Below are 67,048 nucleotides of genomic sequence, written 5' to 3'. Positions count from 1 at the left end.
TGTATTGGTCCACTAGGTCGTAAATAATTTTTTTGTATGGTACACGGGTTTACTTAGCTTTGCCACTTTGCCAGTGCAGTGCAGAGCATTGCTTGGCGGAGTATGTTGTTATGTATAATGCGTATTATTATTTATTAGTTGATATTATTATTTGTTCATATCGTAACCAGTAAAGGGTAAGTTATTAAAATAAATGTTATATGTAATTATCTAGTAATTTAGCGTGGCTCTCTGGAGACTCTTTGAAGCGGAGGATAACGAAATAACTCGGGAAAATCCCCAAATAGTGGAACCGGTTTTTGTCGAAAGTATCGAAACAAACTCAAGAGTTTAAAAACAAAGATTTCAACGTAAAAAGTCAACGTATTATATTAAATATATATGAATGTTTAAAAATTGAAAATAGTGAACAATGTGATAAAAAGTTAGGAAACGGGTTAACGAATTAACTAATATATCAAAAACCGACAATTTATCCCGTAATTAAAGAAGGATTGATCACGGTACAAAGAGGAAACGGAAAAATACAAAATTAAAGAAAATTGTGTATTTGTGTAGATGTAATGCGGCGCACAATTTATAATATGTATAAAGAAAATAAAAGTTCCTCCTTTAAACATAATTCGAGATAAATTACGCGATTATCCTGATTATAATTATTAATCTTTAGATATTTTACGACATGCTTTATTACAATGCGATTTTAAACATAAAAAACTTGACAATCGTATGGTAATTATATGCTTATGTTATATGCGTATGTTTTTATGCTGTTTCAATTGAGATCGTAACAACTATACTCAAGCTACAAGTTAAGAAAAGCGTAACAAAATTTAATCATTTAAAAAAAATCTTATCTCTGAAGAAAGTACGAAGCCTTATGTGGAGATCAAATATACCAATTTGTATCACAGGCAGAAAACGAAAATTTGATATAATTGAAAATGTTTACTGTTTTAGATTGTTTTGATTATATAAAATTCTGATTCATCCCGTTGTGACACACGAAATCAGCTATGGATGACACAGATGATAAGAGCTTTATTTTGATTGTGAACCCAATAAGTCGCCTGATATTCAACGTACCTTTGTACCTAATTATATCGAGTTTTTTTGGACAGTATCTGCCTTTTCTCTCAGCCATATAGGCCAGGAAAATTAGTTGGGAATTGATCATTTCGCGACTTTTTATTTCGGCAAACTGAATTTATCATTATAGGTGCTAAATATTATGTACAATAATAACATATTAGTTTCCACAGTCATAAAAATGGGGGGAAGATTGTTTACAGGATGGTTAATTGTATAATTTTTACGTAAATTCACGTTTTTCGCTTATGACTTTTTCCGTTCATTTCCAGGTACTTTTTTTTCGTCTTCAAAAGACCGACAAAACTAGCCCTCGAGCGTCAAAAAATATTGATTAGATCAAAAGTTATAGACAGAAAAGGAGTTTATTTATGACTTTTGAATTAAACATTTATAAACTGAGTTATTATTACCAGAAAGTTTTGGCATCGCATTCTCTCATTCCTTATCACTGTCTAATAACTCACAACACATCTGGAATCGGTAAGTTGAATAGTTTACAAGTTATGGCCTTATAAAAAAATTAACTAATTATTAGTCTGGACGATCCCGAGCATCTTCCACAATCACACTGATTTTTTTCATGGTAGATTTTTTTTTTAAATTTCAAATTTGCAACCTGGATTTTTTTTTATTTTTTAGTCTTAGTTGCAAAATGAAATATACGATGCAAGTGCGTGATATAGTTATATATTATTACATATTCGGAAAGCTTATGAAAAGAGCTTTCAGTTAAAAAAAAATCGTCAAGATTCGGTGAAAAAGAACTGAGTTACAGACTGTCAAATATATTATTTTCAAGCGAATTTCGCTGTTTTAACAGGACTATGAATATTATCGTCATTTTCTTCGGACTCGCTGTAGTTCGCTTCTCCCACTTTTCCGCCGCGCCACGGCTCGCCGAAAAATCAAGCGACCCAATGATTTTTAACATTTCTTATGCACTTGACATACGTCCACAAATAAAATATTTTTATCTGGAAAAGTACTCGGGTTGCCGGTTATAAAAGTATTTTTTTGCCGCTACCAACCTAATTTGTTTAACAATAGGCCGTCAACTTTGTCAAAAGTCATAAACAAACTTTTTTTGTTTATAACTTTTGATCTAATCAATATTTTTTTACGCTCGAGGGCTAGTTTTGTAGGTCTTTTGAAGACGAAGAAAAAGTACTTTACTGTTTTCTCGTGGAAATGAACGGAAAAAAGTTATAAGCGAGAAAGGTGAATTTACGTAAAAATTATACAATTAACCAGTCTCTAAACAATCTTCCCCCCATTTTTATGACTGTGGAAACTAATATGTTATTGTACATAATATTTAGCATCTATAGTGATAAATTCAGCTTGCAGAAACAAAAAGTCGCGCCCAACTCTATATTTCCTGGCCTACAGAGTGAGATTTTTCATATTGCAAAAAATATTTTGTACGATTTGACTTGGATTTGCAATTGTTTTACAATGTTTTTATGACAGAAAAATAATAGGAATGGAAAAATAGATCAGCTATTTGATTTTAAATAGTGCTAGTTGAAGATTTTTTTCAATAGAAACAATTTATTTATATTTTTCGAATATTATGTCTACCAATATTTTCGTATTTACCCAAATTATTGCCCACATAGTGGACGTACCGGAAAAAATGCGAACCTACTGCGAAAACGTACAGAGGAATAATTAAGCCGTTATTTTATCAAAGACTTCGAAAAATAAAGGTTAATATTTGATCAACAATGTTATCCGCGTACTTTCAAATAAAAAAGCAAATCTATTTTCTCTGGAACGTATCGTCTGTTGTGTTTTGTAGTAAAAAATAATTAAATTAAAGCATTATGTAAACAAACTTTTCTATCTGCTACCGTGAAATACAGACGTTCTACAGTGCGTTAAATCTAAGTTCTTCCCATTATTTGTTTGTACCTAATTCGTAAAATAAATTGTTTACATTTGAATATGTCACCTTAATTTTTTCGAAAAATACTGCCTTTTTTATCGCTGTTTCTGTGTCTCTGAAAGTGACAAAAAAAAATTTGGACTAATAACGAACACGCACATGAGCAAAAAAAAATGAACAGTTTTGCTTCAGAGCATTAATATAATCCTTGAGTGTATTGGTTAACATTTTCGAGTTATACAAATTCTTATCGGTTGTTATTGCAAAATAAGCGGAAAACAAATGAAACTACACCGCCAGACGAGTTGTTTTTCACTCGGTTACCATGTTAGTGGGAATGTGAAATGAAATTATTCGTTCGAATTAATGAAATAATAATGTAATTCATGTTTAGCCGTCGTGTTATACACTTGAAAAAAAAATTAATGAATGCGAAAGACGTCAGCGACGATAATTAACAAATAACAATATTTTCAAGAAACATATTCTACACTAATGCGCACGATACGTATTGGCGTTACTACACACAGGATGTTTACAAACTTGCAGAAGATTCTTTAATGGATTTAATTAATAATAAGCATTTTTAATAATCGAAACAGTTGACCTATTGAGAACCTGTGGATTCGTCCCCTATACAGGGTGTTTCTAAAATAGGGTTCCAAGTTATATGCCCCAAAAAGGGCTCAAACAAAACTGGTATGTATTAATTTCTTGAAAAAAAAAAAAAAAAATCGGAAACATCTCAATTTTTGAGACATTTAAAAATATATATTAGTTTTTAAATTTAGATTTTATGGTTTCACAGTTTATTTGAAAAGCAGCATGAAAAAATAAAACACTCTTAATTACGCTCCTCAACCAGAATATAAAATCAGTTTTTTAAAACGACGTTTCGTTTTCCTGCAACCAACATCAGTTTCATTTTTTGAAAACAACACTGTACATCTATTCCTTTAATTTTCCTTAAAATAATTCTAAAAACGTTAAGACCCGTCTCATCCACGCATAACTAATGTCAAATCTGTCTGGGTCATCACCCCGATCTCACCCCCACCTCGCCGAAACCGACAAATCTCCGTAGAGGGTCTGCAGACATCTTCCAGGCTACATCCACCCCCTATAACTCTCGAGGAACATGTGTTACTAGTTAAAAACTTATAAGGTCGTTCATTATGCCACCCATTAAAAGGGGTGACCTCTATATCACACATTTTCTTAGGGAATCGGGGTAAAAAAAGATCTCGACGCTGAAAATCGACACGGAATTTATATGGGGAGGACTAGACGATAACTTTAATTATTAACAGGGTCCTGGCTCGCATTTTTTATATTTTTACAAGTCGCAGTCGTATTTTTTTAAATATGTCTGTGGTTTCATTAATATGATGGAGTTAAATTTAAAGAAACGCCCGTTTATGTAGCAAATTCCACAAAACTTCTTTGGAACAAAAATTGAACAGTTTGTTTAGATTAATATTCTCTAATTACACTGAACAAAATTATTGGAATATTGAAAAACAACTGTTATTAATTTTTAAAAGTAGCCGCACTTATCTTATAGTCCAGTCGATATGCTCATAAACCTTGAAAACTTAAAAAAAATATCAGTAGACATTTTATTGCAGTTTATGACGGGGAAGCGTATGTAGAATTTTTTTATTTTTTTTACTGTACGTGAAAATCTAGACGACCTATCTTAAAATTAGTTATGTTATGTTGTAAGCAATTAAATTACCTACAATTTAAGGCGCCTAAAGTCATATTTCAACAATTTGTTAACTGTAAAATAAAGGTCGAACACGGGAAAATCGATTTTCGAAAATTGAGCATTATTATTGCAAAAAGCTGATAAAAGATGTTGATAAAACTTGTGGAAAAGACGGTCAATCCAATGACCAATGTATCTGCCAAAGACCGATTCGATTGAACATGAAATTGTTGCTCCAGGTACTTATTAATTAATTTCGTTTGTTTCTTTGCAACCAATTGTTTAATTACTAAACTACATCTAACAAAGGACACAGGCTGCTCGGGAATTCGCTCTTTTTGCATTAAATAGAGCTTATTTTTACGGCAATTAAAATAAAAGACACTATTAGACCAAGTGGATATTAAGAGAGATGCAGGGTGTTGTTTCTCTTTTCAAAAATTTCTGACTGCTGAGATATCTAATTCAAATTTAATATTTTAATATTTATTTTGATATTGCCAAATTTATATATAATTTTGAACTGCATTATAGGAACCGCGATATATGACGTTCTTGCTATAAAAATATTATTTAAAAAGATAATAATTTAGACTTCTTTACTGAAAATTGTTACACCTTGTGGAAATCCTTATTTTGAACCATTTTCGTGTTTGCATTAAAAAAAATCAATACACAAAGTATTTTTTATTTTATGCAATTTTTTTCAAAAGTAAGCTGTGAAAAGTACAAAGTTAATTAATTTGGACAAGTATTTCAAGGTTTAAAACAAAATTAATGAAATAAAATCAGGCAGTTTATGTCAAGTTATCGCAGTATTACAATTAATTTTTTGTTAATAAGCTCACAACAACTTTTTTCTATTGTCAAAATGTTCGAAACTACATAAACACGCATTTGGAATCGTTGTATAGATAGAAGTGATGTGTCGACCGCTGCGTTGCCCCGATCTGATTCCCCTTGAATGGCGCCCTCTAGAATACTGCTAAATATTTAAGTGTAACACCACCGAAGACCCCTTGATATCTTTAAAATCGATATCTGAACAACTCTAAATTATTAGAAACGTTCGAAAAAGAAATGTTTACTTTAATTTTTACTTTATCTCTACTGAAATCAACTTTTAGACTGAGGTAACTTTGTCTAAATCGTAATATTAAAATGTTTAGAACCCACTATTGTTCTGTGACTCACTACTTATTAAACGCCTTGTATATTTTATTTTTTCAGTGTTTTATTTATTGTATGACTCCATCATACTTTGACATTAATAATTATCATGGAAAAGTAAGTACTCATCCATTAGTTATTAAAAATGTCAGTGAAGCAACTCAGTTCCAACATCTTTAATGTCTGAAATAAGAGCGTTTTGTTGTTCTTTTTTCGTCAGTCGATTCATTATTTCATTTATGGCTTTACAGGGTAGTTAGTCTATAGATAGATCAAGGACACTGGCAAGCATCCTTTTTATAGCCAATATAATGATATTTTTGTATTTTATAGATCTCAAAGTGTCGGATAAAGTGAGGTTGCTACCATAGGTGTCGCACTTGAAAGTCCTTTTGGGTACTAAAAAAAAATCGTCTTATGCCGCACAAGTGAGGATTCTTTAAGTCAGTCGAATCGCAAAATTGTTCATCGGGACATTTTAACTCTAAAAATCATTTTGAATAAAAAATACGAAACATTTTCACTGTTAAAACGTGTAGAAAATCAATTCTATGAGTGCTATCATTTAAATATCTGCTATTTTATTTGGAAAAATCAGCCTGTATTTGAATAAATAGAAAATAGCTATAAAATTACTTATTTCACAAAAAATATGCGAGTCTACGCTTATGGATCGTAAATTTCATGTAGAGGTTTGAATTACAAAAATACAATTTCAAAAGACGCCCCAACAAACCGTTCATAAAATTCATAGACTACTTTTTTGGCACTGTTTCTACTGCTAAATTCATTTACTCCAGGGATCTTAATTAAAAACTGATAATAACGTTAACAGGTTGTAGCAGACATTTTTTTTACGTTTAATTTATTTTAAACGAATCCCTCTCGCAAATAATTGTCAAAGTTAAGATTTAAAAAGGCGCCGTTGAAATATACAGATGAATGTTTACCTGCGGCGCCATAATTTTAATTAGTTTCGATAAGATCGCAATCAATCTTTATTCAAAGCACTCCACTTACCTTTTTCGATTTTCGGCGTCAGTGGCGCCAGCTGTGGCCTACCGTTCGAACCGTGACCCTGCAGGTTCTGCTCGCTCGGAGTGGATAGCTTCTCGGCCAGGATGGGGTTCGCGGCCGCGATATTGTACTTCCTCATCTCCGACAGCATCACCTGCGCGCTTTTGTGTACCAGATTCGAGCTGCTCACGGAGTCCTCGCTGTTGCCGTTCGGCACGTTGTTGTTTTCTTCTTGCTGGAGTAGAAAATTACAGAATTAGGAACCGACAAAGAGAAATGTGGGTAAATATGTTTACTGCATGGGGACGGTGTCTCCATCTGTACGTCAGTTACAAAAACTTCAAGCAAGCACACCGAGCGCCACCTATTGTTGAGGGAGACAAGCAGGTTTATAACTAGTTCGAAGTGATGCTACTAGCATGTAGATGGCGCGTATGATGAAATGTGAATATGTCCATATGTTCATTTAACATTCTAGTTAAATTATGTTCTTTCAAGGGATTTTTGTTAAAATGTCTAGTGATATAGTCATTTTATTTAATAAAATTAATAGAACATTTATTTATTTCCTCAATTTTTCCTGTAATATCAGTTTAGAAGCCATATCAAGCACCTGACGAATCGAATTTTTTTTTTCGAAAAAACCTCACCTTGATGTACGTCGTCTGACTGAACTCGCTGAGGATGTTCTCGATTTCGATGGCGGTGGTGTCGGAGAGGTGCTTGAAGATGTCGTCAGTGTCGGGCATGTGGCCTTCCGGCATTGGCGGCACTAAGGAACTGAGATCTGACTGAGACAATTCACCCAAAGCGCCCCCAGTGGTTCCGGTGGCGGCGTTCTGTTGGCCGATGGCCACGGAGGCATCCTAATGAAAAAAAAAATAGTGAATAATGAACGGTGTTTTGGGTTATGATCTAGTTTCAGGTCAATAAGGGCCGTTTGATTCCTGTAAGGCTTTAGGATTTTTAATTAGTATTTCTGTAAATACAAAAATAGTTTTGAGGTTATGTAACTCCATTAATATTAAGTTTTCGAGTGTTATGGGAAATTATTTATGTTTATGAGTAGATTTCTGGGTAGAATTTAAGAGCTATAATTATTTCGTAGTTTCAGTGTCGCTAAATCGAAATAAATTCTTGAAATAGTGCTCTAATAAACCGTATATCGGAACTTTGAGAGATTTTACCGTTAGTTACAAACAAAATTAGCCCAAGTTTCATCACTTTAAGTCAAACATCTTCATAAATACATTTTTACAAAATTCACACTCTATGCCCCGAAATCGAGGTATTTTCGAATTTACCTCCACAGATCTCTTTCTCCTGAATACTTAAGCAACCTGTCAACATATTAAAGAGAAAATATTTGCATTTTTGTCCGAAATTACTTTTGCACATGCCAAGACCGACTGGCCTCTGTATGCATAATTTTCATAAAATATACATGTTACACTGTGTCCACCTAGTGGGCGTAAGTCCAATATCTAGGTTAATAAAAGATATAACTTAATTTTCTTTCTACAGAGTTACCTACTTTCCCGAGCTGCACAAAATAAATATATACAGGGTGTTCAGTTTTTCCTGGGCAGGTACCAACTTAATTTTTTTAAATGGAAACCTATTTTTTATGGCATTATCGAATTCTACGTGAAAAATTAACGGGACTTTGTGTTATGATCCCTATTAAAATATTGATTGATAGCTTTCGAGATAATCGCCTTTTCATTTTTTTTTTTTCATGTTTCGTCACTTCTAGTAGTTGACATAATTATGATTATATGATAGCTAGAAATTTTTTTTCTGGAACTATAGCGTTACTCTTTCAAAAAACGTATCAAAAGTTGACCTGCGATATACAGGGGGCAAAAAACATAGTGCCAAACCTGATAATTTAAAATTTGAAAAATCTCGACTTTTTCAAATAGAACACCCTGCGTTTTATGATTTCATTAGATGCCTTTCTGTAGACCCTACAATTTTTTAATAGCTTTCCCTATACCTAAGTTGCGTAGTTTTTGCAAAAAAAACCATTTTTATGTAAAATACCGGATTTGCGCCCGTTCCTTTGGCTGTAATGTGATTATTTTATTGTTATTATACTTTTCCTATTACCTATTTATCTTTCAGGTTAGTAGAGAACACCTAAATCACGTATATCCAAACCAGTGGTTAGGTCGTGGTGGTCCAGTTCCTTGGCCCACACGTTCGCCTGACTTAAATAGTCTGGACTTTTTCTTGTGGGGTTATATCAAGGAGCGAGTATACGAAGTACCACCAACGGATATTCAAGACTTAAAAAAGATTCAAAACGAGTTTCTAACTATAACGCTTCAAATGTTAAGAAATGTCCACATTCATTTTTATCGTAGATTAATGCTTTGTCTAGAAAACAACGGTGGACAGTTTGAACATTTATTTTAAGTTAGCTTACGACTATGAGTATTCTTTTTTCAAAATTCCATTCATCCAAATTTTTTAATCTCCAATTTCACTAATAACTTTCCTAACTACGGTAACAGTGCTTGATTTTCAATATGATACGGATGAAACTTCTTTTTCAATATTTTATTTGTCAAGCTTTTGAAAACTCCAAGGTTACTACTAATTTCCTGGCACTTATATTTGGATTTTCAACAGCAGACGCCAGAACTATAAACTAAATATTATCGCTGTTACTTTCATGTCTCCTGGTTGTTCTCTCATAATTCGCATTTGCTGTTCATTCAAACCGTTCCTTCACATTTTCAAAACAGTGGGAATCTCTATAAATTTGGATTATTTCCTTTGTAAATACGTGCTGCTAGCAAACATTTCCCATATTTTGCTAATTCTTAATCACTTGTAGCGATTTTATGGTTTTTTGATTTTATTTACAAATAAATGGTAACTTTCCATAAAGACTTATTTATTAAACTCAAATGTCTAATTTTTCAGTTATTAATTTTTATTTTAAATAGGGTAGCTAGACAACTAATAAATTTAATAAAAATAAATACCCTTACAATATTTTTCCCGACAAAGGAACGGGCGCAAATCCGGTATTTTGAGATTAGGTTTTAAAATTCTATATAAATAATTTTATTTTGTCGCTCTGTATCCCGAAAACAAGAGGAGATAGATATATAGTTCATAAGACAAAAAATTCTTATTTCTTGTCGTACTATCAGCCCCTGAATTTACGGGAGGTCTTTCTGAAACACCCTGTATATACGGTGTACTCACTTGAAGGCAAGACGAAAGGTCGACCATTTTACCATCGTGATCGGAACTCCATAGTAGGTCGTTGTCGATAAATGGCATCGCCAACGACATGGGCGACTGGGCCCCCAGGACGTGCGTCCCCGCCACTGTGTGGCCGAGGGACCAGCGGGATCCTCAGTGTGCTCTCTGGGCTGCCCGGAAATGAGTCCCTGCTACGCCGCTGCTGGCTAGCCTATTCTCGGGTCGTAGTACAGCTTTAGAAGGGACCTGTTGCGCCAAAAAATCACAGTGAGAGAAAAAATTTAACTGAATCGTTTATTTGGAAGGGAGCATTAAGTTTTTGGCAATTTCGAGAAGGTACATTTCGAAAAATCGACGTGCTCGAGCAAATCATGAAACTTGAATGAATTTATTCCCCTAACTATTTTTTTCAGCTTTGTACTTTAGAAATGAGTCGGTAAAGGTTAAGGAATGAATAAAAATCTAAAAACAAAAGGGGGGAATAAAAAAAATGTAAAATATGGTAATTTTTAAAATATGTAAAATTTGTTTTCGCCACAGGGTATATTATATCTTACCTTGATACGTCGCGATGTATGTCGAACCTTTTCCAACACATGTACGCCAATTTTTTTTAAATCTGTAACAACGAACAATTATAAATATTATACATTTACATTATTACATATATGTATAATAAATTAATAAATTACAGTAAATTCGTTTTTCTTTTTAGATTTCCCTGAAAATATGGCACATTCCATATGCTGTTGCCAAGGCCTAAGATACCCTCTTCTATCTGATCTTAGATGTTCTAAAATGGCTTACAATTAGCATAAATTAATTAACATAAACTTTCTACGAATGCCCGTTTCTTTGTTTATCATTAGTACGATAATAAATTACACAGTGGACTTCCTAACACGCAACAATTAAAATTAATATATGATTAATAATGCATTGCGCTATGTAAATGATACACGTAAAAATAAACAGAACTACACTTCCTTATCATGTCTTTGCATTGATCGAAACGTAGATACCTAGGACGTTGTCGATTTGTTAATAAAAAAAGACGTATTTCAATCCTTTTTTGAATACTCTGTGGAGTTACTTTTTAGCCAGTGCGTTGTACTTTCACAGAAACCGTTTAATTTTTTTTAGATCAGGTTTAATTAGTGGTTACAACCATAAAGATATTTCCGCATTTTCCTTGGAGAAAATAAGGAAAAATACCGCCGGATTGTTGCTTTAATGGGGTTCTACAATACTAGTTGTCACACGGTCCATGTTCAGCCATATACAGGGTGTGATAAACTCAACAGTCGGTTCAAGAAATTGGAAAGAGTAACAGGCCTAAAAAATTCATGCAGAGGGAAAGTTTTTCTTTAATATACGTTAAATACAGTTCAGAAGAAGAAATTTTACAACTTCTAACGTAAATTCTAGTTATGTTTGGCGGGCTAATTATGGGACCCTGTATAACTCTTTAATAACAATCATTTAATATGTTAGTACCAACTACAACTACTACAACTATAGAACTATTAATTTATGCGTAAATTTTGTTAAATTTCGTGTTGATCTAAAAATTTACAATGGGAGAACCACTCGTAATACCATTTAAAATGATGTTGAAGACAAAGGCCCCAAGTGAGAGCCTCAGGGCATACCTGACACGGCTGCGCTTTTATTGGAAATGAAATTGGCAAATTTAACCATCTGATGTCTCTATCTAGTCCAAAATATGACCAGAAACACCAATAGTCATTATATTTTAACAAAATTTTCATTAAAAAACCTCTCGACTGGTTTTTAGCATATTCCCATACCGTATTAATTTTACAATTAGACGTTAAACTTTCATCTGAGACTAATATGAAATTAGCTAATTCTGCCTACGTAATTAATTATAATTACAGTAATTGTTCTAATTAATTTACGTGGATCGAGCATCGGGGCGTAAAAAACGCTCAGGCAGATTGCAGCCGGCCGACAGGAAGAAACAGAACGCATCACATAATGCGAATTCTTCACAAAAAGAGAGAAAAAAAAAACGCGCCGAGCGCCAGAGTTTAACGACTCCTGTAAATGAATGTGTTTTCAATTTTCTCGGCGATTTAACTTTCACCAATGCAGGGAGAAATGAACTCTCGATTATTAAATGAAATAGTGAAAGTGACGTAACTAACGGCGTGTTTATATGTTATGATTAGAATTAGCATCGGACTCTTCCTAACTTTTGTTCGGCACGTTATTAATTGGCGTAATAAAGCTCGGTAATTATCGGCCATTATTCCGCGGTGTCGTAATGGGACGATTAAAAAATAATTGGCCGGTGGGGACGTCAAACTTTCACACCTACTGGGTTTCATGAACTTGATTGATGCGAAAAACAATACAAAAGTGACCGATAACAAACACATTGAAGTTTTTAATCTGGAATGGCTTGATTCGTTTGATATCTCTTTCGCGAAAGAAAGTTTTTAATCTAGACAGCTTTTGAAGCTTACCGTGCTGGTAATTTTTAATTAATTGGACATTGAAAAACAACTAAATCTAAAGTAATATATCTTACAGTAAGAACAAATACAAAATATAATAGATTTTAGAAAGTTATATTTAAAAAAGTTGCAAAGGAAATTAGAAATCGTAATTTTTCAAATAAAAAGAATTGTTTCTTTGAGAAAAGGGTACGATATATTTACAACCTGATAGTAGACACTTTGAAAACTAACGATGTTTTCTGTTTTTTTTTAATTCGAAATATAGGAGGTAAGTAGATATTATTTCGCTTTTTTATGCGCTATCAAGCAGGTAGATGTTACAACCAACCAGTCGGCAACAATACCCTTTCTATGATTCCTAATAAGATGCACAGTTTTTGAAACTAGAACATTCTGAAACATATACAGGCCATTCATTCCGAAGAACATCGGCAACGTTACTGGCTAATACAGGAGTTGATGTATCAGCGATCAAGAGATATGGTGGGTGGAAATCTGCCGCAATTGCAGAAAGTTATGTTGCTGACAGTTTAAGTAACAAAAATGAAATAGCCAACAGGATTCTTTACAATGACACTTCAACTTCAGGTTTCCCTCCCGTTGTCCATACCAACTTCCACTTCTACGGTAAAATCCACTTACCTCCTTAAAAACAATGTATTAATAGTCTATTTATTATAGTGGGAGCAGATAAACAATATTAAACTTTCTTTACATATCTCTCACGTAAAATATACTGATAAAATAAGTGCATTTAGTTACTTTTCTTGTTTATCATGTTTCATTAAATCTTTAATTAAAAATAAAATGGAAGATGATAACAACTCTCCCCAAGCTTTAGAATTCGGACCTTTCATCACATTATATGTATTATTGGCAATTCGTCTTTTTACGTTGTTAAGTTGGCATTGCCAATAGTGGCGGTCTAAATTTGCAATGCACTGGATTTAACCACAACGAAACGCTAACACAAATATCTCACTTGAAATATAAAAAAATAATAAATACAAACATGAGAATCGACCTTACGAAATTTACGAAACATTTCGCAACACTTAAAACGAATGTAAAACTTGCTCGTCATAAGTCTAATGACTAACAGAATATAGAAAGTGTGCTGTAATACTTTATAATAATTTCTTCACTTTCACGTCATTAATGAATAATGCACATTTTCTCGCATCGTGAAACTCATTATGCACTTAAAATGCATGTAAAAAGCTTCGACTTATTTCTATTACGCAACAGTTGCATTCCATTCTGTAACGTTAACTCATTTCTCGGGGAAAGTTCATTAAAATTGTTATGCATCTGTTAAAGTTGCATCAGTGATTTTTACCACAATCATACATTGCACGTGAAAAAAGCGTTCTTCTGATCAATTATTTAAATTACAGTATCCTGTATCCCGGAGAGCAATGAGTACAGCACGGCCCTGCCCGATGTGGTTACTTGAACATGTGGTTAAAATCCCGAATCTAGCCCGGATCTGAATCAAATCAAGACGGTGGCAAGCTCGGTAAACAAACAAACAAACAGCTGTTTCAGTATGGCCGACCAGGAACACGAAAATGCAAGTGAGAGCAGTAAAAGTGATAAAAGTGAGGATTACGACCCCCGTTTGGACTTTTTTAGTGACAGATTCGATCCCTTGTTGGCTTTGGCTAAACGAAACCTAAAAGCTCCCGATATTTCTGCCAAGAAATATGATAATTTAGCATTTTATGAGTCGGCCGCGAATAAAGAGAAAAATCCACAACAGGGGCAACAGAGCAGTAAGAAAAAACAAGCGATGGATGTAGAAGTGAGGAGGAAATGGTTGCCACATCAGAGTGAGTTGTTGAATTATTTGTTGTAGTAAATTGGTCAAGTTTTGCATTTTATAAAGTGAGGTTATGTGTGCACGTGTTAGATGTTTTTGCACAGGACCGGCATTGAATAAAGTACGTTTAAATACTATAAAATACACTGTTTACTATAAAAAATTACAGGTTAACAAATCAGTAGGTTTTTAATAGAACTTAGGCTTGTTTTGTTGACAAATTGACTTTTGTATATTCACAAACCTGGCAAAACAGTTTAATATTTTTTTCGTGTAGTAAACTTATTGGTCCTGTAATTGTTTCGCTAATTTGCAATATCAGATAGAATGCTTTAAATTATTATGAATGTAAATTAATTTCATGCCTTACAGTTCTATTTCTTTTGAATTATTTTGTATTGTGTATTGTTTTTGAGTTTGTTTCAACACATTTTAATTTCTGGAGATTAAAGATTTAACTAATGATGTTCTGAGAGAAACAACTACTCTGCGGATTATAGATTTACTTGATTAATTTTACAATTTATTACAACCAAGGAAATATCTGAAATAAACGCTCATTTATCATATTTTCGGATTTGTGTTGTGTTAAATTCCATTTACCCAGTTGCCAGTTTTTTTTCCAAACACACTTCTCGATTTATCGCAGCTTGTCAGAAGAAACAATACAACAACGTTCGCTTCAGGCTACCATTCTGTCGGGACGATACGAATAAAAATTCCTGTCGCACTTTCTATTTTTGTTTTTGGTCATTCAGAGAGCGCAGTAAAAGTGAACATCTGTTCGGCCCGTTTGAGTTCTCGTCGTAGGATTATTCCTCGTTATGTCAACAGCCTCAGACGTAACCGGAATGCAATATTTAATTATAAATAAATCAAACTGGAGCACATGCAGAGGTCTTGTGTGTATAATCTGTTCCGTTTTAAATAGATTCGGTTTTGTTTCTTCCTACGTATCGTCCGTTCACTCTGCGAAATGTAAAAGGCTCAGAAATTGTAGAATAAGATCTTATTTTTAGCAAAAAAATGTCTGTTTCCAAAAATAGAATAACGCAGAACAAAAATAAAATTATTAAGTTGTTGTTTAATCACTATTATCATTAAAATTTTGCTCAAATGAACAATAGAACTTGTACGTGTTTTATTCTTCTTTATTCTTATTCTTTTTAAAAAAAATACAGCGGATACAGCGTTTTGAGCGGGTTTACTTTTGTACTACAAAATTACTCGTCGCTGTTTTTAAAAAATACGCTTATTTATCGGGCTGATGTTCTGTGAATATATTATTACAGGTGCTTTGAAAGTGAAAAACTAAAGTTAGAAGTTACAGAAATGAGAATCGTTCGAAAAGCCTTAATTGGTGTCTGTGAGGCCTTACAATAGAGTAAATAAGGTATAATAATGTCAAGACTACTGTAATTTTTCTTTTTATCAAATTAAATATATATTGATGTTTGCTAAAGAAGTAGGGAATAAATAAACAATGTTTTGGTTATACTGTTATTCCTATAAAAGAATGCAAAACATGAAATTGCAATCTTAGCAGTCTGCATTGTGGGTAGTTGGTGAAGAATTTATTATACATATGGATTAAATAGTAAAGTTAAATTAAAATATAAATGCAACACCACAATTAACTACATTAAATTTTAATTTTAATTTCTTTTTAAATCATGTTTCAAGCGTTTTTTGAATATAAAATCGAAAATATGATATCTACAGAGTGTTTAAAAAATTCAATATCACAGAGCATAAAAGAATTAGATAAATTATTTATAGAACAAGGGCGTGATGATTTTTTTTATTAAAGTTGGCCATATCTTTTTCAAAAACATTTTACATTGCAATGGGCGTAGAGGCGGCGCAAATGCATGAATAATTTCAAAGTCAGAAATTTGAAACATCATTTAAAATAAAAAAAGAACTAATAACTTATCCTCGACTAATAAAGTGACTTGTATTATAGATATTTAAAAATGTCTTGTCATATTGTGAGCTTGCTTTCAGTTGGTTTTCGTTGGTCGGTCTTTGTTGTCCACGGATTATACTTTAAAATAACCAACTGTCAGAATATTGTAATCATTTGAATGCAGTATTAAGTGTACAGTATAAAGGTTACGATTTTCAATTCATTTTTACAGTTTTGTATCTTTGTCTGACAATATCGAGGTTCTCTCTTATTTAAAATACACCAACTTTATTATTATTTTTGAACAACTCTTGTTTTATTAAAAATATTGCAGGAGATAATGGATATATATATATATANGATTTTCTCTCTTTATTACGCCTTTCGAATATGTGATTAAAATTATTGGCATTATGACTGAATCATCCTATATATATATATATATATATATATATATATATTTTTAACGAATCCGTGAATATTGTCAGTGCTGCCGGGCTAAGAATCCTTGATTGAATAGTGCGACAAAAAATGTTTAATTGCGGTGTTTGCGAAAATCAATCAATGCGATTTTTAATTAGGCAACCCGACTGCAACTTGCGATTTTATATTTTTCGTGAATCGGTGAAATACATTTTCAATCAAGTACATATTCTGCAAAAATGCTAAAAAAATTACTCTAGAAATTTTTGATTGTCTAAGGAATATCAGTTATTTTAAGAACAAACTATATGCACACGAAGAAAAATAATTGATGCGTAATAATATATTTTCGCTTCAAGCACATTTCTCTCATGTCTGCCTCGTGATGTTTTTTTCCAACAATAGACATCCAATATAGCACTCTTACATAAACATACATCAATTTATGCCTAAATAAATTGTCATTTTCATGTCAGAAAAAAATGTCTAATGATCACTCAAAGCCTGCAATTAATTCCGTTAGGCATAAACTAATTAACAAGTAATAGATATTTGTAATTAACAAGGCGGAAGCATACTGGTCTTGTCATTTATGTAATTAGTGTACCACCATCCCTAAGTGTATATAGTCCAGGCGATAGAGGATTCGAGGCGTTTGCATTTGAAGTCGTCTATTTTGTTGTACAGAAAAATCCCAAATATGTATTGTGTAGAATAAGAATCCGAGTGGCTATTCCAAAAAATCATTGCTAAATTCAGGGGACGACAAACATATAAAAAGAACGAAAAATGAGCCGTTTTGTGACATATTTTTCCCTGTAACATTGAAAGTAAGCCCTAAATAAAAAAGTCATTATATTTTGTTTATTTGAGGATTTTCTATAAAGAAACAACTACGAATTGAAAAAGTTGAATTTTGCATTAACAATGGGCCAAAAATAGTGGAAAATCGTATGTATATTTGGAGCAATTTTTAAAATAAGTAAATATTTATAAATATTGATGAAACTTTGTGAACAAATAGTAAAACATATGTCAATTCTACCCTAAAAATTTTGCAACGATCGATCGCGTGGTTTTCGATTGACAGGATTGTTAATTAAGGAAATTTCAAAAAGTTTATCGCGTACCGTAACTACAAGTACTTTCAATATCCGTTTAGTGCATTTTCGACAGATAAAAGCTTAATGAAAGAAAAATCATTTTGTATGTTTGTTGTTCCCCTGAATTTAGCAATGGTTTTTTGAAATAGGCAAACTCAGATTCTTATTCTACATAATATTTGGGATTTTTCTGTACAACAAATTAGATGACTTCAAACACAAAGGCCAAAGCTTACTTTTACTGCTCTATCGACTGGACTAATATTTAAATGACAATACTTTGGTTTCTATCGACAGAAATGCTCGAAACCATGAATTCTTACCTACTGTAATATTTTAATCTTTGTATAAAAAAAAGACGCAGTGTCTCTTGATATATCCGAAAAGTACCTACCTACATACATACGAAACAATTAGAATTTTGCGCATATGCTAACAAATAATTTGTGGTGCAAATATGGGATATGCAGATACTTTGTTACTTGTTTTTTATTTTTAAACTTGCACTAACTGGATCAACAAATATCTGGTGCAAGGTGCAAGAAAGGGAATAAGTGACATTGTTACTTATCGAATTAATGTACCAGTCTATAGCCAGTCTATAGATAGGCATACAAATCCCACATTTGACGTAGCAAAAAGAGCATATTTTTCAAACTTTTACATGGTCGACAGTATTTGGAAAAGAGTCCGCGTTCGCAACCATTGTTGATGAATCTAGTGGTGTCCATCTGAGACAAGACCGGGTGTCGATTATGAGGCATTGAGAAGTCATTGACAGCCCATTTAAATTTAGATATTTCGCGTGCTGTCGCAGGGAGCAACGCCCTAGAGCTGACAGAGTTGGCACTCGGTGAACTATTTATCGTTTCTTGCATAATTCGGCTATTTTTAAGTCTATTATCTTCTCCTGACACACGTCTCGAGGCGAATCTACGGTTTCCCGAGGTGGCAACTGGCAACAATAACGGATTTACTTAAACTATGAAACATTTCTTTTGAGTTTCACCACAAAGCTATTCATTTTGCAAAAAAATATATATATATTTAGAATTTTTTGATAAAAATACATACAATTTTAAATATATCGTGGTAACTATCAAAAAATCATTGCTGTAAAATTGTTTATTTCCAACAAAAAATATCCACACATTTTTTTGTTACGACCGAATAGTAGTATTTTAAATTTAATCAATGATTAGTCTATTTTAAAATTTAAATGATAATAGTTTGGAAACTGCTTGTTTACGAATAACATTCTCTTCTACTACAATTAATTTAGCAGTTTTGATAACGAATAAGAAAAAATAATTAACGATATTGTAAGGAAACAACTACTCTGCTTACTAAAGCCTCGTACGGCATTGAATTATATCTGTGATGTCAAGTTAAGATCATTTGTCACCTGTCATTGCACTGGTATCAAACTTATTAGATTCTACTTTGTAAGTTACAGGCGAGTCATAGTTATTTAGATGCCTACCGATATGTTCTCAGTATGGGTAAGATATAACCTGCAAAATATAGCAATATATAGGGTGATTCAGTCATAATGTCATTAATTTTAAGGGAAGATAGGGAATAATGAGTAGAATACAAATACGTTATTAAAAAAAAATTAAAATGCAAAAAAATAATTTCAAATCATTATTTAAACCCCTTCTTGGGCCGCTCCTGACAGCTGACCTAGAAAGGTTTATCGAGAGTGAATCTTGACCTACTGTATTCTGTTACTGACCTAGCTTTTACCGTGTTTTTAATAGTGATTGACAAAAACAGCTTTTTACCAAGAAACATGATTGAATAAAATATTTTTTTTTACATTTTAAATATTCGTATTATTTATTTGTTAATAAATAGATAAGGATATTAATTGTTTTCGAATGTTGGGTTATTGCAATTTAGAGTTTATAATATTGTACGTTTTCTTCAGAACTTATCAAAAAAAATCTGGATGTACAGGGAACTCTTACAAATACAATTTTGTAAAGAAAAAATAAAAAATGGCACTTATTTTATATCAGCAAATTCAACTGCTTTTGCCGCTTTCGTTATTCTTAATTAATAAAATTAATTTGTGGTTTTAAATAATAAAATAATTTGGCATACCTGATCTTACAACTATTCAAAATTTTGTCTACCGACGTGTAAACACATTTGGATCTGTATTACTCAGTTTCTACGAACTGACACAAATGCTGTTTTGTTTCACCATAACACAAATAATGTTTCACCATAATACAAATGTTTTCTTGCTTCACAATAAATTCAAACAGTATCCCTCAACTCCGAGTTGCTATACACGCAAGCCATTTGTGACACTAACTACGAAAAAACTATTGTAAACACTATGACAGCGACGACTGTAAAATCGGATTTCAGTATTCGGAGTCGCTGGGGCCACGTGGCTCTCCATGCGTATTACGAATGACGCTAGAGACTACAAATTGTCCAGCTATGTAATGGTTGAAAGTACTACAACTTCAGTAATTTTTTTTTCTCGGAAACTATAAGGATTTTACAATTTTTTTAAGATATTGACTCCATTTCTCATGCCGCAACTATTCCCAAATTTTTTTGGATAAGTTGTGAATCACCCTATATTTATAATTGAATATGACTTTTTACTATTATGTTCAATTAATTATTCAGTTTGTAGTACGCATACCTGTGACTTGTTTTCAAAGAGTAGTATGGTACCTACCCGTTTAAAATGCTAGTACGGCTAAAACAACTCTCATCCGTCCATAGCACTTTTTTTAATAAAATGATGATCCACTCTACTTTGGTTTTGAAACCAAATACAAAATTTAAGACTGGGGAAATCAGCTGGTTCGCTTCAACGTTCGAACGCTCTGTAGTGCGCCGGCTTGTCAGCAAATGTTGGGCGCCGAAGTTAAGATAATTTGCTGATTTTTAAAAGGTTAAGTAACATTTTTTTTTCGATTTTCTGTCTATTAGAACTTCTGAATACTTTTAATTATTATGCATTGTGTATAATACACTTTGTAGGTTATATCTTACCTACACTGAAAAGAGAAAATCTAACCCTACGTCAACGACGTGTACTGTGAAAACTGTTTCTTTTTTGTGTTTTGTATCAGCATTCTCACAACTCTCCTGACGTTGAAGTTTGCTATTTTCTAAATATTTTTTCGAATTCCCTTAAAAAAAGTAATTGTGTTTACTCTAAATATACATTTAATTAAACAACTTAATTTCATATGGCGATTTTCAATTATTTCTCACGATTTCACTATCTTTCTTAAAAATTGCGTACAGTTTAAGACTTCCTCCATAAATTTTGAGCAATGCCCTGTTCCGCTTAATGATTTAAAAAAAAACGTTCAATAGGACTCAGCTCCGGACGCACCCGGGGCGCCAAAATCTAAATATCTCGCCGTACATTTTCGCGAATCTAGGACGGCTGTTTATAACGTAATCCACCTAGACTGTCGGTGTCCCGCGCATCGCGGCACTAGAAACATCTAGCCGGCTGAGCCGGCTAGCTTGGGCGCTGTGCGAACTTAGCCTAGGAGTTCGACGACCCCGTCGGCACGGCCAATGTTGCTGTTGGTGCCCGTTCGTGATGATGATAATGGGGACGGACTCTTCCACCGCACTCGTCTATTATTTTTGTCCGTTGCACCAAATACCTGCCCGCCATTGTTTTAATTTTACGACACACCGGACAGGCCAGGAACCAAAACAAAGCCGTGGTTCTGATAAATATAACTCGTACGGCGGCAGGTTCACGATTCGAGGGTTCAATAGACTCGGGCTTTTTTTTTAGTAGCGCGTGATCATAGCGAGCGGTTTGCCCAATTGTATCCGGGGGCTTGTTAGGATGCAATATTATTCTATTATTGCAGATGTGGGAAGGAGATTGGGGTTTACGTTAAGTTTGTATCTAATTTTATGTATTTTAGACTGCATTGTGTAAAATAACTGGCACTTTAGTCTTGAGGTAGGTACCAAGGTACAACATGCGCTCTTTTCTTTCTCCGTGGCCTAAAATAACTAAAAATAATCAACAATAAAAAGACACTTTAGTTCTGGGGTATGTACGAAGATATATGCTGTTTTTATCTCTCCCTGACCTAAAATAACTAAAAATGATCATGAACTAAAAGTATATTAGAGATGCAAGGAACTAAAATGCATTTTTTATTCTTGAAGTATTAAAAGGCACTTTAGTTAAGGGATATACGCTGCGTTTACTTTTAGTGACCTAAAGTAACTAAATATAATCATTAATTAAAAGTTTATTATATACCAACGGACTAAAGTGCATGTTTTAGTCACGAGAGATTAAAAGGCACTCTAGTTCTTAAGTACATACGATATTTTTGCAATCAGGGGCCTAAATTATGTATATTAATATACAAGAAACTAAAATGCCTGTATTAATCTTGGAGAAAGAAAAGCCACTTTAGTTTCGCATATATATTTAGTTCTGGGGTATATAATAAGACATATTAAATCTTTTTGCGCCTAAAATAACTAAATATAATCATTGATTAAAAATATATTATATACCAAACGACTAAAGTGTATCTTTTAGTCTCCAGGGATTAAAAGGCACTCTAGTTCTTAAGTACATACGATATTTTTACAATTAGGGACCTAAAATAATAATATTAATATACAGGAAACTAATGTGTTTGTTTTAATCTTGAAGAACGAAAAGTCACTTTAGTTTTGCATGTATATTTAGTTCTGTGGATATATTATCTCTTTTTTGTGCCTAAAATAACTAAAAATAATCATTAACTAAAAAATGAAGTGCCTCTTTTAATCCAGAGTAATTAAAAGGCACTTTAGTTAAGGATATACGCTGTGTTTGCTCTTAGTGGCCTAAAGTAACTAAATATAATCACTAATTCAAAGTTTATTATATACCAAGGGACTAAAGTGTATCTTTTAGTCACGAGAGATTAAAAGGCACTCTAGTTCTTAAGTACATACAATATTTTTGCATTCAGATGCCTAAAATAAGTATATTAATATGCAGGAAACTAAAGTGCTTGTCTGCTATCTTGGAAAAAGGATAGTCACTTTAGTTTCGCATATATATATTTAGTTCTGGGATATATAATAAGACATATTAGCTCTTTTTGTGCCTAAAATAACTTAAAAATAATCATTAACTAAAAAAATTAAGTGCCTCTTTTAATCCAAAGTAATTAAAAGGCACTTTAGTTAAGTGTTTGCTCTTAGTGGCCTAAAGTAACTAAATATAATCATTAATTCAAAGTTTATTATATATCAAGGAACTAAAGTGTATCTTTTAGTCTCCAGGGATTAAAAGGCACTCTAGTTCTTAAGTACATACGATATTTTTACAATTAAGGGCCTAAAATAAGAATATTAATATACAGGAAACTAAAGTGTTTGTTTTAATCTTGAAGAAAGAAAAGTCACTTTAGTTTTGTATATATATTTAGTTCTGTGGTATATAATAAGGCTTATTAGCTCTTTTTGTGCCTAAAATAACAAAAAATAATCATTAACTACAAATGAAGTGTCTCTTTTAATACACAGTGATTAAAAGACACTTTAGTTTTGAGGTATGTGTCGAGGTATATACCCTTTTTGCTCTCGGTTGCATAAAATTACTAAAAATAGTCGTTAACTAAAAGTATAGTAGGGATACGAGGAACTAAAGTGTATTTTTAAACTGGAGGGATATATACTTAGTGACCTTTATTAACAAATTATAATCATTAATTATAGTACGTACGTCATATACATATTGAGGGACTAAAATAATCCCAATGGCAAGTTTAGTTGTCCAAGACGTAGTCGATTACGTCATAAAAGACACTTTATAAAAATACGTTTTTGAGGAATTGCTCGTATTTGACCCCTCAAGACTAAAAACCACACTTTAGTTCCTTGGTACACAGAAAACTATTATTTAACTAAAAAATATATTAAAGTTTGTAATGTTTTCATTGCAATACCGTGTTTTTGTCTGAACTGAAGCCCATGAAAAGAATAGTCGATTAAAACAGTTTTCATGTCAATGTGTAGTACAACTACAACTTGACCTTCCTGGTCAGTCATTCGCAAAGCGCCCTTGCGTGCTCTCCGTGAAATCACAAAATTATGCACCACGTCGCATGTCCACTCCTACGTAAACATATATACTAGTAGTTCTGGAGCTAATACCATTATTGAGTTTGGTTGAGTTTCGCATTAATAACCTCTAAGAAACACTGTCTAAATTCCGCTTAAATTCGTCTATTTTATTATGTTAAAAATGGTCTAACAATGTTAATTTAATTGTTTTTTAATTTTTTTACAGTGCCAATAAGAGCAGAAGCTGCTGTCCCGAGAAAGACCGTCTTCTCAAGAATGGAAACGATGAAGGGCCCATTGGCCCTTCTGAGAACATGTAGAGACGAAAGGTTGCAAATTAAGGCAAGTAAATATAAATTAATGATTCTAAAACCAGTCTCGTTTATTTACTTCCGAACTAATTTGGAACTCCAAGTACAATGGTGATTATTTGATCAGTCACACGCTAATAAGTGGCCAAATGCAAAGTTATGTGATTCAATCGACACTAATTTCGCATATATCTCGTTTAGAACTGATATGGTTGGTTAAATTTGTATGAGTCAAGTTTATTTTGACTCTCTATGACGGTTTTGTCGTCTCAACTATGAAGGCTGCAGGCTTGGTTACACTGGCATCAATATATTGTTACAACGCGGTGAATAGTGTCATCAATGAGACATAGATGGTGACATCTAACGGTGCGGTGCTGGAAGAAGAGTAATAAAAATGGTAATCTTAGCGAATTTATAAATTAAATTGTTACAGCTGTAACGTATCTGTGACATAAATGAATGAAAACCAGTTATTAAACGGAGATAGGGGATAATGTAGTAGCGCATCAGAAATAATTTTTGAATGCCGATAGAAACAGCAGCGCCTGCCTCTAGGTAACAACCTAGCATTGCTAGACACGCGTTTTGACAAATTATGACATTTTTAATATCATTTTTCATTTTAAAATGAACATTTCAATAATTTCATAGTAGTATGCTACTTATACATGTAAGTAAATCGTGATCACAGTTTGTAGATAATCTTAAATACGTAAAAGTTCTTTGCAAAAAGAAGGATTTTGCGTGAATGCTGTTGAAATACGCAGAAAATATATTTCTCGGCGCCCAACACGCCTAACACAAGACAGATTCTTTTTAAGATACATCAATCAAAAATGTATTTCTCAGCCTGTTGGAATCAACACATTGGCGAAGGTACCCTCAATAGTTGCTTCATTCCTGAATATAGCAAATCCAGAAGCATATACTGGCCATTGTATTGGCCAATAAAGGTGCTGATCTTACAACCATCAAACGGCATGGTGGATGGAAGAGCTCCTCTGTAGCAGAAAGTTATGTTGAGGAGTTTATATCTAACAAACTTGATATTGCAAGGAAAATCCAAGGAAAATATAGCTGTTCCTTAGAAGAAGAGACATCCGTAACTTGTGCAAGTTTTTCACAAACTTCGGCAGATGTTATGCGTTCCGAAAATGATGGCAGCAATGCTACAAGGGTTGTTATTAACGGAAAGGAAGTTAAATGTGATAAAACAAAATTATATTACTATAAATGTAAATGTTAATGTTAATGAGTAAATAAATTAAATTTGATTTTTTAGAGGTTTATTATTTTTTCATTATTCTACTAGTGAAATAAGGTTATTTTCTTCCACTAGTGGATAAGTATAACTTTAGACGGTTCATACGTGTGGATAAAAGTCTGATTATAAGGTGATTGCGGATAAATATTATGCCATTCGGATAATTCGTATTATTTGGGGAAAAGCCCCATTCACATCGCGTTATCCGAATGGCAGTCACTTGTTACAGTTGCCTTCGTCCGAATATCAAGTTCCGCTGGCGTAGGGCGGTTATAGGCGCGGCAAGCGAAAAGTAGTCTAAGGCCGTCACGTAGGTACCCAAATTCGGCCCTGTGGGCATCTAATGAATAAGAAATCAGTCGCCTCCTGCGCCGATACGAATCGCCGGTCCCAGCGCGCGTTATATAACCCACTTATTGGCGAATTTAAACAAAATATTACACAACGCAACCACGCGTTCGAACGAAACTAGTGCCAGGGTCAATGTTTGTAGGTGAATGCCGATTTTTTTTTAGGTAACTGGGTGAATATTAAAGAAAGCACAAACTTGACCCGATAATATTTCTGTGTAGAGGTCGGAACGAGAATTTATCATTGCGGTACACGATATTTCTTAACTAATGTTAATCTAGGCGATACCCACATCTCCGATACGTTTCATGCAAATTTATACGAAATGTTCCGTGGTATAATGGGTGCTTTTGTTCTCTTTGGTTGCGTTTGTCACCGGTTGAATTACAATCACATTTGTGCAGTACAATGTGTCCCAATAACGACCAGGACACCTCTCTATTTTTTTTTCTAATCAGTTTATTACAGTCTGTTTTGTACTTAGAGCATATACTACTGGAGAGGACTGGGTGTCTTGGCCGGTGGATTTCGATCTGCCGAGGTAAGCACCACGGACACAGGCTGGAATTTGGATGGGTGACCTAAGGCAGGCTCGGGGACGTGGCTGTGGCAGCATCACGGACTCAAGCTGGAATTTGGATGGGTGACCTAAGGCAGGCTCGGGGACGTGGCTGTGGCAGCCTACCAGAGACCTGGGTCGCGCAACATTTGCCGCACGCGTGTGGTCCCCGATAAATGGTAATGAGAACAGAGCAAATAAAATCTCTGTAACTCAAGACCATGCTATCATATATAAACTGTACGAGATTTTGCCACCAAGCCACCCGTGTAGTAAATGGGATGGTTTGAAGAAAAGTACTCGAGTAATGAAGGAGGGGGCCTAATAAGGCCTAAGTGCCGCGGTGGAAAAACAATTCCCTGCGACATATATACATACATATACCACTGGAGGCAGTATCTATGCTATCGCGTGCTGCTAGAGAGAGATAGTATATACCCTCCTATTCTCTCTCTAAACCTCCGCCACACATTCGGCAATCGCGTGCTCCTCCCTCTCTCTCTATATATATACCTCCGCTACACTCTCGGCCACTAAGAGGCTGCTTCCAGTAGTATATACAAGGTTTTGTATGTCTTTGCAAAAAGAAATTTTTGAGAAAAAATGAGAAGACTTTCAGCCTCTGACTTTAGTTTACGGTGCTCGCTTTCTAAATCATATCAAATAGAAGACGCTGGAGAAACAATTTTGCATAGCGATATGCGACAGGCAAATCGGTTTGTTTGTAACTGCTGTCCAACTTCTAACAAAATGAATGATTTTAATGAATTAGTTGATATACTGCAGGTTTATAATTAATGTAGAAAAAACTATAGCGACTTTACATTTATATCGACAAAGTTATCCTAATACAATTTTTCCTTTCCGTGAAGAAAGTTTAGTAAACTAGAAGCAAATCTAAGACAGTTAAGGTATAGGAAAAATATATATGTAACAATATTAATAAACAAAAAATTGTGCGATGCAATATTAAATGCAAACAAGCAGTGAAATTTAAAAGTACTGTTCAAAGTTCAAACTGTTGTCCACTTCTTTGGATACATTCGCATCTTCGAATTATATTTGTACACTGTGCCGCGGAACCTCCTCCTGTCCTGGCTGAGACCCGCCAGCTGAGACCCATCGCCGCCGGCTAAGACATGTTCTCCTGGCGATCACGCTTTTCTGGAGCATCTAACGGGCCCCTATCAACTGTGGTCGAGATTACAGAAGCAATATGTAACTGGTGTCATCTTCATGACGCCATTCAAATTACTCTAAATTAATATACATTTAAACTCGCTCAATAATGAGGACATTTACTTTGATTTAGGTACAAGTGCGTCAAATTACGTGAAGAATTTATTTTAAGAAGTACATATATTTGAGTGAAAGTACACTCAGTTTTGGTTTAAATATAATCAGAAATGAGTAAAATGATCAAAATGTCCAATAATTTCACTCAATGGGTTCACTTTGAACCTTTATTGCTTTGATTTGAAGTGGCTTCAGCTGATTTGACTTGTCAAATGGCTATTTATTCGGTATTACTGTGGCTTTCATAGTGCTCATATTATTGTGGTTTATTGTTTAGATCAGTCTTGTAAGTGTTCAAAATGGCCCGTGTTTTTAGTAAAGAGGATGGAAGGGTTGGGTGAAACAAAGATTGCGATTTATGTTATCGCGATTGGGTGACTTAAGTGGAGTGATTGAATAAACTAAACTTGCACACAAACTTAAATGTATATACAACTGAGTTGTTCGAGAGCAAAATTTAAACTTTCAGCAGTACGAAAATATTGGTGTTGGTGGCTGTTATGTCATAGTACATTATTAAGTAAAAGCAATGTGAACGTGAATAACGAAGCACTCAACCAAATTCGCTAAGAGTCTTATTAAATTTATCGTTTTCCTTAATTAGATTTATTGGACGTCGCAAAACTTAAGCGCCAATAAAGAGTGTAGCGCCTATTCGATAATTGCCGCATTTACTTTTTGTCGGGTAGAAAAACCATTGTTATATAACTCGCTTTAATGTTCGAACAACCCCGATTACCATACCGGCCAGATGGCCGATTTGCATCACACCGAACGGGCATCCTCATAAACGCATCCTCTGTTCCTCGCCGATGACTTTCTCCGCAAAAGCGAATGCGTCAAGACGCGAATGTCCGAACGTTCCCTTCCATTGATTGCAACATTCGCACTCGGAGACATTTAAGGTGTATGACGTTCTGTTGGCGGTAACGTCGTCGTAAATCCGAATGGATTTAATTGGAATTATTCATGAGGTGTTAACACCTTTTCTTTCCGAGATTAGTACCTCGAAAACGCGCAACTCGAAAGGCTTCAGTCGGAGTTCCATAAAAAGATCGATTTGTACAGACTTTAACAAATAAATTGTTACATTTTAATATGTCGCTTACAGCTTGACTTTGTCCGAACAATTTTTCCTCAAAATGTCGCAGTTCGGAAATATTTATTTTCGGATACTTGAAAATTTCCACTATTTGGGGATTTTCCCGAGTTATTTCGTTATCCTCCTCTTCAAATAGTCTCCAGAGAGCCACGCTAAATTACTAGATAATTACATATAACACTTATTTTAATAACTTTACCCTTTACTGGTTACGATATGAACAAATAATAATATCAACTAATAAATAATAATACGTATTATACCAACAACATACCCCGCCAAGCAATGCTCTGCACTGCACTGGCAAAGGGGCAAAGCTAAGTGAACCCGTGTATCATACAAAAAAAAAATATTTACGACCTAGTGGACCAATACAGGTTTGCTTTGATGACCAGCGCGCCGCCGTCAGTTCTACATCAGGCGGACTAGTTTACCAATACCGGACTTGCCGAATTGCTATTTGAGTATAAATTACGGGACACATCATGGTCAAAGCATAAGAAGAAATTGCGGGAGAAGTGCATACAGTCCTGTGCTTTAAGATTTACAGGTTCCAATTGACATCGTAACAACTATACTATAGGGTTGCTTATTATTTGGCGTATGTGACGACACTATCAAACTGCTCAGATATAAGAAAAGATACAATTTCTTTGTGTCCTCCCGAGTCAGTTTCTGTAATTTCATAATTTAAAATGGAATCACCTGGTCCACATGAGCGCATTTTTCGGAGGGCGTGAAAATTACGAATTGAAGAACGCCGCAATTAAGGGTCTTCCGCTGGTAGCGACAATTTCGTCGTCGGGCAGCGTACCAAGCGCACGAAATTAATCACCGACTGAAATTAACCATGGCGTTGACCATGGGCGGTAGCCGACGAGCTATGTCGCGGTCGATTCCCCCCTCGTGGACGACGGCCAGCACCGCGCTGGTCCGCCGTTTCGCTCGCTAGCAAGAAATCTACTAACCTTCTGCCACGGTTTTCCTTGTTGAGAAATAGTATTTAATTATTTATACGAGAGAGGCCATCGGAGATTTTTATTGACACCGGTTGCCATTGACGCCGCTGTATTTGGTCAGAGAGGTAGGTCCGACGGAGCGTATGTTGATCGTAGAATGTACAGGGCGTAACATAGACAATTCAATATGGGAAGGCGTTTAATGAACCTATATTTTGATATTGAGGTAATTCGAATGAATTATGTCCTTCAGAATGCAGAAATCTTGACTACGGTGCCGAATTGACGTTCCTGCACTCTCAGCAACACTCTCTTCTCACGAACTGCTTCTATGCTTTGTGTTGAGCGACTTGATGAAGGACCATCAGAGATCACTAATTGATTCAGTCTCCCTGTAACCCCTTCACAGTTGATGAAGATAAATCACCATTCCGACCATATTTTGTACGAAAATTGCGAACTGTAGCTGCCAAACTTTCATTATTTTTAAAATATTGCTCAATAATGAATACGCGTTGTTCGTTCGTCTAGCGTTCCATTTTTAATAACCCTGAATTGTCAGCTGTTACACTGTCTTTTGTTTTTCGTTGGATACACTTTACCGCACAAATGGCGCCAAATTCAAATCTTACGTGAATTTTGGGACACCCGTATGTATGTATGTATGTATGTCGGAGGGTGGTGGAATTGTTTTTCCACCACTTAGGCCTTATTAGGCCCCTTGTACACCCTTCATTACTCGAGTACTTTTCTTCAAACCATCCTATTTACTACACGGGTGGCTTGGTGGCAAAGTCTCGTACAGTTTATGTATGATAGCATGGTCTTGAGTTACAGAGATTTTCTTTGCTCTGTTCTCATTACCATTTTATCGCGGACCAAACGCATGCGGCAAATGTTGGGCGATCCAGGTCTCTGGTAGGCTGCCACAGCCACGTCCCCGAGCCTGCTTTAGGTCACCCATCCAAATTCCAGCTTGCGTCCGTGATGCTTGCCTCGGCAGATCGAAATCCGCCGGCCAAGACACGCGGTTAGGCGGTCCCATACACCCGATATAATTTATCTAGACTCAATTTCACGTTGATCTTTGTCCAAAGGGATCTTAAAATATACATGGCGTTCCATAGATAAAATATATATAAAAGGAGGTGTAGTAGTTTATGCGTTAATTTAAAGCCAACTTAAATTCGTGTTGGTCTTTGTCCAAAGGGATGTTAGCTATTAGAAATAAGAACATAACGTAACTTATTTTAACGTTTGATACATTAGATAATAACTTCAGTAATCCATGTATATTTAATTAGTACTATTTGTATGTACATAATATTATTTTTGATAACTATTATTAATCTGGTCCATTGAGACAGTCATATATACTGCGTCTTGAATTAAAGTGCCAATAAATTAAAAATTTTGTCACCGTATTGATATTGTCTTCTCTTTCAAGGAAATCCATTGATTGTACTTTGTACATAGGTCATAGATCACTAAAAATGATGATCAAAACAGTATCACCACCGTTATTAGTCAAAAGACATTTCAGTTAATTACCTTTCGTGAACCGCTGGCACACTTTTTGGGAACCACTGTGTACGGACCATGCTTGAATGAACCTCGTCAGAGCACATTCGAGATACACAGGAAGTGCGTTGGTGTCTTACGTTCCCTCCTGCGAATTCCCAGTTTTTATGAGTAAAACAACGCTTACGTGGATATTTTTCCTTTTAGTGCAACTTCCTAATTTTCCGTTCGATTGACATTGTTGATCGCCGACAAATAAGCAATTTAATCCGTACAAAAGTGGCGGGTAAAATCCTTGCCTTGGCAAGGCATACCTTGATGACCGCCGTGTTTGTTAGGCGTAGTAACCTTGCCGCTCGGCCTCGCAGGAACCTCGCGCCAAGGCCCGCGAAAGTATTGTCTTTGCCTTTGCCGAGATAATACTACCGCAATGACTACAATGCGGGCGCGGGCACGAAAAAAAATCTGACGGGAAACGCGGATGTTTCGCGAAAACCGCACGGGGAAAGGGTACATCGTAGCCTCAAATTTCAATTTTGAACTATTCAAAAGATGAGTAAAATTTGAACAGAATTAATAACTGTTACCGGGCAATCAAACCTGTGATTGTCAAAAATAACAAAATTCTAGCAACAGCAGAATTTTTGCTAGAGTAAGAATCTAAGCAAGCATAAAAGCACTTTTTTATTTATTTTTTTCACGTAAATTTTCTCCATAACGTAATCGTAAACAGTTACTTTTTTTACAGGTATTTACCAGAAATCAAAAAGGAATCCGTGGTTACTGCATAGGTTACTTGGCAGCATTTGACAAGCACTGGAATCTGGCCTTAGAAGAAGTGTTCGAATTCTGGACGCGACCAAAGAAACGGAAAGTTCCCGCACTTGGTAAGATATAAGACACGAGTTACAGTGCCGCTTTAGCTCGAGTTACACTAGTAACGTCACTATTTGATAGCCATTTCATCGTAGATTATTGATTAGAGAACATTTTTACACTTGAGCTACAATTTTCAATTAGAGCTACACCTTTTCACTTTGAGATTAATTTCACACGACATTGTGTCGCTCTTGAGTTACAATTTCATTGTTCACTAGAGCTTGGTACAGCTATTGAGCTATATTTTAACTTATACACTTGCTAAAATTAAATTTTTCATTAGAGCTACGTTTTTTCCCTTTACTGTAATTTTACACATTTTATCGCTTTTGAGCTACATTTTACCTTTTACACTTGAGCTACAATTTTTCATTAGAGCTACCATTTTTCACTTTGAGGCAAAAGTTAATTTTACACGACATTCTGTCGCTATTGAGCTACCACACTTGAGTTACAATTTCATTATTCACTAGAGCTACACTTTTTCAGTTTGAGGTTATTTTACGCAACATGGTATAGGTATTGAGCTATATTTTATAGTTTACACTCGAGCTAAAGTTTAATTTTTCACTAAAGCTACACTTTTTCACTTTACTGTAACAGACATTGTGTCACTCTTGAGCAACATTTACCTTTTACACTTGAGCTACAATTTTTCATTAGAGCTACACTTTTTCGCTTTGCGGTAATAATTAATTATACATGACACTGTCACTGTTGAGGTACACACTTGAGTTACAATTTAATTTTTCACTAGAGCTACAGTTTTTCAGTGTGAGCTTTAACAAAACATGGTATAGCTTTTGAACTATATTTTACCCTTCACACTTGAACCACAATTTAATTTTTTACTAGAGCTACATGTATGTATGTAATTTTACGCGATGTCGTGCTGCTCTTGAGCTACATTTTACTTTTTATACTTGATCTACAAGTTAATTTTTTCACTACAGCTACATTTTTTCATTTTAATACTTGAGCTACAATTTAATTTTTCACTAAAGCTACATTTTTTCATTTTGATGTATGTAATTTTACGCGATGTCGTGCTGCTCTTGAGCTACACTTTACCTTTTAACTTAAGCTACAGTTTAATTTTTCACTAGAGCTACATTTTTTCATTTTAATGCAATTTTACTCACGTAAATACGAGCTTTTGAGCTACATTTTGCCTTTTGCACTTGAGCTACAATTTCATATTTTAATAGAGCTACGCTTTTTCACTACAAGGTAATTTTTGGGACATTGTGTTGCTCTCGAGCTACATTTTACCTGTTACACTTGAACTACTGTTGGATTTTCACTAGAGCTACAATTTTTAGATAGTGCAGAAATGATGGAGGAACCCCGAAAACGTGTCAGACCACCTAGAATTAAAATAACCCCTCACGAGACAGACAAAAAGCTAGAAAACTGCACGAGAAATGTTGGGCAGTTCTTGATGAAGGGTGAACACGTAGCTCTTATAAGTGTGGTTAGAGATTCGAGCAACAAGGGATAAGGTCGGTCTAAAGCGTCTAAATTATGGCAATAGGGAGACGATTTCAAAACTAAAAGAGAAGCCTATACGAAAAGGTTACAGAAATTAAGGCAGAACCAAGAAGAGAATGAATTTATTAAATTAATTTGTAGGAATAAACGAATTTTAGAACAACCGAGTTTCTCTTCATTACCCTGCCTTTAAGATAGTCAAAAACTCGCGTAGCATTGATTCTGGACATAGCATTGAACGCACTTAGACTTTTACTAAATTAAAATCTAACAAAGTAACTATTTTTTGTTACATTAATAATTAATGCTGCGATATAACAGAATAATAAACACCGGCCTTCGACCGTAGCCTTGCAGGGCCCATATAATAAAAAATGTTATATTAAAAACATGTTGGTTGAGGAGTATATGCATATGGAATAATAATTTGGTCTTTGTGGAGACTGAGGCATGCGAGGTATTTGCAAAATTCGCCTTGTATTACGCGACCTGCGCTAATTAATATTAATATATAAAAAAATTGCTGATTCGCTAAATTTTAATTGAGCAAAACGATGGCGCTGCGTGTAGAATTTGCATTATTTATGTTAATGGATTTTCCATATTTATCCAGACTTGAGTGGAATTTCAATTGTTCCAAAATCCATCAAAAACGTTCGTCATTTTTTGTGGAGACATTCTGTCGACAAATTCATTAGTTGGAACAATTGGAGTGGTCGAGTACCATCCACAAATGCTGAAAGAAAAGGGAACCAACAGGTTGGCCACCTCGGTCACCCGAATTCAATCCATTGGATTGGGAAGGTCTGAAAGGTAAGTTTCATTGTGCCAGTTCGTCGCTTAAGAGAATTGGGAAATTTTCAAACGTAAACTAAGCCCTCAAAAAAAAAATTAAGAAAAAAAAAATTAAGAGTTTTTATCTGAAAAGCAATATCCTTAAAACACAGGACTATGTAGGAATAATTTTGAAAAGCAATGAGTACTACGACACCCCCTTTCCTCCACTTGTGCTTCAATTTTTTTGGAGAAAATTTAGCAAAGTATGTGTCTGCATAAGTTAAAAGTCTGTGCAAAATTTCAACGTAATATCTTAAACAACAAAGTTATTAATAAAAATCCTTCTTTAAGTGCAATTTGAACATTCCACCTCTCGGAAAAAAATTGGTTCCATTATTTTCACCCAAAGAATATGCGGTTTGGCCTACTTTCTTATAACATCCAGTATAAATTTATGTCCAATTTAATTCAAAATGCCACACAAAAATTATTAATTATTTTAGCTGTTTCCACATAGCAACACATGCATTCCATTCAAAATTGCCGCTACCACAAAATATGTTCTGTTAAAATTAAGTTAAATGATAAGAAGATCCGTGCAGATTTAGTTAGTTTTGCGATTTAATTAATTAAATCATAAAACTGACTTCGAAGTCCTTGCATTCGCGCATATAACACTCTGTATCTCAAAAACTAAGCCCTCACAGAAAAGATTATAGAGAAGAATACACTCAATTATTAAATAAGAAATTCTTTACTGCAATTTAAACTGAAATCACCCTGTATAAAAATAACGATACAATTTACTCAAAATCATTAGACGAGAAAAAATGTTTAGTACCATAAGTTTACAGTATGTCATGGTAGTCAAGATGGATAATAAAATACATATTTTTTATTCCAGAGGTATGTAGAAGGTCGAAAACGAATCATCTGAATTTTTATAGAAGCCTACCGTGTCTGTACAAAAGTAAAAACAAATATATTGAAAATAATTTACGTTTTGCTTCAACAATGCATGTTTATTGAAATGTCGACGAGAAAACGACTAAGATCATTTGTCAGCAGAATTACCAGACATATACCGGTTCGAACTTATTAGTTCTCATGGGTATGTCGTAGGTGAGGCTGCGGAGAAGTTGTTTCCCAAAATATAATAATAAATAAGTAGGTCACTCTCTGCTAGTAAATACAAAGCAATACCTACTTTGTGCAATGACATTTAAGATACGACATGCACTTTGTAGGTTATATCTCACCTACAATGCATACTTATGCTGTAGATTCCGACATACAGGGTGTTTATTATTATTTTTTTAATTAAATTAAAAACGCCCTTTCAGTTTTGATTCATGTCTTCAAAAATATCGAGACGTCCGCCCAAACTCGCATTGCGAGACCGTTAACCAAGGCCGCCTGCGAAATTGGCACAACACAGCGCGCTAGACTGACGTTCCTAGACCTTCGAATTTATTACTCATTATTTGAGGTTTTTCAGCTTTAATTTATAGTAAACATGTGTGCGCGGATAAGTGCTGAGCTTAGAACCGACTATAAACCGACGCTGGTGCTGCTTTATTTTATTCCCGGCTGTGACAAGGATACCGAATGGTTTTTCTGACGTTGGAGGATAGTTTCATTGTCATCTCCGTGAGCGTTCGTAGTACAAGTGCCGCAAGGTTAGGCTCGAAGGCCTTTAATCTATCGACAATCGTTCGATATTGAATTAATTAATCTGTCGTGTAAAAAGCATGGGATTTGAATTCTAGGAAGTCATTCGATTAAAGCAACAGCCGCAGATAATTAATTAATATTAGAAATTACGATTAGCCTCTTCGGTTTGTTTTTTATCTCATTGTCTATGTGCGAACAAATAAATCTTGCGAGAAATTATTTTCATTAGGCGTTTTTAGTTTCGAATTTCAATTTTCCTTTTCCTGCTTTTTCCCTACAACTTTTCTCATCACACTTATACGAAGTCTGTTCAGAAAATAACCGAACTTTATTTTTTAAACTTTATTATTGATTTTATACATTATTAACTTCGGTAATAAGAAAAAATCACAAGGAGCCACCTACTTAAACATTGCACTCAAATAACAATATCACGAAAACTAAATGAAATATCAACAATCCAAGAACATGTGGTTACAGAAGAGGTTATGCGAAACGCAATGCTGCCAACCACATATTACTAAATAACTCCGTTAGCGCGGGATTCAAAAAGTTCGATTACTTTCTGAACAGCCCCCGTAGTGCACTGAGCAATAAAAAAACATAACCTTTCGCACCACACCAAGAGTCACCCGTTGTCGCCAATCCGTAAACATTTCTGTCCCGTTTTATAATCTGGGATTTAAAATAATACTGCAAGTAAGTAGAATTTAAGCCTTACATTATCAAGTGTGCCAAGGAAGCCAGTAACTGCACGTAATATAATCCGGCGCCGTCAGATGCTTCAACGACACAGTCGTTTAAAAAAAAAAAATGGATTTCTAATCGTAATCTGAAATCATTTCTATAAATAATAGTGAAAATATATCAACTTCTCTTTACTTATCTTTTTATTAGGGAATTATGTTATCTTTAGCAGTGTTATTGTTTCATTCACGTTTAATTTATGTTTGATTAAGAATATAGTTTAAAAAAAATATTGGTGTAAACAATTATGTGTGTATTACACTCGAAGATATCAAAGTGAAATAGTCGGACTTTTAATCAGCAAAACTCATAAATGAAAATTCAATAACTTGTTTAAGTTGCTACGTTTTATATGTTGTACTTTACGCCATAATGCGTAAAATGTGCTTTACGCACGAATGTGTACAGCTGAATTTAAATGCCTTTCCAAACAAATTACTTTATGCAGGGAAAACTAAGCACTTTACACCAAATGCGTAAAGTACGGTACATTACGCATGAATTAGTACAAATTATTTTAAGTGTCTTCTCACTAAGTGAACTACTTTACACACTAACTTTACCTTATACGCGAATGTGTACAACTAATTAGCTTTTTCTGGCAAACGAAGTACTTTACGCAGGGAAAACCAAATATGTTACACCATAATGCGTAAAATATAGTACTTTACGCTGGAATGTGTACAACTAATTTTCCAAACAAATTACTTTACGCTAGGTAAACCAAGTACACCAAATGCGTAAAATATAGTACTTTACGCATAAATGCGTACCAATCATTTTAAGTGCCTTTTCTCACTAAGTGACGCCAAGTGAAACACTTTATGCATGAATGTGTACAACTGATTTTTTCTACCTTTCCAAACAAATTCCTTTACGCAGGGAAAACCAAATACTTTACGCCATAACGCGTAAAATATAGTACTTTACGCACGAATGTGTATAACTGATTTTAAGTACCATCCCAAATAAATTACTTTACGCATACCTTTTCCTAATAACGCGCTAGCTTTACGCACAAAAATGTACAATTGGTTTTAATTACCTTCTCCCGCTAATTGAACTACTTTACGCGCGAACGATTTTAATTACCGATTTTCTCACTAATGCGCATAAAATTAAGAACATCGCCGGGTTCCAAAAACTTATGAGTGGAATTCTTTCGTGACGGGCAATAAAACTATTCCGGACTGTGTACCCGAGTGCACTATTAGCCATTGAGCCTTCGCGTCTAAAAATACGAATAATATAACACCAGTAGCCGATCGGAGAGCGCAGAATTCGCAAACAATGAAAATAGAACCGCGCGAGATATAAATTGTGTTTGGTCAATAATAAATTATAATTTTACAAGTAGTTTTCCAGGCAACCGAGTAAACAAAGTCGTGAAACTGTCGGCCGCCCGAAGACTGAAAAAAAATTCTCATTGCCGAATATAACTATTAAAGCGTTTATTTTGGAGGTAAGACATTTGTTGCTTTGCAAAACAAGGCAACACCGAGAAAACAGTTCGTATGCGAATAAGCGAATTGTCTCCACGGATGGATATCGAATATGTAGATAACTGATGAGGGTCATATACTCTGAAACACAGGTTTTAAGTGGATATAATTTGTTGAGGTGATGCTATACGTACTATCGAAATGAGTAATGACTTTTTGTCGTAATATTAATAATTTTCTAATATTTGTATCACGTAGTAACAACTCATTCATCTAATTATGATATTTCGTTTTAATGAGACATTACATAGGTTGTATTTATCAAATCTACTCTTATCTTTACACTGTGTTGATTTAATTTTGGTAATCTGTACATACTAAGCAACTTAATATCTTTTAATGAAAAATATTTGTATACGACTTTTTTTAATCCGACAAAATTTAATACATTTAAAGTTATCAATTTATTTTAAACAAATTTTGATACCCCAGTTACGATTGACAAAAGCCATAGCCAGTATTGAATTACACTGCAGTATCTAGTAAACAGCTTCGTCAGCAGAACCACCGGACACATACCGGTCAGTTTCTCCTAGTAGCGACAAGGGTCTTGCTTTCACAGTACATCTGAGAAGGCAGGTTGCTCTCTGTTAGTTGGTCACATTGAAGGTTTAGGCACTGAGCAGATGTGACCAAGTAATACTTTGTTATATTTCACCCAAGAACTTCCGTAGTCCGTAATAAAGGACTTGCGGACGCCACTTTATGGGAACTTACTTTGTTTTAGAGAGAGAGAGAGATAGGGCATGCCCAAATATACACCTACTATTCTTTTTCTGACACGAGCAAGGTGATTAATTTTGGTTCCTCTGCACATGATTTGCGCAACAAACTGTTCTCCGAGTGTAAGTTTTTCGTTGTGCAAAAATAACGGTGCAGCAACGACGGCGATTTGCAACTGTCATTCTGTTAAATATAATTTAATTCTTTGCGCCGGGAAGCGTTTCGCGTCGTGGGCCTTGAGGATGTTATGTGACAGATCACTCGGCCAGAATAGTCGAGTAGTTTTACGAGGCGTTGGGGTATTTTCATTCAATGCTGCAATGGCGGGTCGATGCAATTGAAGCCGACAAGGAAAACGATGACGGTAGGTCACTAGTCTCGATTAAAATGTAAGTAATTATAATTTTCTAATATTACTGTGCTACAATTCCAGTCTATATTTTTTTCTGTAATTATCATATTTTGCTCTTTGGTATCAACATTTTTTTTGGTATAATAGACCAGGGTCGATAATTTTTGAAACCAAAACAAATTATAGTAGGATGAAACCCCATTGGAAAAGAAAGAGAATATAACAGAAATGAAAGGAAAAATAATTTACGGGCGATCTGAGGTCGGGAAGGGGTAGGGGGTGAGTTTTTAAGGGTGAAAAGCGGTTTCCCTTGATTTCCAGAAAAACTACAAGTCTTATGGAAAAAAGTTAAATGGCAAAGTTGTAGGTAATACAAAGATCTACAACTTTTGTATTTACACTTTTTTCACATAACCCCAAAATTTATGTGAAAAATTCAAATAACCAAGTTTTTGGTTTTTTATTTTTATCTTTTACAAATTATTTTTCTTTTCATTTATGTTATATTCTCTTCCTTTTCCAATGGGTTTCATCCTACTATAATTTTTTTTCACTTTTTACCATTTTGGAAGACATAAGCACAGGTCTATAATGTCTAAAATATTTAATTTTGCTTTTTTATTATGCACAATACAGGAAAAAAGTATTTTTTTCTATGTTTGACTGAAGGTGAGTATGGTTTATTTACAAAAGAAATAAACTAACAAAAGACTAATGCCATCTATATAAGGAGGTGGTCAAGGTAAAAAAAGATAAAATAAATGAAAATACGTCATACTGACGTCATATAGAGTGATGCAATTGTTTTATCCGATATTATATTACCCACTGGCGTCAAAATAACCATGGATTTAGTGATTCTAGTATGTAATTTTACATAAAATTTGTATAGGTGTATATTTGTGATTTTGCAAGTCTATTAATTGAAATATTTTGTTACATAACTAATAGTTTACCACTGACACTATCTGGGTACCGACAAAGAGTTCAAAGCACTATTTCAAAGTGTGCATTATCCTTTACACTCACAGATTTATTGGTGCCAGGAATTCGATCACCTTTGTACCGGGCAAATGAGAATGAAAGCGCGACTCGGTTGATAAATACGTGAACTATTTGTGCGGTTGCCAAAATTTCATTACAAGTATTTTAAAATATTTATCCGGGAGATTAATGAGATTAACAACATCGGTCATTAACTCGCAAATCTAAAATACGATTCGAATTAGAAGATGTTGAACTCTATGAACTGTACGGCTTAAACGGGTTAGGTCTGTCGCCAAAGCGCCAAATTCCCTAGCAATTTAGAAAACGGAAATAAAACTCAAAAATTTGCATGCGTGTCTTTATTTCGCTAATCCTTACCTATTTTCTTTTATGTATCTGAAGATGAAATCTTGTACCATCTACCAGGTTCGGTCGCTGACGCAGCAACTCGGCAATGAAATATTTGGAAAATTTGTTCGCATATTTCTTTAGCCATACCCATATGCAGGTCTGGTCGAACTAAACGTAGAGGTGGTTGAAATGTATACGCCCAGTTGAAGAAGGCGCGCGCGGGCAAGCGGCGCACGAACACAACCGCACTAGGCGACTGGGCAATAAATCTCGATTGTTGACAAGTGGTTGATAAATTGCTTAGCAGTGCAGTGCAGTAACGCGGAATTCGGTGTGATTTTAATTTATTATAGCCACCTTCTATTAATCATTCATATTGCAATTGCGAGAGGGATATTTTGTTTACTAATATTATCACAACATGGCATTTTCGAGACCTTTTGAAACGGAACAAAACGAAATTTACCATCAATATAATAAAATTTTTTGAGGACATAAATAATTGAAATCAAATGAACATATAATTAAAATTTTCTACACATCATATACAAAGTATTATAATTTTTTACCTTTAGCAGAAAACTTTTTAAGGGTAGCCTACGAAGCTCATTAAATTTTATTGCTAGGCGTTTTTATACACGTTCAACTGACTTCGGAAAGACTATATAATTTATGAACACTCTGTTGCTTGTACGATCTGAGCACAATGAACTAAATCAAAACCAATATTTGTCGTAAACATACATATTACTTACTACATAGATATTTTAACGTAGTTTTTTTTATTAGTATTAACTATCATCGACTTTCACTTTCTTTTATCGTCCACAACAGCGAGGTTGTACGAGGTGATAACAGCTCGGTGACATATATTCATATAAATAGAAGAACAGGGAACAAAAAAAAAACGTCGCTGTCCACGCGACGTATCTCTTCGCTGTGACGATAATTAATTTATTACGTTGCGTTGCGTAATATAACTGCAATAAATATGACGAGAATCGTTCATTTTCGATAAGAGAGTAATTTATGGCGCTGTGGTGGTTTCCAATTAATGATTTAATTGTTCCGAACAGTAGTCCAACTTGCAGACTGTGGACGCTCGTTGAATATTATTTTTAACACCGGTGCAACGATTGTAAAACAGTTCCCAAACTTTATATAATAACGCGGCCTACCGAATAATAATATGCGTCACCTTCTCCCACACAAGGTTAATCTGTGCGATTTGAAAGAGGGGTAGTAGAAGTATTAATAACCGTTATAAGATTACAACAGCATTTATGTTGTTTTTAAAGTTATGGTTGTCGATCGTGGCGCAATTTCGAACTATCTCCCACATTTTTACTTTATAAAACGAGCTGTTAAGTACATTCTTACCGCAGCACTTTCTCTAACACGCGTAAGCGAAAGTCCAAACGAGAAATTGCCGAAAATCCAGGTTAAAAATCTTACTTTTTATCTGTTTTATGGTCGAACGGTGGGACACAATTAATCCCTTGTAAAAATAAATAGTTGAAATGGACGTGAGAGAACTTGTGCATGCGTTTCGACGGTACTTGAAAGAGTTTGTCACATTTTAGTCAGTCATTTTAATAATTAGTGGTTTAATTTAGGAAAATACAAGTGTTACTTATACACTTATTAGAATAGTCGCTCCCAAAATAGAGTCTATTGTGATTTAGTGTTATTATTTTTTATCTAATTTTACTTCAAAGTTAAATATGAAAGGTTAAGTAAATGAAACATATCGCCGCTACCGATAAAAAAATTTGAAGGCGAATACGACTTAATGAAACACCGTAAACAAAATATTGTGCTGCCATATATAGACCGTAAAAGGTGACATTGGTTTATTGTTATTAGTTGTCATATCCTTTTTATATGTTTAAAAAGAACAACTCGCCGTGGAATCTTATTTTCTTTTTGTGTTTGAATTTTTTTAATTATTTTTTGTTGGTTTTCTAGTAGACTAAAGGATTAAGTTGTATTGTATGAAATCTATTAGACTTAGCATAAGTTGAGCGATAGAAACTATAAGGAAGTGTTAAAAAAACTAATTATTACTATCACAAACTTTTCAATATCTGCGTTTTGCAGTTAGAATTTCATTTATTGAAACATTAATTTTGTAATTCATTTTAAAAAGAAACGACTCAATATTTTCACAATTTAATAAATGTATGGAAGGCGTTGATTTAAACGATAAAAAAACAGGGTTTTGAGGTGAATGTGAGAGGGGGCAAGCAATTTTTTTCTGGATTACCTTAATAAAAATTCAGTCTCGGAGCGAAAGCCCCTACCCCACTTTTCGTGTTTTGAGTCACTTTTCGCGCGTGCGAGCGACAGCTTTTCCGCTGATATATCTATGTTGCCGATAACTTATGGATATGAAAATTTTTTCCAGCTTACAACTCGGAAAAACGAAGCCACTGGATCAAAGATTATTGCTAAATTGTTTCTAAATTAACAGTAAATGCCGATAAACTTTGACCGCTTATATCTCGAGAACTAAAAAACGAAATTTAAATTTTTTTTAAAAAAAGCGTCTTTTCGAGTACTTTAAAATCATAATTTTTGAAAAAAATTAAATTACAAATTGATAAATGTAACCTAATTGTTTAAAAATTAAAAAAAAGAGTGTTAATTTTAAAAATTTACTGTAGCCATCCTAATCAACCGATTTCAATTTTTCAAAAACCATTTGAAAGGTTGAGCGGTCTTTTCTATGTGAAAAATGTTTCAACTATCTAGATGCTTTATTTAAGGCTGTGCAACATTTTGAAAATTCGAAAAATTTTTTTCATAAAATTATTTTGCGAAAACTATCGATCCGATTTTAATGAAATTTATTATACTCTACAATTTTTTCGACAGATCCGCCCTGGTCTATAATAAAAAAAAAGAAAATTCACTTTTTTCAACTAAAAAAAATTAACAATTCTAGGGCAATGAATCCGGTAAATTTAATAAATAATTTGCAGTTTTGGTACTGATATTTAACAACGAATTAATTTAAATTACTTGAAAAAAACTTGATTTGCATATTTATAAAAAACGTCTTTCCAAAATTTAACCATAAATTATATTAGACATTCGTCTGCCTACCTACAGTCGGTTTAGTATTTAAATTGAGCATGTATATGCATTCTAATATGGTTATATCAGATTTGTATAATTATGGTATTAATAACAAACAAGTGTAAAAATATCGTGTTAATATGTATCTTGTGTTATATAATTTCAAAGTGCAACTGGTAATAGGTAGTTAATTTCTTTTTTGTTTTTCTGGCCTATTATGGTTTATTAAAATTGCACTTGGTATGAAAAAAATTGCAAGGTCTAGCGTAATAAAATTAATTTAAATCTTCAGTGTTCAATAAAAAAGCTAAAAAATATAAAAAATTGCAGCAAAATCACTGAGTAGACCTGACCATTTTCAATTTTTCTGATTTTTTGGTATTATTTAGTAATGATTTAGAGTACCTAGCTTTCATGAATTTTTTCAAATTTTTATTTCAAACCCTCAAGAAAGTTACGAGCATTTGATGAATATTTTGGATAAACAATTTTCAGATACCTGTAACTTGTCAAAAACCAAAGATATCATAAACTTTTTCTTTCATCTCTGTCCCACGAACGCCTGAAATGCGAAAATGACAATTTGGCGGAGCCATCAAGCTGTGCGATCGAACGTCTACTCTTAAACATCTGCGATTCATGACTAGTACAAAGCAACACACTATTCATTTACTTTAGTTTTTCATTAATTTCAAGATTATTAACGCTTAAGAAAATTAGGAGAAAATCTAATGTCTAAGGTCTACTATATCAAAAATGTCGAAAAAGTATTTCAGTAGATTGTAAAGTAATTGTTCGTTTTGAGATGTATGTAGTTTTATAAAAAAAAAATGTAAAACAATACATTTTTAGTTTTTTGACGTCTTATTTATTTTTAAAAAAAGTGCTTTAGGAAAAAAGTGGCGTTTTTTTTAATTGAAAAAATTCTGAACAAATCGTCTTTCAATATTTAAACTTACGAGAAAAGTTCTACAGTGACATCTTTTTTATTCCATTGTTTTTTCGAATTAAAAAAAATTATAGAAGTAAATCGTGATTAGTAAACTATTAAAAATTACGGTATTTTTAAAACTACTCTATTTAATATTGTCATTACTAAATATCTGTATTATTATTAAATAAATATTCCTAATTTTTTTTTCAATATTAAAAAGTTTGTTTTGCATAATTTGACAATTTGCATTTAGTTAAAGATTTATATATAGATAGCTTAACGACGAAATAAAAAAAATCAGTTTCTAGAACTCGCTAGTGATCCAAGCGCCACTTTGAAGAATTTAACTCATGTAATTGTTAATTCTCTTAAACACTACTTTGGTGCAACAATATACAGCTATAACGCCCATCTTACATTTGACATTTCGTGCTGAGCTTTTATTTGTGTATAAGTGCCTTGAATTGTTTTTGTCATTAAAACTTATTACAATATTATTTTCGTTATTTAAATCAAGTGAACATTGACATCTTTAGGTTTTGCTGCTCTAAATGGGTACAAAATAATACCAAAAAATCGGGAAAATTGAAAATGGGCATCCACATTCGATGAGAGGTCCGCAATTTTTTCAACGAGTAGGTGGATAGGATGGAATGAATTTGTTTTTTGGTAAGTCCAGATCTAGATCCATGCGATTACTAATTGCGGGAAGATAAGAAATTCACACGGTTGAATAGGTACGGAGAGAAAGGGGACAATTTCCAACATTTATCGTAATTTTAAATTTTGCATTCAACATTTGTAGAGAAGATAAGAAATTCAACGCACCAGTATTTAAAACTATTAAATTAATTTAAAAATATCTGCGCACCCAAAAATTATGCATTTTTCATGATTGCGCACCTCTTCTCGATTTTGTTCAGGACCGTAACACGCAATTGTTAAATATTCAGACACGAATATTAAAAAATTATACTGCTCCAATTTTATATAAATAGACGTTGTTAAAATTAGATCTGTACTTTCTAAAACACCCTGTATAACTGTATACGCGAAGAGAATTTAACGATGAAAAAAGTTCGGAAGAAATTTGCGATACAAAGAATTAAATTAGGGATATTTTCAATTTTTTTTTCGATTTTGGTAAATATAATAAAAAATGAAAAAATTGCCGTTTGTATCGATCTTTTATACTGTCTTTTATAAAACAATGTGGGTCTTCATTTAGGTAATTACATTTTTGAAAGTTGCGTTTCATTTTCGTACAATTTAAGATATCGCCCAAGTTTTGTTTATAGAAACAGTCGAATAATACTTATATTTGTTTGTTTCAAACAACCTCTAATTTATAACTACGACGTGTAACAATTTTATCAAGCCGAAAATATTTACAAAACGAAATTCTATTTACTGCATTAGTATTTAACAATCATCAACTTAAGCGCATATCAAAAACCTTACGTGGAGTTTATTTCTGCCGTATTGTGGCGGTGTAGTGATTAAAACAATCATCCCGAAGCCCGCTTTCAATAGGCTCACCCCTGGCGCATCCGCCAAAACTTCAAAATTTCGAATCTCGACAATAGCTCTTACAAAAGCCGTATCTTATCTAATTCTAACCTTAATCCGTCCATCCGTCGATGTAAATAAATCCATAAATAGTAATCCAATAAGAAAAGCCACTGAAAATAAACACTGAACACTACAAGCCGTACGCACTTCCCTTCACAGTAATATATTTGTCAACACACGTCCAAATAAAAATAATCCAGCAAAAAATCAGGTCAGCCGCCTTAAAATTAGACTTACTAAGCACTTAAAATACGATAAAAGGAACACCACCGTACTGGGGCACTGTTCGCTGCTCCTGAGCCCTCGATAAAAAAGAATCCCTCGTCAAACGCTGACAACGTCCACAAGAAGCGCATCCGAAATCGTGCACGCCGCGAAAAACAATTGCGGTCCACCCCGGCGGTCGTTTGTTTACATGGAGGCGCGCACACTGTCCGAAACCAGCGCGATCGTCGATTGTTTAGAGCGGCGAGCGAGCGGTGCGGTCCCCGAAACGCGAGTCAACGAATTGCATTTGTTTTGAGTGAAGTAACGGTGAATATCGGCGCTTGGTCGAGAGCCGGCTGGGCTGATGGCATCAAAACCGCGCCGAACGGACGCGATTGTAAAACAACTGAACGCCACAGCGCGATATTTCGCGTCGCCTAAGTCTGCTTAGCTAAGTCGATCTAAGCAGGCGGCGAGCACGGGCGACTTGATACGAATGCAAGGTTGCGCGCCGCGGCATTGCCATGTCCGTGGCCGGCCCTATGTCGGTGTTGGGCGGCCGCTTTTTTTTAATTTATCGCCGTTTAGACGGAAAATCAAAGATAGCGAAAACTGCCGTTTACATAAGTAGCTATAACACCTCCCTCAGACCTAAACACTGATTTCGTGGTGTACTTATTGAATAGACAATGGCAAGAAAGATATGAATAGTTAAACACGAATAATTATAAACAATTAGAATCGCAAATACCCCGAAAAAATGGTATCAGACACATTGATAAAAATTGTGGGAATTTGCAACCACTTTTTACATATTTATAATGGTATTTATACACAAAAAATGTAAATAAATTCATTTGTGACATAATAATGTGTTGTACAGGTTTCATTATTCATTTTAAATTTTCGCTCAACCTTCCAATCGAAGCCAAGTCTTCAACCGCTCTTTGTAGGGCCAATCTCAGCCAAAGTGTCCAAAGGGACTTAAACTACTTCGCACAAACAGCAGAAGGCGCAGCGTGGAAATTAACTTTTCACTTAACTTTCCAAATTTTCCGCCGAAACACCGAAGCCGCAGAAGACGACACCGCCAGAGGCGGATGCTGTTGGTAGAAAAAACGCCCACGACGACGGGCTGCGAAAATATAAAAATCACACCAGTTTCGAATTTCGGAAACTGCAAAGTTTTCCGATTTTTACGAAATTCGAACTGGGAAACTAGAAAAACAACCACGAAAGCAACATACTGAGAACAAAAGGCAATCATCCGTCGTAGTTTAAAAGTCAAAAGAAGGGCAAATTCCACAGAGGCCAATGGTTCACAGTTAAGGCAGACTTCGTTGCAGAACATCAGCGGACCCATCAAGGACCGTGATCGAACGTCAGCCCTGATGCAGTTAAATAGCCAGCTACGGATCCTGACCATTTTGCTTTGTATAAAGCCTTGTGTATCAATAATCCGTTTATTGTAAGTTAATATTTTTTCAATAAATCAAATTTTTAATAATTCAGAAAAATTTTCGTAAGCTGCTTAAGCTACCACACGCAATTCCTAAAGCTGACATACACAAGCCCTCCAAGGTGGCAAAAAAAAACAAGCTCTTATAACTTAGTCGTAACAAATGTAAATGTGGAAATAAATAAACCAAAAGTAAAAAAAAAACATTCAATTTAAGAAATAACGAAAAAATTAAACATTCAAAAAACAATTGAGGAAATAACACAAATTAAAATAAAAAAACACAGATTTCAAAGTACATAATTGGAAATAAAACAAATGAAAAATAAAAGAAACAAAAAAGTAAAGAAAATTCAAACAAATATGAATGAACATTTAATTCCTGAAACAGAAAACAACATAGAATACTTCTGAGATTTCTTCACAAAGTATGCTAGAAAAATATTTTTGTCTTAATTCTAGAGATTTCTTGTATTATTACAATAATCGAGTGTTTAACCAAATTCCCCGTCAAAAACAAATGCAAAAAGTAAACTATAAATATTTACCGAAGAAAATTTTTTGTAAACATCAATTATAATACCCAAATTTACCTGCCTTTAATGCAAATTAAAGCGCACAAACACCGCATTTATTCCATTCTACAGCTTGTTACCATCTAAGATAGTGCAAGAATGGAGATTGTTTACCGAAGATCGATTTGAATTGCGTGTCGAGATCTAGGGAAATCTGCGGAAATGTGGCAACAGCGCGCGGCATGATAGGTCTTTGTTTCGAGGTTGGACATTTCTAATTCGACCACTGAAGGTTCGAAGAACGTCGAGAGTGAGGTGGAGACCTTACTCGTTGTCCTGGGTTTAGCGAGGTTGACGGGCAAAAAAACCGATTGATATTTTAAGTAACGGTGATTAAAATGTTTTTCGGCAAAAAATCGCGCGCTGCCTTTGAATTAAAACACAAATCCGCGCCATTGTAAATTTCCACGTAAAAAATGGGTTCAGTAAGTAATTGCAATTGTTAACGAAAATTAACTTATTAACAGGAATGTAGTTTTAAATATAAATACAAATTTTATACTAAAATTATAAAAAAGTATAAACACAAACTGAACGTTTTTGTTGCTGACAGTAATTTGAAAAAATAAACTGATAGAACATCTTTGTATCGGTCTATAATTATATTGTCATCATTCTTAAAATAAATTGTAACATTCCGGTGTGTCCCAAAATGATATAACAAAATTCATATTCTTTTTCCAGTTTAGATTTTAAAAAATCGCTAAAACAGGTCAATTATTAAATAGAAATTGACAGTTTTCTGCAATATTTTCTATTGTTTTGAGCCAAGTTTGACAGACCTATAACATTACCAACATTTTTTTTTTAATTTTGTTCCATCATTTTGGGACACACTGTATAAATATAAGGAGGTGCTGAAATCCAGGCTTCAACCGTCCTAAATTGACTTGAATTCTAATCAAATTTATCAAATTCCTAAAGCTGTAAAGTAATAAAAAGGACTATTCTTTCAATGGTACAAAATAAACCAGTAATTTTTAAAAATACACTGAAAGGACTGTGCAACAATAAAAACAACATTGCTACTAACAACACTTATGTGACAATAAAAACCGACCTACAGTTTCCGATACTTTAAATGCTGATGATTTGTGGAGATAGACGAACATATCTGGGTCAGATTCGATTGCTCCTGAAAAAAAATAACCAAGATTGTAACATACGTAGCATTGTCTGTTACCATTACGCAATACGCAGCAATAAAACTGTTTTCGATCAGCGTCCTTCAGTTTTTCTAATAGTTGTGTGTATATTCTAATAACGTGAAGATAAGGAATAATCGGAATAGTATTTGTTTCGTTACAGATCAAGGAGGCCGGCCAGCCTTGGAATTTTTAAATCGTTCTTCATAAACATCTGTAGACATGCACTTCAGTCACATATTTATACGGAGCCTAAGGAAATCGACAGTTATATATTTATTATTCGGTGCAGGCCAAATAATGTACACCACGATTTAAAAAATCGCACGTTCCGGCATTTCTGTTATGCTGTTTGCCCCACGTCCTCCTTTGGATTGCGAATGAAACAATAACTTACATGACGGAAAAAATAACAAGGGTACGAGGAAGTGTTCAGAGCAGGTGGAGCAGTTAGATCAAGACGATTTCAGCAACGCTTCAGTGTCAACGTCTGGGGTAGCTAAAATCTTTCTTCTTGGTTTACCAAAATTTGTCGAATAGATGAAATGGATGCCACTTCATCAGTTTAGGCTTCTTGACGTTTCGAGAGACATATCGTTCTCTTCTTCAGAAGAAATCCTGAAACTGCGTTAAAATATTTATAAAGTTTTTCGGTCGAAACAGTGCCTAAGAGGTTGCTTCTTGGGTGATGTGCATTTGTGTATGTTATGCTTCTTTACAAATACAGCTTAGTATTCAAGGAAAACGCGTATTTTCCTAATTTGGGGTAATTCTTAGATCAGAACCGAATAAATGTTAGGGAAACAAAAATATGCGCATGCATCGCTTGTGTAGGGTCATTAGTATGCTTCTAATGCTTGATACATTCCTACATGTACCTCTGGAGTATGGCAGCATTTATTTTTAGGTTTTTTCGTCTTCTTTATTTATGGTTCCTTCTTCCTAACCTTGGTTAACCACCATCTGCCTAGTGGTCTGCTGTTTTACATCTGCTCGATTAGTAGTCCCTTTGGTGGTTTCGAAAAGTATAACCTCGAAATCCACCACACGGTTTAGAACACCTGAATTCGTGTCTGGGGGAGATATCTCTTCCATCATCGCAACTAAGTTCATGTTCAGATCTTTCATCGATTAATCCAAGATCAATTCCCAACTCTATATGGAGTCTCATCAACAGTGAAGACATCTTTTATCTTTTCGGAGGTTATTATTTTAATACATAGCAATACTAAGGTATCGCAGACTGAAAATGATTTTTTTTCCTTTTGAAGAACTCTCTTTTTCCTAATAAACTATTATTAGAGAATTACTTCCCGCTTAAAATATCGTCCTAAAGAAATACCACCTAAAAATCACGCTAGCGGTGGAAGGATCAAGTAGTCGTTGGAAAATAATTGAATGTTCGTTGTTTAAAGTGCATAAATGTCACAAAATACTTGTCATTACTCAATACGAACGTCAAAAGTATAACTTTTGTACTTACAAAATGTTTTCTCATTCAGAAAAAATTGATATGATGCTAATTTACGGCGAGTCACAAAAAAATTCAAGAAGAGCTGTAGAGTTATATCGAGAAAGGATCCAGAAAGTCTCATTCCTGATCATAGAACCTTTACAAGATTGGAGGCGACCTTGCGACGAAATAAAGATGCATTTTCTGTTCGAAAAAATCAAATAATTGACCGAAGGGTAAGAAACAATGTTAATACAGTTAGACTGTTACAGTATTTCGAACAAAATCCATAAAATTCTATACGATTTTTTGGTAGTATTTCTTTTGCGAATTTTTAGGACGATATTGTTTATAACTTTTAAACAGGGAATAATACAGAAAAATTTGTCTAATAAAAGTTTATTAGAAAAAAGAAAGGTTTTTTAACATGAAAAAATTTGGGTACGTTTCTGGAAAAAATGTAACTGATGATATCATTAGTCGTTTCTGGCAAATCCCAATGATAATACTTTCGATTGAAAATGGACACCACGTGCCCCAAATTTTATTTAAAATTTGTATACCCTCACAGTAGGCTCATACTGTCGAGTTTGAGACAATCCTGTACAATATCGAAAAAAAATTTACTTTTTATAACCACCTTCATGAAAAATGTTTTTTTTTGTTTCTTAGAAATGAAAAATTTTAGAAAAGCGTGATTCTAATCTTCATATCCAGATAAACAAATGTTTCCCACACACTATAAAAACAACTATTTAAGACTTTTGACGAATTGCGGCGCTGTTACAATAAAAAATTTACAATAAATGTAAATATTTTGGTGTCGCTCTGCTCTGCAATTTTTATTCAACAATTTGAATTACTTGTGTTAGTTACGACCAAGGAAGGTTCTAGAATTAAAGGACGCCCTGTATTCCATAAAACATAATTTTTAAAAGTTTTTTTTTATGATAATGGTTTCAAATACCGTGGAAATAATTATCAGAGAATGTATTCACCGCAATCTCGTTTCAATAGAAGGATTTTCACCGATTTTTAATGTATTACACAGAGGAAGGTCACAACGAAGGTGAACTCTTACGTTAACATAATCAACAATATTATTGATTGTCAGTTATCTAGGTGTGGCAATAATGACAAGAAAAAAATATATCGGTTGATAAATGGAACTGCGTGGTATCATTACAAATAACAAAAAAAAAATTCCTAATTTATTAGATTTTCTGGGTACAGCTGTGGATAACAGTAACAGTTGGAATGACAGAAAAATAAAAGTTGGTATTGAAATAGACATCGATTTGGTTTATGCTGTTAAGTCACTATAGATATTTGAAACCATACCATTTTTAGGTGATAAAACAATAGGCAGATTATACAGGGTATTAGAAGTTTGACTGCCTTAATTTTAACAGACGATAGAAACCAATAAAAAATTGTTGTTTTCAGTGATACGGATTAATATTATAAAATCTGAAGCTGTCCGTACACGACAGTTCAACACAAATCGGTTTTGCCATAAATTTGATGCAGTTTTCATGTTCTTGCTATGACTTTTCTGTAGCATTGTTTTTTATTGGGCTACAAGAATACAACTTTCCATTTCACCTAAAACAAATTAATCTGTATGTTTTAAGTTTATTTAATGATAAATTAACGATTTATATTATACGGGCAATGATATAAGTTATCGAGATAAACTAGCGACCTATGGCAATCAATTCATTAGATGCAACAAAAATCCGCTATTTCATTTCACATCTACTAAAGATTATACAGATGTTTATTAAGTCGCGTATTTTGGCAACGCATGGAAGTAAATATTATTTAAAGTTTATGTTCATAAGAATTACTTTTTAGAAAGTTAGATACTCAATAATATGCCTAGTAGTTATTAAAAATATACTAGGTGTATACAGGGTGTTTATTAATATTTTAGGGGCTGATTGCCGAAGTTATTTTGTGAAAACAAGTATGCAAACGTAGGTCGAATTATGCTTCGTTTCCGTGATACAGAGTGTTTAAATTTTAATTTTTTATTAATTTTTTTTAATTATTTTAAAGAGTCTTAAAAATATTGACTTGAAATTTGATGGTTATATTTTATTTAGAAATATTGACAGCAACCTACTAGATAATGCATCAATAGAAATAAAAAACACACAACTTAAAATATGTTTTATTTTTTTCTCAAAAATGGTGCATCCTACGAAAAAAATTGCAGAGACCAATTTCAATCAGAATTGATGCCGGAATTCTAAAAAACATATCAAAACGGGAAAAAGTCAGTGGCGTACCATTTTATTTATAAAAAAAAGTTTGTGGCATTATCGCACGAACGTCACTGGTGCAAGTAGAAATATTCGGATCACCCCAAAAAATGTACATTTACCCCTCCAAAGTGTTTTTCAAATTTCGAGTCAATATCTTTAAAACTCTTTAAAATAATTAATAAAACTAAATAAAAAAATTAAAACTCTGTATCTCGGAAACGAAGCATATTTCGACCTACGTTTATATGAACTTTTTTTCACAAAATAATTTCGGCAACTACCCCCTAAAATATTTCGCACTTATTTACAAACACCCTATATATATAATAAAATCAAATTGCACTTTTTCCGGAAAAATTAAGAGAAATGAAAAAGTAGATTTGATGTCGTGTTCTTTAGTTCTTAACAGCAACATACCACTTTTATTACATCATAGACAAGATTTTTCAATTTCAGCGCATTTTGTTAATGGCATTTATTAGGTTAGCCTTCATTTCGACGTACCTCCTCCCACATATTCATAGCCCTCTCTCCCCAATTAAAAAATTAGGTTTGGACACCTTATTACAGCTTGGTATAAATTCAATTTAATTACAAACATTGCTATAACAAATACCAACGAATGGGTCGTGTTATTCCTACATTAAAACCCAATTTATTAGACGAAGTATATTTTTATTTAGAAAATACGCGTGTTGTTACATCGAGCCATCCATTTTTTTCTCCGCATTCGTTGAAATGCACACGACATCTGCGAAATGCAAGAAGAAAATTGCACGTCGCCACCGTCTAATAAATAATGGAACTGCAAGAGAAAGTTCCTCGTGCATAACTTGCAGTTGCTGGCATTGCCCACATATTGACGAACACTGTTGTGAAGTGATTGTACCGTTTTTCGTTAATACAAAATACAAAAACGTTACGTCGCGCCAATATCCTTGGCAGGAAAAATGACCTCGGATGGGGCGGGATCGAGCGGGACTATCGCTCTTTACCCACTAAACGTTACGCTGTGACATTATTCTCGGCAGGAAAAATGACCTCGGATGGGGCGGGGTCGAGCGGGACTATCGCTCTTTTTCCACTAAATGATACGCTGCGCCAATATTCTCGGCAGGAAATATGACTTCGGATGGGGCGGGGTCAAGCGGGACTATTGCTCTTTACCCATGCCATTCCGGACAGCAGATGCGGTCGGGTTCCAGCAGTTCGTGGTACCTGGCTGGGAATATTAGCCAGACATAATATATTTAATGCAATGAACTAGCGTGAGTGGCGCGAAAGTGGTGCCATCTAGAGGTAGATCTAAAATACTAGTACAATAGATGTATTGTATATATTTCGCTTTGTATGCTTTGAAAACTGTAAATGGTACTTATTTAACTGACCGAAATTGACATTATATTTGATCATTAATTAAAAAAGCTGTTCAAGCGTTATTTAGATAATGTTAATAGTAAATAAAATCGTTTAGGAAAGCCATCCTTGCATTTACTAATAGAACAATGCTGTTAATAAAATTAACATTCCACTTATGAGTACCTACTTGGCCTTTGATGTAAAGATTTATGTTTATTTCTGTTTTTAATAATAACCTCTTTAATATTATATCAAGGTGAAATTAGATACACATTTCAGAATAATAGTAAATAATGTACACTAAAAAAGTTTAATAAACACCAGTTGAGGAAGACAAATTATTCATTTCATGATAACTAGATTTATTTTAATTGCAAATATAGGTTAGGTGAAACGTGCAATCATTTTTCTTCTTTGCAAAAATACAATTTCTATCAATTTTTTTTTTGTTGGAATAAAAAGGCGAATCTGCAGCATTAATAACAAGAAACGAGCTTCTGTCCTTACTGTAGAAGTGAGGAAACAAATTGATGTTGTACAATTTCTATTTTTTTTTTTTTTTCAGTTGCAGTAATGATTCGCTGAAATAAAACAATTGCAGAGCTATTTTTAATTAGTTGTTGCCATTAGCATTGTACTTCGCTTGGTCATCAATCATTAGGACCTTTGACACTAGGATTATTACACATTTCTTCATCGGGGTAATACAACTGGCTGGCAAGCCATAGGTAGATGTTATGAGTAACTTCAATTACATAAAACGTTTTCTTTTTGGTAAATTTCATAACTAATTTTATTTTTTTATTTTTTCTTGTGGTACAAACAAATAAATAATTATAAACTAACAAATAGGAAATAAATGGCCTTTTTCTGAATACGTCCCTTATATTTTCGACACCAAGCGTCGACAGATAAAACATTTTTTTCTTCTGCTAATTAAATTAATAATAATATATCTGATTGTGCATGGATCAAAGAAGCCGCCTATCAGCTCTTTCTATCGAACTTTCGTCACATTTATTTTTGTGTTGCACTTTTACTTTTCATTATTAATATCGCGATTATATCAAAGCGATATATTAATTATATAATATGAAGTGAATTATGCATCGGTCGGAATCAGTGAAGGATAAATTATGTTTACGATGTAATTATTTTCTTTGTACCGTGCAAGTATTAATGCAAATCGTATTGTAATGACCGAAAAAAAAATTGACAGATATTGCCTTGCGCGAAAAAACATTACCGCCTGTGTGGCACAAAATTCACTGGCTTTGATGTGCTGTTGTGCTGATGATATTTCTTCTTTCTTCCATCAAAGTGACACGAAAAAAATGACAACAAATAAAAAAATTGAACTCTGCATCGTGTAACTTTCAGATTTTGTTCCAAACACAATTTTTCATAGCTAGAACGATACCATGCACAGCACTTGACGCGTCTGCATATGTGACGAAATTAAACCAGATTAATACTAATATAATAATTGAGCATAGATGTAAAGTATGTCTTAATATACTGTAAAAAAATCAAAGAAACACAAATTTGTAGAAAATAAATATTCTTCTAAATATTTTACATTATACAGGGTGATTCATTAACAATGGGAAAGTCGAACGCTGAAAATACTACACGTGAAATGGTGACCATTGGCGCAAACATGCCTTATCCGAAAGTTGATAATTTCGGAAATACAGGGTGTTGAAAGTTAGAATTTTAAATCGTTTTTTTGCGATTATTCTGAAAATATGTAGGTTAGGAACTTGAAAATTTATGAAACTATATTTTTTTAGGCGACGAATAAGATGCGTGTTGTAATTTCAGCATTGCTCATAGAGGGCGCCACTTAAGACCAATTTTACCGAAAATTTAGTTAATAACGTTTTACTCTGTATGTCTAACATGAAACTTGATTCAAACCTGAAAGAGCAATCATTTTTCCATTAATTGTGTATTCTTGTTTCATTTCGGTATTTCGATCCGTTTTCGAGAAAAATCGATTTAACGAACACTATGTTCTGATAATACGAGAAATTAAAAGCGAAAGAAACCAAGTGTTTCTTCGTGTTATTACAACAATTAACAATAAAACAAATGAAATTCGTAATAATAAAGTCGGTATGATAGTGACACTTTGTAAAGATTTACACCTACGTGATCCATAATTTCGAAAAACTAAATTTGATAACGTTTTTGCTTTATTTTAATTGATTTGGGTTTTTTAACATTCAATCATTTAATAGGGGGTTGCTATTTAAAAAAAATGCCGATGATTTGTTTCGATTTTACTGAATTTATTCCATATTTTAGGCGCGTAGTGTATACAAATTTGAATACGTATATGATAAAATTTATCTTCTAATTTTTTTATAGATTATAATAAAAATGTCATTAAATATAAACAATAATAGTTCCATTTTCTACAACACCCTGTACAGCGTCAAAGACTAAATAAGCAATTAATAAACAAATATATTAATGACCAGTATAAATTCATTGATCACATTAAAAGTCGATTTCAATAGAATAATAAACAATTACTTTATTACAAAATATAAAAAATTCCTGGTAATATGGTTACATCTCATTGTTTGGTCTAAAAGGCAATTCGAATTTGCGAATCCTGATACTTTCACTCATTAATTTCATCCAACTACAATACAGTGAAGGGTTAAGAGTTCAGCAAAAGTGTGTATAATGTACATAGCTTCTACAGGGTGAAATTCTTAATTCTAAAAAATAATTAGCGTTGTAATAAATTTAAAATTCGATAACATTCATATCGAGCAATGTGACAACGGCGCGGTGGTTAACACGAGCTACTAAGCTGTCCACCAATACTCAATTCAGTTGGTATCTGGAATTGGACCGTGTCTGAGTGTTTTTTGCGTACCACTATTTCCTTTTCTTGAGGCGTTTTCCAGCGAGTGCGCGAAAATTGGATTCGAAGGTGTCGCGCGTGCATGGAAAATGTTTTAAGAGATTCATAATTACTAAAATTCGAGCTGAAATTCAAGCACAACACTACAAAATCGATACATTTTATTTTATTTGTTTAAAAACAGGAAAACAAATTGTCTTGAAATTTATTAAATGTTTCACAATAATATTTAGCTAGTTGTTTACATTTTTTCCGTAGGACAAGTCTGCCGCGTGCACACGTGGTATGCATCAGCTGTGTAGCGTTAGGTTAAGCGCTGTTGTCACGTTGTTGTGATGAAATTCCCCAACATTAATACTCGCTATATTTTGAAAACTGTTAAACTACTCTAATTACTCTGTCTCATGCTGAAGTAATGGCAGTCAAACTCCTTACAGCCTGTATAGTAATATGAATAGATCAAGTTGCGAGAAAGCAACAAATACAGCACGTTTCATAAATATATTCCAGGATTTTCTGCGACCAAAATTCTGATAATTTCACTAAACTTTTGAATATCTGCATTTATCATTCTTGTATGCAATGAAACTACGATAATATTGTTTCATTGCTTTGCTAAGGTTAAACAGCATCGAATGCAGTTCACCCTGTACAATGTGACCTTAAATGACTAAGTCGACCTTACACTATCAAATCATTTCACTTTGTTTTGTTAATAGAGTGTAATATTTTTCCGAAATCTTATCGCAGATTCATTTTTACAGAACAAGATTAAGGATTTGACCCGCCGGCATTTTTATAATATCTTCGGTCCAAACTACAAAATACTCACTAAATATAAACATTTTAATGCAGATAATATTGTCTAGTTTGTACTTTATTCTATTTGCGATACAGGTCTATTTTTAAATTGTATTTTATTAGCTATCTAGCAAAAAGAACTGATTAAAGAAATAAATTTTTGGTCACAAGTATACCATCTTACCATTCAAGTATCAAATATGAAGAAAAATAGTACTTTTAGTACAGTCATTGAAGCTTTTCACCTCTGAATTTTTTGAAACTGAACCGATCGACTCGAAATTTGGCAGATAGCTAGAGGGAAGGTCAATGAACATTAGTGACATAGCGCCGATTGACGACGCGTCCATTCTGCTCGATGGGTTGCTCATATTTTTTAAGGAAAAATGAGCAGTAAACGCTGTACCATTTCCATCAGAATTAATCATAGACCCTTTACAATTAGTTTTGTTTTAGTGTTTTTCATACGATCCTGAAGTTAGACCGGTTTAGAATGCGTATTTTTTAAATAATGTACGGAAAAAGTCGAAAACGTATTTTTCATTATTCAAAAAAATTGCCTTATTTATATAATAACTCTGAAACTATGAAAGATACGTAAAAAATGATAGACAACAAAAATGTAGCTTTTTTTTCAACAAATATTTTGTTTTCTTTTTATTCCTATAGCATAAAAAATAAAGGGGATATCGCCGCTTGATGTATCCATTTTAGTGAAAAAACGACCTGCCTCGAGCCCTTCGATCCTTTCCCTTTAAAAAACGAAGGACTTAAAAGGTTTTATATGCAAACGATCTTACAGCTCTTGAAATTATCTTTAAAAGACGTTTGTGTAGGATACTATAGCTTCAAAATTAACCGAGTTATGGTAAAAAAACCAATGGCATATTTTCGGGGTAAAATGGGCTTTCTCATTTTTCTATATTATATATTATATTATACAAATAAAATAAGTAAAAAAAATTTATTGTGATTATTTATATGCAGCGTAGCAATATTTTTTTATGATTGATTATACATATTTAAAAATCAATTATAATAAAAATATTTTACATTAATATTGGTAAAAGGGTAGTTTATAAGAATTGAAAATGGCAAAAGTAAAATATTATTTCATAAACAATATAAGGGAATTTTTATTTTAAATTATTGCACAATTATAGCATTCCAAGATTTAAAACGTAATTTTTTATAATTTTTTTTATCACAGGGATGATTTATAAAGGTTGAAAAGTGGTATGAGATACAAATTCTTCCATCGGGCTTATGTCACTTTTGAACTTGAGCCTAAGATGAGCCTTATTCTAAATTTTCATGCAAATCCATGCAGTTTCAAAGAATTCGGAGGTTACAGCTGATTTTCAGCTTCAATTACTGTACTATTTCAATCAAGTGCGTCATATCTCGGTTGTGTAAAAAATTAATAACATGACGCCAGCTTCATTAGTGGGGGCTATGACTTTTTATCTCATAGGTAAATGACACTCAGTCGAATGCTAGGTGACATGTTTATGTTTCTATTGGATTTTTCGCACTGCGTTGTTGTTACAGTGTCCTCCATGTTCTAAAAGCGGAATGCCAGTAATAAATATTAATTTACATTTCCTTGACATTTCAGATTAACATATCAATGTACAGTGTTCAATGTTTACTTTGCCTTTTTTTTTCTACGTAAAAAATTCAAATCAGATTTGCATAATATCAAATTTACTTTCTCTGGATTTCAAGAATATCGCTGCTAATTTATACAGCTGTTTTAATTACCTTGGCTGAGTTTTCCAACGCATTAAATAACAGCTAAATATCAATTATATGTAAATAATGGGAAGTTTTAACATTTATTCACGTTCTGACGTCAGTTACAGTAGATTTTTTTGAGATACATCAAAAGAATATAGAAAAACATGGTGAAAGTGTTCGCTTCAACGTTAACACCCTGTATACGACTGCAACGTGCAATTTGACAAAGCTAATTCATTTTGACGTTTAATGTTCTGTGCAGCGGTGTAAACAAGTTCATAAAATAAATTCGTTTAGAATTTACGATTGACCTCCTAAATTTTTTAGTGCTTTGTATAAAGCGTAATGCTTTTAGTGTAATTTTAAAATTATTCACAAAGTGGAATAGGAAGAGACATAATTCATTTTTAATGTCCACTAAAAGTTGCAGCCGGTAAAATGCGATCAAAATGTAACAGTAGCTGGACACTACAAATAATATGCATTATTTTGCACGTTTGATTCACCATGAAAAATTTAGTTCTGGTTAAGACGCGATGCCTCTGCAGCGTTTTGTTGACATTCACGATAGATTAACATCCCATTCCCCCCCATTCAGTGTCATTCTGTTTATTGAAACAATGTTCCAAGCAGACTTGATCATTTAAAATAAAAGTATCAGCATATCCACATTATAATTTAATTCCATACTGACGATCGTACAGTTCCTGCATTCTCCCTATCTCGGTTTAATTTTTTTATAATACCTCAATGTGTGTCGCACATAACGGTGCTCAATATCCAATGCAAAACAGCCCGATAAGCTAAGTGAACAGCAACAAAATGTCCACTTCGACACAAAACAAGTTTTATATTGTTACAACCGTTGTCCGGCCATCCGGTATAATCGGAATGCCATCCGAGTGTGTCATTATGGATTTTGCATATCGAATCGATCAAAGGACTCTTGTAACCCAATATCCATAAACGCCTGTTGTATCGCAGTCGAAGAAGTTACAATTTACATTGACAATAAAAACAGTAAACTAAAAATAGCCAACTATAAATAAAATTCAATATGTGCGCCCGATATCGGGTGGTCAACTTTGTTTTCAAAATGACAATTGAACGTCGCGTTAGAAAGAACGCCCCAAACTTGCGGTTTATTTAATAGAAGACGTACATTGTCACAACATTATTAAAAATTACTTAGAATTTCAGAGACATAATTTTTCGGAGTCTCTCTAAAAGTAAGTAATGTATATAGAAAAATATTCTTATTTATTGCTAAATAACAAGGTTATTTACCATTTGCTCTTTTTTCTCATTAGAACGTAAACGTAAACAATTCAAGATGACGATTCGTCACCAGAATGAGGTACAATTAGTTCCTATTATTGGTCGATGTTGGAAATGCCACATAATAACATAATACTTTCTTCTTGTCCTTTTTAATGTTATTTTAAGTAATTTCGATAAAATATGTTCGGCAAAGGGGTAGTTATGTTATTTATTGACTATATTTGGTGTTTATATGCGAATTCACGAAAATAACTACTCTCTATTGGGGATATCTCCCAATATAGGGTGAACTTATCCAAACAAAATTTGGGAAAAACTAGGTCGTCATGAAAAATGGAGTCAATATCGTAAAAAAAAAATTATAAAATCCTTAGTTTCCGAGAAAAAAATTATTGAAGTTGTAGTATTTTTAACCTTTACATTGCTGGGCTACTGTAGACTCTACCGTCATTCGCCTAATGGCCCCAGATTCCGAATACTGAAATCCGATTTTAGTATTTTCGTTATCGTGATAGTGTTTACATTAGTTTTTTAAGTGTCAAAAATGGCTACGTGTATACTAACTAGGAGTTGATGGAGACAGTTTTAATTTATGGTGGCAAGACAACATTTGTGTTATGGTGAAGCAAGACAACATTTGTGTTATAATGTAGGAACTAGGTAAGACGAGCCCAAATGTTTTTCCACGTTAGTGGACAAAATTTTGAACAGATGCTGTAACGTCACGTATGTCAAATTATTTTATTAATTAAAACCACAAATAAATATTATTAATTAATAATAAGAATAGCGGTAAAAACAGTTGAATTTGCTGATATAAAATATGTGTTATAAAATTTTATTTATTTCTTCCTTGGGAATCACCCTGTATATTAAATATTTATATCATCATAATTTTCGAACTCTTCGAACTCGAACTTTTTAAACAACGTTCAGCTGTTTTGTGCCACCCGATACAATTCCGATTCATAGCTGTAGTATGTCGCAATCGTCCTTGCCGGCTTGTGCACTTATGCAGCAGCGTCTAAATCGTAAATTATCGCGAGCATCGTTTCCTGAATGTCCCCCACAAAGCTCTCCAAATATGCCGAATTTTGTCTGACACTATAAGATCGGTGTACCTAATGGTTTAGCCATCTCCCAAAAACATTCTATAATGAGTTACGTAGACAATATCTAGATGAAAATTTTAGATTGGACGAAAAGCAGGCCACCTAACCAACCTGACCTATATCCGTTAGATTATTTGTTTTATAATTATCATTTGAATCAGAAGCTTTAAGACAACCAACAATTGTTGTGGATGCCAAAATTATTCATTAATGATTAATTCAACAAAAAAAAAAGATCAATTAGTGTAAAAATGTTAAAACTGCATCTCAAATAAAAACACCTTTTCTAGGTGCTTGAAGTACCCTTTACTAGAGTTTGAAGGACATTTCAGTACACTGAAGCAATTCTAATTAAAAAAAAAGAAACATTGCAGTGAATTTGTATTTATTCTTTTAAGTGTTTGTGAATTTATTTAATTCGAAATTATTGTATATCTACTAATAGAGATATATGTAAAAATTCGTATTATGGCATATTTTTGTGTACAGATTACTTTAATTTAAGAAAATGTTTTAAATTACCATAACCAGTACAAAAATTGTAAAAATTGCACACCAAATATAGAATTATCCCTTAAAGTGCTTGAATTACCTATTACTAGAGTTTGAAGTACATTTTAGGAAGTTAAAACACTGGGTTGAAAAAGAACTAATGAATTGTTACATTACTTTTGCCTAAAGCACTTTCATCGAACATCAAACTCTTTCTATTGAATTACCAATTACCTTCAAGCTCTCTATCGAAGTGCTTGAAGTACAAAGCACACACTCGGGGTACTTCAAGCACTTTTCAAGCACCAAAAACTTCGAACGGTATTTTCAACTCTTTTTTTGAACGGACTGCATTATTTAAAAATTATCGATCTTTATAAGTTTATTCCACAATGCGGATGGACGAATCATAGACTAATTCGACGTGGATAATCCACACACGCGTGCTTATTACATAAAATCAAATCAAGCCGTGCTCTGTGGACAAGCCCCGGCGTGAATCATAGAGATCGTTAAGACATCGGTGGAGACCAGCACAAGTGTGGGTGATTATTAATGCTTCCCGTTAATATTATTAAGTCTGCAACAGAAATAAAATACACACATGACGCTGCAATATATCGCTGTTAGATGTAGGATCGCACACAAAACACTTGTAATTTGATTCGGGCGAGATACTGTCTTGCTCGCTTGTTTAATTCGTCTAACAGAAATTTCAATAATACTTTGATATGCGCTTAATGTACAATAAGTTTAGTTTTTATAGGTTCTGTACAGTTTGTAAGGAAAATGGAAATATTAAGTTCTTACAATTCAGGAATACACTGTAAAAAAATTTCACTCAAATTTCACTCAATTTCAATAAATTTATGTCCACAGTCGATTGAGTGAAATTTTCACTCTATTAGTAAAAGTACAACTGAGTGAAACTATTGCATCAGAAATGAGTGAGTTTTACTCAAATCGGAGTTACTGCTAACTATCAATTGAGCGACTTTTGACTCTACTCTAAGTGTATAAAACCAATTTAGAGTTGACTTTTTCTCTAATATGATTTAATATTAATTATTATTGAGACATTTTTTACTCAGAATTGCTTTTTAAATAACTAAATATTGAGTGCAAAAATAAATCACTCATAAATGATACAGTGCATATACAGTGTTGAAAGTAATTCACTTCGCGGGGCCTCCTCCTGTCCTGGCTGAGACCCTCCAGCTGAGAACCGTCGGGTAAGGCCTGTTCTCCCGGCGATCACGCTTTTCACATGTTGAAATTTCTAAGTTTATCAGTTTCTTAATATGCGAAAAGCTACTAAGGATCCCTTAGATGTCAGTTGATTGCAGTTCAGAAACTTCATACTCTGAAACCTTCAATACATACGAACTCAAACTCACAAACTCCAAATCTACAAACCCACAAACCCCAAACCCACAATCCCTAAACCCACAAACCCCAATCCCACAAAACCCGAACCTACAAACTCCAAGCTTACAAACCCCAAGCCCACCAACTCCAAACCCACAAACCGTATGGGTGTAAAGTTTCTGAATTGCAATCGACTGCTTGACGTCTAAGGGGTCCTTAGTAGATTTTCGCATATTAAGAAACTGAGAAACTTAAAAATTTCAACATGTGATATCTCAACGAAAAAAAAGATATTTGAGCAAACTCGACGGCATTCGAAGGAGGGAGCCTTGTACTTTTAAATTCAACGTATTAGTTTTTTGAAAAAGAATATATTTTTTTACAGTATAATTAATTATATTTATCATGGCTGAATCTCATTTTGGTGGGTCGCAATTTGAATTGCTTTAATACTTAAAATCAAGTGAAAAATGAAACTGAGAAACTCACGAAACGTAGTATTCGGGACACCTTGTAGAATAATTAGCAGGAACTTGTAGTCGCTCACGATTTGGTATCAACGAGCTCCAAGCAAAATTTACAGGTACATTAAAAATAGAACAAGTCATTACGAGTTTCTGATGTGAGTCAGAAGTCAAAGACATTTTTTAAGTAATTACTTTGGCGTCTTTAACAGCTGTCTAATTTATGTATTTGGTGTGTTTTCTATGTTTCTCACTGGTAATTAACTGTAAATATTTTGATATTTAATTAGCACATTTCATGAACGTAATTATAATAATGTAATGATGTTTTTTAATTCAAAATCTGTCAGTCCAGGAAATCACGTGTAAATATGATTTTCTCAATTTGCAACTTTTCTTTAAACTAGTTAGACGTTTCTTGAAAATAACAGCATAGAGTTAATGTAAAATATGCGGGTGCCCAAAAGAGACGCACCCCTCCCCTCCCCCCTACAATAATTGTTCAGGGTTGAGGCTAGCAAAAAAAATGCAGGTGAAGTTTGTAGGATATCAAGACAGCAATACCAATATCACAAACCACCTGTAAACAATTTGAATCCTGGGTTACGTCAAAAATTTTAACAAGTTAATTTTTACGCGCAATTTTTTGAGATAAGTATTTCTTGAGTAACTCTAGATCAGCATGTATCTGTATTAATACAGTTTTAAGTCAACATGACTTTACTGTTGAGACTATTATGTTAAGTGAAGTTATACATATTTCAAAATATAATAACGCAGTAATAGGTACTAGTAGTCCAGTCGGTATCTGTTTCGGGATGCCATATAAAAAGTATGGTTCTGAGTATTTCATGATATGGTAGTAATGCAGAAATTTGTTCATCGAAATTGGCCGGGTAAATTTCGCAACTCAATTGTTAATTAAGAAAATACAGAATTATACTTATTTTTCAATTTTCTCTCACGGTAAAACCATTGATTATTTTGAGCTCCCAATTTTTATACGTACCATTTGAAGTCTCAACTATCAATTCCCATTTAAAAATTTTCGATTTTATCCATTTTAGAAACAATTAAAATTTTTTCAAAATTTCTTCGAAAGAATACTTATAAGCATTTAGAGCTGGAGCTACCGTATTTGCGTATTCTTCTAATGTAATTATAGGATCAAATAGAGAAAGGACTGACGAATAAAATCCACTTTTGATCTTGTGGATACGATGAATGGTCATCGAGATATGAAAGCTCAAAGTTGAAGTGAGTTTATGGCAAAACAACGTACTGTACAATAACAATCAAAAGTGATTTTGGTTTTACCGTGAGAGATAATTGAAAAATAAGTATAATTCCGTATTTACTTAATTCGAAATAAATTAATGAAAAAAACATCTTTTTCCACGAATTCTTTTTCGGTCTATACTGAATTGCAGCAACAATAATGCACATAAAAAATTCGGACCACTTTTATTTTGAAGAGGGTCTCAAAACGAAACTTTTTTTCCTTAGACTATTTTCTCTAATGTCAGTATTCTCCGAGTTATACATGAAAGAAGGGAGAAAAATGCGCTTCTCTGCACAACTTTTTCAACGGGCGCATATCGCAATTATCATATTACATAATATTTAGAACTACTTCCAACAAAAATTAGCGTTACTATATGAAACATCCATACAACCTACTTTTAAAACAGATACGTACCGACTGGACTATAGATGTTTCAGCACTGCTGAAATGAATTGATTTAAAAGATATACTACTGACAATATGATACCTTTTTACTATTACCAAACTTCTAGGAACCTTAGCTTAAGGAGGTTTATCTGATTTGGAATTGACGAACAAATATTAATAAAAAAATTAATATTATGCTCCTTAATATGAAGAAAATCCTCAAAAAAAATTATGACTAGTTTGGATACCTAAGAGACGAGATATTAATAAAATAATTTTTCACGATTTAGTGCAGTCTTATGAGAATGCAGATTTTTTTGGTCTTTCCACTTAGAATGCGCAACAATTGACGAACAGTTTCCCCAGCAACTTGTATAAATAGGAAACCGATATATAAGGAACCGTA

At 33.7% G+C, this 67,048-nt stretch overlaps 2 protein-coding genes across 2 annotated transcripts; one reads left to right on the top strand and one right to left on the bottom strand.

Annotated features, from left to right (window-relative positions):
- Positions 1-6,881: 6,881 nt before the first annotated feature.
- LOC108917183 (ecdysone-induced protein 74EF-like) lies at positions 6,882-46,993 on the bottom strand (the record flags this gene model as incomplete). Its single annotated transcript, XM_018723667.1, has 5 exons — positions 46,412-46,993; positions 10,658-10,719; positions 10,101-10,346; positions 7,529-7,744; positions 6,882-7,113 (listed from the first exon to the last, which is right to left on the bottom strand). Coding segments are annotated over exons 3-5 (538 nt in total), but the record flags the coding sequence as incomplete, so codon positions are not given.
- Positions 14,136-33,815, top strand: LOC108917210 (U7 snRNA-associated Sm-like protein LSm11). The gene is made up of 4 exons (XM_018723696.1): positions 14,136-14,418; positions 24,154-24,269; positions 32,042-32,180; positions 33,495-33,815. Exons 1-4 carry the CDS (start codon positions 14,136-14,138, stop codon positions 33,671-33,673), a joined length of 717 nt encoding a protein of 238 aa, XP_018579212.1. The 3' UTR covers positions 33,674-33,815.
- Positions 46,994-67,048: the final 20,055 nt, after the last annotated feature.

This window comes from Anoplophora glabripennis, unplaced genomic scaffold (assembly GCF_000390285.2).
Source record: "Anoplophora glabripennis isolate ALB-LARVAE unplaced genomic scaffold, Agla_2.0 scaffold41, whole genome shotgun sequence".
Taxonomy (NCBI): Eukaryota; Metazoa; Arthropoda; class Insecta; order Coleoptera; family Cerambycidae; genus Anoplophora; species Anoplophora glabripennis.
The sequence above is the reverse complement of the archived record's forward strand: the minus strand, read 5'-3'. Positions and strand labels throughout refer to the sequence as shown.

Bases quoted from the DNA above. Each gene is read 5' to 3' on its own strand.
- LOC108917210 (XM_018723696.1), top strand. From the start codon at position 14,136: ATGGCCGACCAGGAACACGAAAATGCAAGTGAGAGCAGTAAAAGTGAT. The intron at 14,419-24,153 runs GTGAGTTGTTGA...ATTTTTTTACAG, and splicing joins GAAATGGTTGCCACATCAGA to TGCCAATAAGAGCAGAAGCT. The intron at 32,181-33,494 runs GTAAGATATAAG...TACAATTTTTAG, and splicing joins ACGGAAAGTTCCCGCACTTG to ATAGTGCAGAAATGATGGAG.